Below are 72089 nucleotides of genomic sequence, written 5' to 3' on the forward strand. Positions count from 1 at the left end.
GAGCCCAACACAGGGGTGCCTGGGTGGCTCAGATGGTTGAAGCGCCCGAGTCTGGATTTCAGCTCAGGTCATGATCTCGGGGCTGTGAGATGGAGCCCCGCACAGGGCTCCATGCTGGGTGTGGAGTCTGCTTAAAATTCTCTTTCCCTGTGCATCCTCCCCTGGCCTGTCTCCTTCTCTTAAAAAAAACATAGGGGGGAATGAAAAGACAATACTTATTAAAATGTGCCACTCACCGAAGGAAAAGACAATGCTTAAAATTTACCCCCTTCCTCTCTGAACTTAATTCTAAAGTGATCTAGTAGCCTGGGATCAATGAAATAATTTTCTTTGCCTGTTACTCATTCTATATAGACCAATTATCATTAGAATCCACATCAAGATGAATCTAAAATTAGAAAAGCCCTTCCTTTAGGCTCTCGTAGGCTCATTACCTAAGCAATGAGCCACCCGCCACCCCGGCCCCACCCCAGCCAAGTACTGGTTTTCTACTTTCTGGTTGTAAGATATTACTGAAATGCTACCAACAAGTCTCTCATCAATAAACTACAACTTCAGAAAGATTCAAAGCAACTTCTAAAGATGCAACCCACCCCTTAGGAAGTAGTCTTGCACAAGAACCTGCTTCAATAGCTCTAGGATCTGATGAGTTTCTCTAACTAGCTTCCTTTTTATCCCTTTCAATCTTAGGGACAGGGGCGCCTGGGTGGCTCAGTCGTTTAGCGTCTGCCTTCGGCTCAGGTCATGATCCCAGGGTCCTGGGATTGAGCCCCGCATCGGGCTCCCCCAGCTTGTGCTCACTCTGTCAAATAAATACAATCTTAAGAAAAAAAAAAAAGTAAAAAAAAAAAAATCTTAGGTACAGTGCTTATGGAATCTGTGCACTTTCAGCTCTTCTCTTCCTCGCCCAGGAAGCTGGCATTTGCCATCTAATGAAAGACTCTCTGGTCTGTGTACACTCAGTGGATGCTTATTTAGGTGATGCGTTATTCTGATGACTTTCTCATCCACTCCTCAACCAGCACCACCGATTTCTTCCTTCCAGCCAACAATAAATAACAACAGCAGGAAGTTTTACTCCATAAAGCATTAATAAGATATTTTAATGAGAAAAAAATCTTAGTCTTATGTTTCTATTCAAAGACACTCAAAACTAGTTTTTCCCTGCCCATCCCTTCTAACTGCAACTTTATTTGTGACCATGTAATAAAGGCCAGTTTAAAGATTTTTTTTTAAAAAGTTTAAACCTTTTTAAAAAAGATTAAACAACCAGGCTAGCAAAAAAGGTACTCAATACATACTTTCCTTATATCAAACAAGCTAATATTTCAGTACAATGTAACTATACAGAATATATACAATACACATATGTTCACAAAGCAAACACTATAGGCTCAGAACAGATTTGAAAAAACATGATATTCACATTGATTACAATAACTCTAAAAATGATTGTAACGTTGAAACGGCACTTAGTTTACAAAAAAGTCACAAAAATATATATATATATATATATATATGAAGTCACCAAGAACTATGGTTCCTGTAAAATACTAATAGCCAGATACTAGTATATAAAATGTGAAGTTCTGACATTGTATACATTTTTAGGAAATAAAAGAAAACAAAATCCAAAACCATTTTCGTTATTATTGAAAGTCAAACATGCCAAGTAACTTTAGCTATGGCCACTGTCACCAAGTAAAGCCATATTTAAATGAGATGACAACTGGATACAAAGCTGGTGAACTGGGGACTGGCACAGTTAAGAGTTGTACTGGTTCTAGGAGAGGGTAGAAGACATAAAAACACTCATCCACATACTTTAATTCACATTTCTGCCCCCAGCATTATCCTCCCCCGAGGGTTTCACAAAATGCCAGTGCCCAAAAAGAATCATAATGCTGCAAGGTAAAAAAGTTTCCCCCAGACTTCCTTGATGTTGGCCTATAGGAAAATATTAAGCATGCATCGGCTAAACAAAGCAGTCAGTCACCCATCTGGAAAACTGTGGTGCACAGTTTCCTCCCAGGCTGGTTGTACTAGAAAGTACTCCAGTTTTTAAATGGAGCCAGATTTATATGTTAGCTCTGTAAAATATTGAGCTACTGTAGCAGCAAATATGAAACTACAGAAACAAAACCACAATTTTATTTAAAAATTCATTTCTGTGACATCAAAACCATTTTTTCCTTCGTATCTGTCTCCTGTAACCAGACATCAATTTCTTCTATCACTGAAGTATGGTCAATTTCAATTTCAATCTGACTTTCTCATTATGCTGCTATGGAAAAAGACAAGTCCTAGTCCTGGAAAATTTTAATTTACTCTTAAAAATGAGAATTCAGGAAATTCAAAGTAAAAAAAAAGTCTGTTCTAAAAGTATCTCACAAATATATATATTTAAATATTAAAATAGGCTACCTAGGATTTTTATAAAATGGCTTTTGAAAAGATAGCAGAGGCACAAAGAAGCCATATACTATCTTCCAACTGGACATAAGGTGCCACAAGAGGCAGGCAATCTCTATCTGATGCAAGAGGAGGCACCAGTAACAACAGAAAAATCAAATATATTATTGGGACTTGGATTAAAACCAAAATTTACTCTATCAGGGACTGTTTTGTTCTTTTTCATTATCTTGAAATATATGCATTAGAAGCCATCCCTCTGTATAAGGAAGAAAATGAATACAGTTTATGATCTTAATCCTTCCAAATACCTGGTGGCATTCATTTTAGGCACCTGAAAGATGAAAAGCAGTGCAACTTTCAGTAATTTAATGGACTACTCTCAGTATGAGAGACTTTACATAGCATCTATCAACTTGAAAATTAAATTGATAACTGAAATAAAACAAAGTTTAGAGAAAACATATTTATAACCTAATCATAGAAAGGGTTCTCTCTAGAAAACATGTTTCTAGGAACTGCACGAAAGGCTTCCCACCTTTAAATGAACACAGCTTCCACTAATGCCAATGGAAACATGTGTTAAGGGGAGATGACTGGCTCCTCTTAAAATAGGGAAGATTTATCCTTCCTTAGAAGGTGATGTACTTTGGTAACCTGAACATTCAATTACAGGATGATTTTTTAGCTTGTTTAACTGGATTATGAAATCTGGATATAGTTAGACCAGCATTCGGAAAAACAAGGATAATTTAATAAAAGTCATGACACGAGCCCCTCAAACCATCAAGCAGCGATTTTGTCAATAAATCCTCACAATTGAACCCAGGGCTTTAAGCTTACTTAGCAAAATCAGTCAATTTAAAAGAGAAAGGCAATAATCAAAGAATTAGATTTTATAAACCAGGCACTTCAAACTGAAATTAAAAGTTTTAAAGTTCAAAAAAAATTTTTTTTAAGTTTTTGTTTTCAGTCAATGGTCTCAACTTTTAAATTCTTTGTAAACTATTATGTACACAGGAACCTTGGTATTAGTTGTGACTGGCATGGGGCCTGCACAGAGGAAGCTTACTTAAAGTAGTATGAGCACTTTAAGTTAGTTTCGTATTTTGGATACTGCCAAACTGAGATTCCAGTAATATCGTCTGACATCTCTGCAGAGACTATTTGTAAAGACCTGGAACTGTTTTCTTCTATCATAAAAATATAATCACTACAATGTAGTGGAAATCTCTAACTGTATTAGTATGAGGTAAAAAAAAAAAAAAAGTACAACTAGGATGTCACTAGGAGTCTACATCCCATAATCTAAGCTTAACTCCCCCATTAATAAATCTCAATACATTTATAATCTACGAAAAAATATCCACAGAATGTCTGTTCCTTAGTTGAACCTGGAAATTGGTTCAATTCCACTTCATTGTTTAATCTGAACCATTATTGCTTTTGGCAAATTCAGCCTGCTGAGGACTTTCCAAATAAAAACAGCTTATATCACCACATTCAGTCAAGCAAAATGACACTAAAAAAGTGGGTATAAGCAAAATAAAAAATAAATTTAAATTTTGACCATTTTAGCTTAAAGCTAAAGGAGTATTCTTAGCTATAAATATTCCTCATGTGTTTACTATAATAGAACTCTTCCCAATTTTGTTCCACTGCTTTAGAAAAGAAAAATCCATAGTTTCTATATATTCTTCTCTCAGTTACTTTAAAAATCTGAATATATTATAAATAAAGTATCTTATGTCAATAACTTATAGTGAAAATCACATTTATTACCTTTTAGCAACTTTGGGTCACTTCCAAATGCAAACTTTACTAGTCAACCCCCCCAGTTAATATTAATATCCAGAAAACTATTCTCCCTCACTTGGATGTATATTTCAGTTATAACTTCACATTTTGCAGATGAGTGAATTTAATTCTCTTCATCGACTCATCAAATCTCAAACTCCTTTAAGATATTACAGTTTCAGGATTGTTCATTCATCGAGCAATAACCATGATTCTCTCCATGTGGTATTGTACAGAGTTGCCATTACCTTATAAAGTAATGCATTTTTCAGGGACTACAAAGCTAAGAGACTAAAATTCATCAGGGAATCTTCAAAATAAAAGCCGCTAAACAAAATAATTGGCCTCTATTTAGATTGAGTACAAAAATAGTGAGAGATCAAATAAAAGACTGAAAGTGTTAATACAGCTTCCAAAGTTTCCCAGGGAATCGTTTATACAATGGGGAGAGTCTGGCTCAGGAGTCAGAAGGTAACAGAGCTACTAATGATGCTGCATTAGATATGCTGACTAGTCCATTCCATTTGATAAAATATTTTAACAAAATGCAAATTTTTCTGTTTGTTTTTAAAACCAAAGGGCATGTGTCATAACTTGGAACCAAACTACTTAACCCAGAATGGTTGATGAAAGGTTAAAATATAAGACTGAATGAGGCTATTTAAACATTTAGTACACTTTGACTCACTGAAATTGAGAACTTTAAAAACTGGCAATGTAACTAAATGTGCAACTAATTATGTGAAATACAAATTAAGAAGATTACTTGAAATTCCAAATAAGAGAAATTCATTTAAGTGTATTTGTGGATGATAATCTCCATCTATATCCATTTATAAAAAACTTGAAATAAAAACAATATTAATCCTTTTGTTTCTGAATTATTACAATCACTGTCATGCTAGATGCTTCCCCTGTTAGAATACACCCCTAAAAATGGAAAGAATGACTGTAGGAGCTGTAACGTCCAGTATCACAGCGAGCATCTTTACTCATTTCTAAAGTGTATCACACCTTTTTGGTAGCATAAAAATGGAAAATAAATGCTTTTCTTGTATAAAATACTTGGTTTTAAAAAGGCAATTTATCCTGCATCCTAAAATTTAAGCCCTTTAAATATCACAAAGTTACCCTCTTGGGCCTTAACAAAGACAACTATGCTTAAGTATTCTAAACTGGAATTTTTTATTTAGTTTCACTGGCAATTTCTAACGGATGGGATAATATAACTGGCTTTCATCTCTTTGCAATGTTTTCCATATATTCTGGTAAAACTTATACATTCAGGTATCCCCCCTCTTTGATGAATTTTAAATAAACCTAAATAACACTATATACAATTATCCCTTGCAGCTTAGTTTCCTAAAACAGATCCATAAGCTAAAAATCCTTAAACCGTCTATCAGGAAAAATGTGGAGCCTCAGTGAAAGAGAAAAAAGGCCTTTGTTTATATATCATTTTATGTTAAATACTTGTTAGCTACCTGTATTGATAAGATTTGGGGAATAAACAAACCAAGTATACATTTTCATAATATATTCAAATTTTTCATTAAACCTGGAAATCTGTGCATTGTAATAATTTGTAATTACCAATGAAAATCTCTGAAGTTTCCATTTGGGAAAGAATAGCCAGTAGTGGTAATCCTACATTTCTGAGAACACAGACCACTTCAGAGCTGCCAAAATTGTGGGCTCTTTTAACATAGAGTTCTCAGGATAGGGGATGTGCTTAAACACTTTCAACCATACAAATCCCCAGTTTTCTTCTCTTTAACCCTATTTCTCTTTTTTTCTTCCTTCCTTCCTTTTTACTTCCTTAAACAACAACAACAACAACAAAAAACACCACAAAAATTCTTAGAACTGAAGGCAACAATGATTCCTGGTCATAATTTTACCTATTCTTTGTTTTACCAATATAAGATTTTAAAAATTAACTCCAAGGTTTATCCATTGGTAGGCATAACAATTTTCAAGAATATGTATGACATTAAAAATAAAAATTCCTGACCTTTCTAGCTGAGACACAGCAGTACTGTTACTAATTAAGTATCACAGTCTGTGGCAAAAAAGTAATTCAACCCTATTAGTAAAGAAGCATAAATGGTGGAAGCCCATCATAACTTGTGTATGTTGTTCTTCCTGAAGGTAATATACCTATGTTTGGGAGCAAAGGGGGAAAACAGGTTCAAGACAGAGATAAGGAGTTAGAAACAAGTTAAAAACAGCAGAATCTAGAAAAGAATGTTACCTGAAAAAAAAAAAAATCTTCAATGCATTTACTTTCCCTTCCTTTACAGTTGTGGGAGGAAAATCAATCACAGAATTAAGCCAATTAAAAAAAAATGAAACAAGTAAAATCACTATAATTTAAAAACTAATTTTATTATTAAGGTCTAGCACCCGGAAAAAATTCAGATCTCGTGTTTTGAATAAGAAACTATTTAGTTTCTTTTTCTAATTTAATCAGGTGTTTTCATAATAAACTTTGGGTATATACAAAGAAAAAAAGTTACTCAGAAGTTCATTGTTCATGGACTCATGAATATTTAGGATCAAGATCAGTGATGCTTTAATGGCACCAGATGAAAAGTATACTCCAGTCTAGAATATCACATAAATTTCAACTATAAACAGGAAGTTTCATTTTTTAGCAGCAAAAGAGGTGATATTAATTTAAGGTTTTTAGTTTTTTGTCTTAACGATTCTTTTTTCTCCTAGATTGATGAGTCATAGATCATTAAAGCCTCTTCTTATCTTTTACATTATTGCTTACATTGTGTAAAAACTACATTAACCCTTTTAATAAACTTGGCAATGTCTAAAAATATTTTGGAACAAAAAACAAATTATCACAGACATATGGAACTTTGTAAACAATCTTAGTTGGGTTAAGAACGTAGCCTTAAGAGAGAATTCTTTTATTTTGCCCAAATCAGCACAATAGAAACATCCCCAAGATTACATAAACCTATATATAAAATATAGAGTATCTCCAATATTTTTCCTTTATATGATATCATGCCAGTATATGTAAGAGGAAGTATTGTTCATGGGGCAAGAGGAAAAATGATTTAGGCAATGACCTAATTAGCCAGGCACTAACATTCAAAGACCAGGTAAACAACAATTTTAGTCAGAAAAGCAGTATTAAAAGAGTTCCTATAAAGCTGAGATTTATGTACTTCATTTTCCACTCCTGGTCATTTCATGCACAGCCTGACTATTCTCAATCATGTTTCTCTGATTTCACAGAAGAAAGATTATTTGGAGTGGTACTAAAAAAGTTCAGGGAATGCCTATCCCAACACCAAATTTTAACCGTGAAAAATAATAGAAATGGCAAAGCTTAAAAAAAAAAAAAAAGAGTACATTGGATTTCAGAAGTATTTACCCTAATAATTTTTAAGAAAGCTTACCGTAAATATTTCCAAAACCAACAGGCTTTACAAAATATTGTACAATGTCCTGTGAATAGGAGTAAACATCTATTCAGGCTACCTGTCAAATTCTGTTCAGTAATTTGTTTCTGGTGTACCCTTTCTTCTCAGGAAGGTCAACAATCGTCTGAATTCTTTTTTACCTAATGATCTCGTTAGCCTATTTTTAATAATAGAAGAAGAAACTGATATATGCCTTAAGTCAACTGGTTCTCCTTAAGTCTCATAGTTTCAATTATGTTTCAACATCATGTTATTGTGCACTTACAGAAGCAATCTCTCAGTCATGAAAAATAAAACATCAATTGTGGGGCTTACAAAGTAAAAAGGGAAATTCTTTCCCAAACCCTTTTTTGTTTAAAAAATTAAATTAAATTTAAATGTACAAGACCAAGCACAGGCACTTTCCAAAAACCAAAAATGAAGCCAAACCATGAAATTACTCAATGGTTATAGAAGACAGCTCTGATTTTGGGGGGTCATCTCTGGTTGCCTCAGTACAAGCACTGGTCTTTGGCTGCTCTGGCATTTCTTCCTCTTTTTCTGCCAGCCCACCAAGAGACCCCAAGGGGAAAGTGTTTTCACAATTCTGGGTCGAGGAGACCTGCGAAATTACAGGCATTTGAACAGAGGAGCTGCTTTCAAAACTGTGTTCTCCAAGATCATACTGAACAAGGGTCTCTTCTTGCTCCTGGTTTAAGTAGTCCGGTACTAGGAAATCACTAGATAAGAGGCAAAGGATGAAAGAGGGAGTTAATTTTCAAACCAGTAATAAATTAGCCACAATAAAAAGACCTGATTTGTAAAGCAAGATTGGGATTTTTCATTTCTCTAATTTGTGACTGATTATAATTCAGGATTTTCAATTTCTAAACTTTCCTAAATATGAACCAAAACCATTCATAAGAACCAAAGCACATCAACTCTCTCTACCACCAATAGATAAGATTATCACCTTGTCATTTTAGACACCCAAATAGCCTTTCTTGTTCTATATAGAAGAGTATCTGTATACAAACAAATGCAATTAGCATGCTCTCCACTTAAGCAAAGATCATTTATACTTATGCTTAACTTTTCTTGGATTATATACTAATTAAGAGGTATATAAACTTAGCTTTTTATTACTTCCTGGATATAAGTTAGTTAAGAAACTAAGTCCTTATGCATAAATGGCATTATATTTGAGAGGTATTTATTAGTATTGAAAATATTTAATATTCTATTAGAATAATTAAATATTTAATTTTTGAATATGGACAGTAAAATATACCAAGATTTTAACAACAGTGGATATTATCCCTGAGTGGTGAGATCAGAAAAATTTTAAATTTCTTATATTTTATACTTTCCTACATTTACTAATTTTCTATATGCATTTTTTTGTAAAAGAATAACCATTTAAATCTTGGATGCTTTAATTAAATACTGCTGAACTAAAAGTTCATTCTACTAGGAATGTCAGTAACTAATACATTTAAGAAGGTTATTTTATAATTCGATTGTCCAGTATTAATAAAATAATTAAAATCTGTTCATCTGCAAGCAATTTAAAATGTCCTATGTTGTATTTTCTAAAAAGTCTTCAGGTGTTAGATAGGAGGCACGGACGACAGAGGGCTCTGCACAGGGAAGACACAGGCAATAGGAGTGGTTAACTGAGACGCTATTTCACTTCTGAACAAACAAGGTTTGATATGACATGTAGAATTTAGGTTTAGTAATAGGACAACCAGACAGACATAATTAAGCAAAATGAATGTCAGGTTTGGAGAGAAAAACAAAATCTATGCAGCAACACTTTGGAATTTATTGAAAAATAAGATTTAAAAAATGAAGATGGTTTAAAATTTAAGAGTTTAGGAAGATTTCATTTTATAAAAAACAAAGGATTCCTACAGATCTGTAGTTCTGATAAAATATTAAAAAAGATGACAGAATTTTATACCTAGAGACCTTAGAAATCATCTTTAAAGCTTACATTTTATCTTTCTGTTTCAAACTTCTTCATTTATAAAGTGACACGTTCAAACATAACAGCAGTTAGTGTGGTAGAGCCAGAACTAGAACCTGATTTCCTTGGATACTCTATAAATCAGAAAGGAACTCTATTATAATAAATTATTAATATTAAAAGCATGGAGCTCTAAATTGAGAGAAAAAGGAAATTTGATCTAAATGATCATATCCATCCTAGTTGCTGTCGAAGATTCTTTCTTTATTGGTAAATATATGTTCCTTTATATAGAATTTTAAAAAATGAGAAGTGGTCAAAAATTTTATTGACATCCAAAGAGTCTGAAGTAATTCAGTACCACTAAGATCATCTGGCATGGTAAATTTTCCAATAAGGTCTATATTAATTTAACCTTATGTCATTGAAAAAACAAAAACACAAAAAACAAAACAAAAAAGACAAAGCAAGAAGTAAGTAGTCTACTTCTGTAGGGAAAAATTTCTAATACCAACTAGAAAAATATTTATAATTGTATATACTTAGAAGATTCAGCAAAATTTTATCAGATCAGGAGATCAGAGTATGGACAGTGGGAATTTAAAAGGAATGTGACTGATTAGCTGGCAACCTGATAAAAAACACAGCAGGCTGCCCTAAAAGCAGGAAAAGAGAGTTTAGTCAGCAGTTTTCCTGGTTCGTTTTTGTTGTGCACCTCACCTGCTCTGGAAGTAGTTTGCTAGCTCTGACGCTTCATGGTTCAGACTCCTCAGGTGCACGATTAAATTTCCAGAGTTGGTGAACATGGCGCCACATGTTTTGCACTCGTAAATCCGAGGCTTGCGGATAATGTGCCGGGAAACCCTCATGTGGTGTTTATATTCCCCGAAGGAAGTGAAAGTGGCACTACATATCTGGCACCGGAAACAGCGTTTACCTTCATGCTTTAGGCGATGCATCTTTAGCGAGTAAGCCCTGGTGAACTTTTTCCCACAGCGGTCACACTGAAATGGTTTAATTCCTACAAAATCAAGCAAAACAAAGTATTATCTAAAAACAAAATAAAATGAAAGGTCACAAACCCCACAAATTTCTGAATTATAATTTTGTAGCAATAGGTAATTTAAAAAGACAAAAATCACCAGCAAAAATGGATTCCAATTCAACATCTCAGAAAAGGTACAAAACATTTGAAAAGTCACTAGTGCTTAAAAAAAAAATAAAGAAAGGCATTAGAGGGAGAGGTAAACTCGTTAATATATACTGAAGTTGATTTTTTTTTTAAAGATTTTATTTATTTAATTGACAGAGAGAGAGAGACAGCGAGAGAGGGAACACAAGGAGGAGGGTCAGAGGGAGAAGCAGGCTTCCCGCCGAGCAGGGAGCCCAATGCGGGGCTTGATCCCAGGACCCTGAGATCATGACCTGAGCTGAAGGCAGTCGCTTAACCAACTGAGCCACCCAGGTGCCCCTGAAGTTGATTTTTGAATATTCTTCTAAATCATCTATTTTCTAGACTTCAAAACAATTTAATCACAGTATTTAAACAGAATTGAAATCTCCATAAAACATTATTTCAATTTCATTAAAGTAGTACAGTTTATACTGAAAAGATGGAAAAGGACCTACTCCTCGTTCCCTGAGAAATGAGAAGAAAAAAGGAAAATTCTAACATCTCTGAACATAATAATCATGGTAGAACTATTATTTGGTGAATTGAGTTTTGGGGCATTTAATGTAAAGTGACAGAAAAAATATGCAGAAACTAATATGTGAATTTTAAAGTGTATTGTCTCTTCCAATTAATTATCACAGATTTGGCAAAAAAAATTTAAAAACCTTCAAAATACAATCTGTTGATTTAATAAAGTCATAGGGAATTGATGTTAACTCAAGGACTATTAGGCTTATCTACGGCACAGGAAAGTAAGATAACAACAATAACTCAGCTGAAAACAGTAGCAAAGATTTCTTACTCTATCAGAGGTCAGTGTTTTACCCACAAGAGTTTTGTTGCCTTTATATGATCACTGAACTTAAATTTCAAATCTGTTTTATGCGTCATTTATTAAAAATCTCTTTTATACTAAAAAATACTACAAAGTTGACTAATCAGGGCACAGAGAAATTTAGGATTACAGAATTGAAATTAAATTATTGTTATTAAATTTTAAAAAACACTTATTTGGAAATAATTCCAACTGTAAAGAGAAGTTACAAGAAAGTACAAAGAACACTAATAAATACCCTTTTAATTTTACTTGCTCTACCATCCATATTTGTGCTTCTCTATTGCACATATACACACAAACCTAAAATATCAAATACTTTTTATGTATGTATTATACACACATACCCCTTCAAATTTTAATCTGAATACTTATGCCTGTGGCAAATGTGCTAAGCAAACAGCTTTCTGACACTGTACCATTTAAGCAACAAAGGCTTATCTGATTTCTCAGAAACCTATTTTTTAAACTCAAAAACAGCTGTTTTATATTTTTAACTGGGATTTCTAAATATGTTTCAAGTACTCATTTATACAACAGTAGGGAAGGTGACATTACCTGAGTGGATGAGCATGTGCTGTTTTAGGTTCTGAATACGGGTGAATCGTACCCCACAAGTTGGACACTGAAAAGGTCTATCTGGACCATTTGGACTTGGTCGTTCTGTACTGCTGGTAGAAGGAGCAATGTAGAGTTGGTAGGGATACTGAACATTTTCCAATCTAAAAAACAGACCAAAGAAGGCAACCAGATTCTGATTTTTAAGTTGAATAAACATTTCTGCACAACTTTAAATGAACAAAAGAAAAATGACTTTTTGAGAGTTTAACTGTTATATTAAAAGTTTCGTTTATGGCAATATGAAAAACAATGTTATTGTCCAGAATGTCCAGTATCTTAAGTAACATATCATAAATGATTTTACCTCAGGCATCCTTAATCTCTCTAATCCTTTCCTTCCTAATACTGCTTTAATTTAGGTCTTCACTAATACAAGTTGAATAACTCCCTCTCTTTAGCCCCCCATCCCTCCAAATCCATCTTTCTGTTTCAGTGATCTGATTAAATCAGCCCCCTCTTAAATCCTGCAATGGCTTGTTACCTTCAAAGTCTAAACCCCTTTGCAAGGCATAGGAGATTCTTATGATCTGGGTTCTGTGTACTTTTCCAGCCTCATTTCTTCTCATATTCCCCAAACATACCAAATACCAAACAGTTCCTAATATTTCTCTCTCAGTGATGTGCTTTTGTACATTTAACTGATGACGATGCTGTTTAGAGATGGGTAAGACTAGATGAGCGGGATTTAGGTGGGGAGTTAGAAGTCTTGGCCATGTTAAGTCTGAAATGCCCCTTATACATCTACACGGAAATATGAAGCAGGGAGGGACAGTCTGAAGATAATGACTTGGGAATTATGGGTATATAGATGAGGATTTGGCAATCGTTCTCTGTAGTAAGTCAAAAAATAAATATTTTTGGCTTTGCACATCACATGATCTCTGTTTCAACCACTCAACTTGGCCATTCACAGGCAATACATAAACAAATGAGCATGGCTTTATTGGAACACTTGATTTACAAATAAAGGGGGTGAACTGGAATTGGCCTGTGGTTCACAGTGCACCGATCCCTGATATAGATACTATTTACAAGTAATGGGCCTGGGCAGTTTTAAAATGTCAAAAAACCCTGTATAGGTGGTCTCATTCATGATATAATGACCTGTTACTCTGAAAAATAAAATGAGGTACAATAAACTTCTTATATAATTCCCAGTTAAAATGTTTGGATTTATAGTTGCAAACACACCCCTTTGTAAGAACATGACATACTACATCGGTACTAACCGATCGTCATCATCTGCATGAGCATTAGTGCTAGAAGTGCTTTGAAGTGTAGGTAACCCTTCAGTGACGCCTTCATCTACTGAGCCTGTGAACAGGACAAAAAGAGCACAGCTGTCAATACTGTGGTATAAATAAGCCAAGATATTAATTGCAATCTGTATCTCCAAGCCCCCAAAACACAGAACATAAAGAAATCTTTAAAGAGAAATCATATGTAAAACAACAGCCTTATATTACTACTTAAATTCTTTTAGGAGTATTTCTTTGATATAAATTTCAGAAACAAGCAGATAAATTCAAATGTAAAAAAAATTCGCATAAAATTATAACAATCATTTAAAGAAGCACTATTTTTATTTTTGAAAACTTTATTGTGAGAAATGACTGTACACAGAATTTTTATGTAGAATTCAAGAGACAGCTATAAAGTGAATATGTATCTGTGCAACCTCCATACAAGTCCCACTAAAATACTGTCAGCACCCTATTAAGTCCCGTTTACCCTACCTTGATCACAAATCCCTCCTTCCAAGAGGTAAACTTTTCTATCTTTTATGGTCATCATTTCCTTCCCTTTTTTCCTGTCCCTCTTCCTTTTAAAAGTAATTTTATTTCCAACACATGTACCTATAAACTATTGGTTGCTTCTTGCTGGAACACAGCCATGAACCATCTAGGGCTGCTTTTACACCAGTAGCAGAGCAGAGTCATTGTGGTTGCGAGAGAGACCACATGACAGCTATGCCTAAAATACTACCACGCCCTTTAAGGTAAATCGGCCACCCTCACCATCAACAGTACAGTTTAGTATTACTGCTTGCAAACTTTATATAAATTGAATTACACTGTATATATTCTATGTCTTCTTTCCTTCCATATTGTGGACTGATCCATGCTATTACAGGTGAAAGTTTACATGTTTGTAATATTCATAATCTATCCATTTCATTCTTAATGTACAGTTTCAGGCTATTATGAACAATGCTGCTGTGAATATTCTTGTACACATAACTTAATGCACGTATGCATTTTTTTTTAGGGTATCTATACTTAGGAGTGAAATTGTTGGGTCGGGGCACCTGGGTGGCTCAGTTGGTTAAGCATCTGCCTTCAGCTCAGGTCATGATCTCAGGGTCCTGGGATCGAGCCCATGTTGGGCTCCCTGCTCAGAGGGGAGCCTGCCTTTCCCTCTCCTCCCGCTTCTATCTCTGTCACTCTCAAATAAATAAATAATCTTAAAAAAAGAAATTGCTAGATCACAGGATATGTGTATCTTTATTAGAAAATGCTAAACTCTTTTCCAAAGTGATGGTGCTAAATTTACATCACTACTTGCAACGTATGAGAGTTCTGTCATTCTACGTCCTTAGCAATACTTGGTATCATTGAGTTTTTTTAAGTTTTGCCCATCTGGTGGGTGTGTAGCAATATTTCATTGTGGTTTGAGTTTTATTTCCCTTATTACCAATGAGGTTGAGCACCTTTTCAGATATTTATTGAACCACTTGTTTTGTGAAATGTTGTTATTGAGTTGTCTGCTTTTTATTATGAGTTTTTTCATATTTCAGTGATACATGTTACAAATATTTTTCTCTCTTCCATGGCTTGTCTTTTTACTCTTTAGATAACCAAAAAATTAAATTTTAATTTAACTGAATTTATAAGTATTTTCCTTCATGGCTGTGTCTTTTTGGTCTTGTTTTTAAAAATCCTGGGGTGCCTGGCTGGCTCAGTCAGCGGTATGATTCTTGATCTTAGGGTTGTGAGTTCGAGCCCCATGGTCAGTGTAGAGATTACTTAAAAATAAAATCTTGGGCACGTGGGTGGCTCAGTTGGTTAAGCGACTGCCTTCGGCTCAGGTCATGATCCTGGAGTCCCGGGATCGAGTCCCGCATCGGGCTCCCTGCTCAGCAGAGAGTCTGCTTCTCCCTCTGACCCTCTCCCTTCTCATGCTCTCTCATTCTCTCTCTCAAATAAATAACTCAAATCTTTAAAAATCTTAAAAAAATAAAAATAGGGGCGCCTGGGTGGCTCAGTCGTTAATGTCTGCCTTTGGCTCAGGTCATGAACCAGGGTCCTGGGATCAAGCCCCATATTGGGCTCCCTGCTCCGCGGGAAGCCTGCTTCTCCCTCTCCCACTCCCCCTGCTTGTGTTCCCTCTCTCACTGTGTCTCTCCCTGTCAAATAAATAAATAAATAAAATCTTTAAAAATAAAAATCCTTCCCTACCTCAAGTAATCTTAGGAGATTTTGTTTTGCCCTTGACATTTAGGCCTTTTCTTTAATCCACCTGGAGCTGATTTCATAATCAAATACATTTACTAAAAGTCTGTCTTTTCTTCTCTCTCTGCAGGCTTCTAAGTGTATGGGTCTGCTTCCAGGTTCTCTATCAGTCCCATCTGCTTGTCTGAACTTATATTAATGCCAATCTTCAGTTACCAGAGCTTTATGATCAGATAGAGCAGTAAGTCTTCTCACCTTGTTCACTTGCTTCCTGAACTCCTTGGCTATTCTTGGCCCTTTGTATCTCTTTATATATCTTAAAATGAGCTTGTTAAACATAAATGATAATAATCATTCTATTTCCCCTCTTCTTTTAGTTTGGAAATTATATAATCTTTCTCTATTTTTACTGGTTACTTTGGAAATTAAACACATAATTACCAAAGTCTGAAGTTAAACAAAACCTTTGAACATTAAGTATCTTAGAACGGTTTAACTCCATTTTCCACACACTCTTATTTTGCAACTTATGAAGTGTGATATTGTACTTTGTTTTGATAAAGTCCCACAAAACATCATTACTCTTTCACGCAATGTTCACCTACATTTGTCTATATATTTTGTCCTTTGCTCTTCACTCCTTCTTGTATATTAGGCTTTCCATCTGTGCTCACTTTGCTTCTGCCTGAAGTCCATCCTTAAGAATTTTCTTTAGTGAGGATTTGGTGATGATAAACTTATTTTTGTTTCTTTGATAATATCTTTATTTCACCTTCATTCTTGGAGAGATATTTTCACTGTGTATAGACATCTAGTCAGCAGTTATTTTCTTTTAGCAACTGAGGATATTATTCCACTGGTTTCAGAAGTCATTCTTCTGAAGGTAATGTTTTGTCTTATTATTTTCTGAATTTTCTCTATGTGTCTAGGTTTGTATTTTTATTATTCCTATTTGGGATTTGCTGGCCTCTAACCTGTGGATTGGTGTTTTTCATCAATTCTAGAAAGTTCTCAGCCATTCTCGTCTATTCTTAGGGCTTCATGAAACCTACGTTTGTATCGTCCATAACTCTTATCCCCTTCTTCACAGTAGTTTCTACCATTGTTCCTGTGATGGTTAATTTTGTGTATCAACTTGACTGGGCTAAGGATGCCAAGATACCTGGTAAAACATTATTGCTGGGTGTGTCTGTAAGAACATTTCTGGAAAATATTAGCATTTGAATCAGTAGACTGAGTAAAGAAGATTGTCCTCACCAATGCGGGTCAGTGTGGTGGTGGGGGGGGATGTTTCATCCAATCTGTTGAGGCCAGCCAGAATAGAACAAAAAAGTAGGACGGCAAATTTGCTCTCTTTCTGCTTGAACTGGGATATCCATCTTCTGTTCTTGGACACCAGCACTTCCAGTTCTTGAGCCTTTGGACTTAAGACTTATACCATCAGCCCTCCAGTTTTCGGACCTTCGGATTTGCACTGGAATGACGCCACTGGCTTTCAAGGGCCTCCAGCGGGTAGATAGTAGACTGTGAGACTTATCCTCCATAATAACATGAGTGAATCCATCCTAAGAAATCTCCTTCTATATACCTATATATATCCCATTGGTTCTGTTTCTCTGGAGAACCCTAATACAATACAGTCTTTCTCTGGGCAGCATTCAGGTGTTTCTTTTAAAGATTTTATTTGTCAGAAAGCGAGCGAGAATTCGAGCATGCACAAGCAGGGGGAGCGGCAGGCAGATGGAGAAGCAGGCTCCCTGCTGAGCAAGGAGCCTGACATGGGACTTGATCCCAGGACCCTGGGATCATGACCTGAGCTGAAGGCAGACGTTTAACCCACTGAGCCACCCAGGCGTCCCACAGGCAATTTATCTTCTGATTCACCAATTCTCTTTCCTGCAAAATCCAATCTGCTGCTAAAATGTTGACAGAGTTCTTTATTTTGGTTACTTTTTTCTTTTCTAGAAGTCCTATTCCCCTTCCCCCTCAAATCTGCTACAACTTTTTACAGTATAATGTTGTCTGTAATTATTGTTCAAGCTTGTTTACTTCATTAAGCTTGGTAAGCATATTTATTTTATTCTGTGAAAACTATGCCGATTTATTTCTGTGGCTGTTTTTGTTTTCCTGTTGGTTCTCTCTCTGCTGTGTTTTCTTGTGTGCCCCGGTTGTTTTTCAGTGGTTATTGCCCTTGAAAATGATTTGTAGAGTGAATGATTTGCTTAGGATGGATATGCCATCTTCCAGAGAAGCTTTTATGTTTGCTTCTGCTAGGTTCCTGGAGGGCACTACCTAAACCAAATTCACCGAAATTCCCTGGCCTACTTGTGCAAGGAATAATCAGGATCAAAATCTGCAAGAGGGCTGGTCAGTGGCCACAACTTCTCAGAGATGTGTTTTTTACCCCTTTTCCTTTCCATCTTCTACTCTGCCCACTGCCAAGGCAGCTATTTCTACAGTTCTCTGGAGTCTGGAGGAAGGGGAGCTGATTTAGTTGTAGTGGGGAAGTCCTCTGGGGGTCCCTACTTAGTGTAGAGCAAAGTCTCTAAGACTTCACAACTTTCACATACTCTGGGCCTTAACTTCTTGTTTGCCCAGTTCTTTGAGTTGATGAACCAAAGCCCATTTGTGTTCTGGCAATCTCAGGAAACAACTGGTTTTAGTGCTTGGATATCCATTTACGGGCTCCCCTTACCTCGTTTAATCTGGCAGTTCCCCATCTTTTTTTTTTTAAGATTTTATTTATTTATTTGACAGAGAGAGAGAGAGAGAGAACGCAAAAGCAGGGGGAGCAGCAGAGAGAGACAGGGAGAAGCAGGTTCTTCACTGAGCAGGAAGCCCGATGTGGGGCTCGATCCCAGGACCCCGGGATCATGACCTGAGCTGAAGGCAGATGCTTAACCGACTGAGCCACCCAGGTGCCCCTCCCCGACTATCTTTCAAACACTTTGAAGGTAACTTAAAAAAAACCCCACATTGTTGTTTTTAGTGGGAGGGAGAGCCGAACGACCTAGCCTGTTCTCACCAGAGACTGAACTTTGCCAATGTATTTATTGTATGCAAATAAGCTGTGCTTTACCAAATGAACACATCTGAATTGAGGTTGTGTAGTTCACTTTAACAGCAAGCATGCTTTTGGTTGCAATATTTTAATGAAAGCTAAAATAAACTAATTGTAACAGTTTGCAAAATACCAAATACATGTGGATATTTAATAAATATCATCTGTTATTGGACCTGTAGAATGAAATTTCCTTCTGATGAAAACTTAGAATCCAGTACTTCAGTTTTCCCCTTTGGAACACTTGAATTAGCTGACATTAAGAAATGAATACATTTTCCACTTAAGTAAAATTTTCCAAAAAAACAAACAAAAAAACCTAATCCCTTTTAAGGCATCCAAACTTACTTTATTAAGTCATTTGTGCTAGAAAATTTGTGACATTTTGCCTTGACTTCTTAAATAAAGAATACTAAATATAATTTTGTTTCTTGATTACTCATGGTAATCATCAAGGACACCGATTATTATACTATGTTCTAATACAGGGACAGAGACTTTTGAAAGGACACAGGACTATGTGCATTTACATTCATCCCCAATTGCATTTGTATTCTTCCTGCATACCTCACACCCCCCAACCTCATTCTTACTGGTGTGTGTTTAGCATTTTTGTGTGTGCCTTTCATTTTCTCTTTCCCTTACTGTCAGAAGACATTTATGCTCTTCCTCATACCTACTTATCCAACTTTTTTCCAATCCTTCTGATTTGTTTTTAATACAGATTGAGGGGCCAGATACTGCTGATTTTGTTTAAGAAAGAACGGTTCACTTGTCAACATTTCCTTCCCCATTCTCATTTTTTTCCTTAAAGAGAAGGGAACTAAACACTAACATTTCAATCTGTCCTAGGATAAAAACTGGAAAAATCCCAGTATTTGGACCTGGTCACCATGGACACACACAAAAATCTACTTTATAGCAGGATTCTGCAGCTATTCAGAGTGCAGGCAATATTAAAGCTTACAGGCAAAGACCTGCAAAAAAAGGACTGGAGGTGTGACTAGAGCAAGTCAGGAAGACTGATCTAACTGACATTTGCTCCTCAAGATCAGACCACACTACTTCTAGCGGGGGCGGGGTGGAGTCTTGGTGAGGTGGAAATAAAAACCACTCTGCTTTGGACTGATCCTAGCATCGTCAAGAGTTTGCTTAAAAAGCTGGTCAAAAAATAACTAAAATGGAGTATAAGATACCCTAGCAGATGGCCCCTCTTAAAACAACATTCTCCTCTTGCCCATGGTTATTAATGCACCAAAAGCTAAAAATAAAAACTACTCCAAGTTAAATTAAGAGTTAAAAAAGCACACTTTAAGAATTCTCTCTGTACTGTGGACATTATAACACATAAATAGTGTTACATCACTTATCCAACTACTGATAAAAATCTTGTAAATTTTTTACCAAGGTGATGGTTTTTGCCAATAACACAAGTAATCATATGAATTGGAATTTAAACCAATTTAATAGCAGGATACACAAACAGTATTACTTTTCTTGAGGTATAGTGATGCTTGTTAAATTATGAAAATGGCGTTTCCTTTCTACACTACAGGGATTCTGCCTGCAGTTATACCTTCTCCATATGATCAATGTTGTAATTCCACCATTATTCTACCTGCCCACCTCAACAAATTATCTATTCACTACTGGTACTGAGAAAACTGTCAAATTATCTCTTAATATAACTGACCCCTGTAACAATTGCTTTACTTTTGATGGCAGATTTTAAAGTTTAGAAAAAACTGAATTCCTTTAACATAGTAAACTGTGGATTATCTAGAACTATTTATTTTGTCTTTAGTGCTGCTAAAGATAATTGCTTTAGTACCTAAAGATAATTGAATACTTCAGGACAAATAATAAAGCCATATCATGAAGTCTTTCTCACTTAACAGTATTTTTTCTTAAAACTATACCAGATATTGATGACCACCTTTTTGAGTACCAAGACCCAACGAAACTTGGCAGACTTTTTTTCTCTTTTAAATTTGCTGTATTTATTGCTTCTATTTGCCCTAAACTGGGGATGTCAGATTTTACAACCCCCTGCTGGGCGAACTGGCAACAAAAGGAACTTAAAAGAACAGGTAAAGTCCTATCTGAATAACTTCGTGGATAATCAAATTATTATTTTAGAATTTTGTAATAATGGGCGCCCGGGTAGCTCAGTTGTTAAGCGTCTGCCTTCAGCTCAGGTCATGATCTCAGAGTCCTGGGATGGAGCCCCACTTTGGGGTCCCTGCTCAGTGGGGAGTCTGCCTCTCCCTCTCCTCCCTGCTCGTGCTCTCACTCAAATAAATAAAATCTTTAAAAAATTTTTTTTGTAATAATGAATGTGTTAAATATTAGATTCTCAGTCCCTAGGAAAGACAAACTACCTTTTAGAGATCTTCTTTAATAAGTTAGTAGTAAAATTAAGTACTCTTCTGAAGTATTCTTATAGAATACAGAAAAAAGGTACCGTACATATTTTTCCTTTCTCCTGCCCACATTTTTTGACTGCTTACTATACTCCAGGAATTTAACTTTATTGTAAAGTTTTGTTTTATTGTATAGATTTGGAGCTAAGATAGGTTAATTGACAGTGATTAGTATATTTACTTTGAAGGCAAGGAAAACAACTCCTTTGGATTATTTGATTATATGATATTCAGATCATAGTTATTCACATGTCAGCTTTATAACAGAATCTACATATTTGATAATATAGAGGAAATAAATCATACTTATGTAACTGATAGGTTTATTCTATTTAAGTTCCTATCTTCTCTATTTAATCATGTTAGTAAGATAGGCAAAATCTCAACTGATTAGATATACCTGAGAGTGGTAAAATCAGACTATTTCACATGCCTAGTTAGCAAGATAATGAGTTAGATTAATATTTGGTTTCTAAGTTCTCAGATAAAATGATTAAAATAGCAATATTCATTAAAGAGTTCATTATTCAGAAGGTGTTTTGAGGATTAAAGATTAGTAATTTAACAAAAACTTGGTCATATGAATAAATAGCTAACATTAAATATATTATTGAATGTGTGGTCACTGGAATTCTTCAAAAGTATCCTGACCCATGTCCATCGATAGATGAATATTGTTAAAGATGTGGTATGTACACATGTACACACACACACACACACACACACACACACACACAGGAATATTGCTCAGCCATAAAAAAGAATGAAATCTTGCCATCTGCAATATCATGGATGGATCTAGAAGGTATAATGCTATATGAAATAAGTCAGTCAGAGAAAGACAAATACCATATGATTTCACTCATATATGGAATTTAAGAAACAAAATAAAGGAAAAAAGACAAAATTAAAAAACAGACTCTATAAATATAGAGAACTGATGATTACCACAGGGGAGGTGTCTGAAATAGGCAAGAGGGATTAAGAGCACACTTATTATGATGAGCACTGAGTAATGTACAGAATTGTTGCATCATTATATTGTACACCTGTAACTAATATTAACACTGTATGTTAATTATACTGGAATTAAAATTTAAACAAACAAACAAAAATCTTGACCCAAAGACTTAAATATGATCTTTAGTTGGTGCTGTGAGTAGAACTATGTCTCCCAAAAAGCCATATTCAAGTCCTAACCCCTGATACGTAGGAATGTGACCCTATTTGGAAATACTGTCTTTGCAGATGTAATCAAGTTAGATGAGGTCATCCTGAGTAGGGCGGGCGCTGATCCAAGGACTAGTGTCCTTATAAGATAAGGGAGATTTGGAGCCAGAAACACAGGAAGGCCACATGAAGATGGAGGTAGAAATCAGAGGGATGCAACTACAAGTTGAGGAACAGCAAGGAGTACTCGTAACTGCCAAAAGCTAGGAAGAGGCAAGAAAGAATCCTTTTCTACAACCTTCTGAGGGAACATGGCCCTGCCAACACTTTGATTTCAGAGTTCTGACCTTCTGAACGATGAGAGAATAAACTACTGTTTTGTATCATCCAGTTTGTAGTACACTTTGTAGTGACAACACTGATAAACTCATACAGTGGGTCAAAATTCAAGAAATCAACAAAGTTAAAAGTTAATATGGCATTCCTGGTTCTCCAATCTTTTGGAGAACTCCTTATTATTCTTTCCTGGCACTTCTTCTCTCCCTGAATATAGATATTTCTCAAGGATCAGTCCTTTGGTTTTAGCTTATATATATATTTTCCTGTTGAGATTCAATCTGTCACTGCTAAAAGAAAAGCCCTAAACCGGTAATCTTTAGTCTTGATTTCACCAATCTTGCTTTTTCAACTGCTTTGCAGCATGACATTACTTGGTCATCACCCAAGCATAATTCACACAGACTTGACCTTATTGACTTACTCTTAAAACTAGGTTCCCATCTTCTTCCATTGATTTTCATATTTATAGTAACTGAATTTAACAGACTTCTATCTGTTATATAATTACCATTATTTTTTGTAACATTAAGAAAAAGCTACTGTAGAAAATTGTAAGACATAACTCTATTTAAATATGAAAAATTATGACAGAATCAGTGAATAAGATGTTATCACTATTTTTCTAGTCATCTAAAGTTCTCTAACCCCTCCCATTCCCTCCATTCACATATTCAATATCATTAGGTAGTAATGATTCTTCCTTTATGAAGTCTTTTATTTCTTTATAGTTTTACTCTAAGCATCTTCATTCATACAAAAACAACTCTCCTGTAACTAGTTCCTGTCTCTCTGCCCAAACTCCCCTGCATACTAATATCAAATTAATTTTCCTAAGTATTTGTGTCTTATTTTTATTCCCTTTAAGGTAGACTCCTTATTACCATGAGGATAACATTCAAGCTTATGTGGCCTAACTGTGGCAGACACTGCTAGTTGCACATAGTATCCATGCCCCTCCAATCCTGTTTGAGGCAGCTATATATCCAACTAATATACATATCTTCTCAGATTCCCTTACAGCTAGGAAAGACCAAATGACATAATCTGGCAGCTTTTTTAAGGATTTCTGGGAACATCTGTGCTTTCTTGATATAAGCACTGCCCCTTGCTAGAATATGAGGCTAAAGATGAAGCAAGCATCTTGTAACTAAGAAGCAATAAGCATATCAATGAAACTGACAAACTAAGGATGGTGGATTATAAATATACAAGGGACATAGGCCAGACTGATTACACTGTAAAGCCACCATACCAGTCCTGGACTTCATACTTCTGAACATTTTATGTGATAAAAATAAAACCCAGTTTGGTCTAAGCCACTTTGATGGGATCTGTTATATGTAGTTAAATGCAAGTGAAATCCTAAGTGAAACTAGTGTTTAAGATTCTTCATGATATGCTCTCAACTGCTCATTTTGTCTTATCTCTCATTATTTCCAATACTTGCAGGCTTCCATAGTTTATTCACATCATTTTAAACTGAATTTGCCGCTTCCCAAACACGCAATGGTTTTCCACTTCTCTGGGCTTTTATTCATTTTCAAAGGTAAGTCATTCCCTCTCCTGGGCAAACTCATACTTACTAAGATCCAGTTCAAATATATAGTGCTAACTTGCTCTTTCCTTTGTGACCCTTAACACTTTGTTCCTATCTCTAGCCTAGTACTAATCACTGATTTATACCTCTGCTTCCTCAATTAGACTATTAAACCCTCAGATGGAGGGACTATGTCTTTTTTATCATATATCCCCAATGTTTGGCACAGGGTTAAGTTTTCAGTAAATATTTTGACAAAGAATAAAACACTAACCGGATTTTTAAAAACTGGTATATTCTGTATTGAAAATAATTCACAATTCACATATAACATAATCTGTCTCTGACCCGTCAGAAATTGTTTAGCTATTTTCTTTCTCAATGCATAACTTGTAAAAAAAAAAATAGTACTAATAGTATCTAAAAAATCCCAGTTACTGTGTTTTATTCTTTTTCATGATTCCTACAGGATCCAGCACACAACTTTTATCTAAAAGGTACTTAAAAATGCTCAAATTGAAAAAAAAATACTCAAGGTGACTTTACAATATCATGAAAAAACACAGAAGACAGTGTACCTATGGAGGAAGACTGTGGGCTAATCAGAAGGTCTTCTTGGACTTGTTCACTTCCTGGCACTGTCTGCTGATCACTCAGTGAACTCTGAGATGCACTGACAGGCTGAGACACTTCCTCATGGACCTCCTCATCACTTAACCTTTCTACTTTGACCCGGACATCTTCTTCAGTACCCAGAGGCAAGGTAGTTTTTGTGCTCTCACAAGTCACATAATCAGTCATTCTTCTCCCTGTCTCAGATGGGCCAGGTAATTCTAAAGTCCGGTTATTTTCTGCCTGCTTAACCTTATCAGGCTGAATCCTTCGATCAATTCCAAAAGGAAAAGTCCAGGGAAAAGCTAAAGAAGAGTCAACTGGTTGATTTCTATTTTCTGAGTAGGAAGCTGAAGAATTCAATACTTGGGGAGAACTTGTTTGCGTGCTACACTTTACAGGACTTTCAGGAGACATAACAATGTAGCTTTTGCGCTTTCTCCGGGACTCTCGGCAGACAGGAATGGTTCTTTCTACCACACTGCACTCTGAAGACACAGGCGAAATACTTCCATCTCGAGAAGTAAAATTGCAGTTAGAGTTATTTTCTTGTCCAGCATCTAGACCCTTTTCTGGTTGGCTGTTGGGTGTATTCCATAAAATGCTTGATTTCATGAACTCTGAGCAGGTGCTAGCAACACTAAACATTTGCATATAGCTGGCTGCAGCTAGAACATCAATGATATTTTCTGTGTTAATTGACAGAGTGGCTGTGTAAGCATATTCTAAAAGGGGTATAAAGCCAGTCACTGTAACATGATGCAAATCCAACACATTCTTGTTCTCATCCTCTGCTTGGCCTACAAGTTTGGTGCGAAAGAAATCACTGCAAGCTGCTAGTACCACCTTATGTGCCCGGAAGATTTTGTCCTGGACACGAATTGTGATATCACAAAAATGTCCATCATTCCGCAGCATATTAAGCTTTCCAAGCATTTCCTGGCTGTGGGAAGAGGAGCTATGAGTAAATGTTTTCACACCCATCTTTTCCTTCCTCTTCTACAGATGCTCTTCAAGGATGCAAATGAATCAGAAATGTCCTAAAAAACACATAAAATAAGCATTAATTGACAGTGTAGTGATTGAAATAGAAGGTGATTTACATTATTTTCATGTGGCCACTGTGCTAAATAAAAAAAGCTTAAGGATGGTAGAGAGAAAGTTCAAGGTAGGGAATATATTAAAATACATTCTCCTTACCATCCCCCCAAACTCTCCAATCAGTGGAGTCTGTAAGCTAATGTTTTAATGAGCTGAATAGTTTTAAATAATAAGTTTGTATATAAGACAATTATACAGATTTACAATTATAGAGTTCTCTCTGTGCCAAACACTGTTCTAAATGCTTCACAATTGATATTTTAGTTGACTGTCCTATCTATCAATAAGGACATTATTAGTCCTGTTTAACAGAAAAGGGTTAACTATTTTGCTAAATTAGAAAGTTCTTAAGTGGCAGACCAAAGGTTCAAATCCAGACAGGCTGGCTCTACAGCTTCCCTCTTAACCTTAACGCTATATACTGCCTCTTTTAGGATATAAAGTGATTAAATATAGGGGGTTAAGACTTCAAGTTTTAGAATGTGATAGGCCTGGATTCTTTCCTCAACAATTCCTCCATGGTTGTTACCTGTAACAACCTGTTACCTGTAAATGAAACAATATATATAGTAATGCTTAGCACAGTACTTGGTGCTTTGTGAATGCTCAACAAATGAAAGCAGTTATTTTTATTGTTTATGTTCCTAATACAATGAAACACACTTTCTGGAAATAAATTTATAAAAAAATGGCTAGTAATCAATTGATTGGATTTTCCCTTAAAAAGAAGTTAGTTTGCCTTTATCCGATTTCACATTTACTAAAAATACAAAAAACTGACATTCTCAAATAGTTTTAATTTAGCACATCTAATAATGCTTCAGTTTTTATAGTATTTTTCCCTAACCTCTTTTTACACCCTCTATGTGAAGTCAGGGAGGCCTCTTGATAAAGACAAGAAAGCTAATGCTCAGAAAAGTTACGTGACTAACAAATGACAAACAAAGCTACAGTCTGGGTCTTTTGACTCTTAGCTCACAGTACTTTTCCAGTGTAAAAAAAAATACAACTATGTACATTAATTATTTTATCTGTTATAAATAACTTTTTTATTGTTAGTACTGAAATAAATATAAAACAAAGCCACTTTGGAAATTGGTTAAAAAAGATTTCAAATACTTCAAAAATACAGCCATCAATTTTAAAAGATGCTAAAGATGATGAGTCTTTAATGGACCTGGAAAAATGTTTGGTTCTGAGTATTAATAAAATGAATGAACAATTACTGATATACAGTGGACACTCAGTAGTACATATTACTATATATTTGGTGAAAAATGTGATGAAAGAGTATTTGTATCCACATCACAGACACAGAACAAGAGAACATGAGGTCTTAACCTGAGATTTGTGGATTCCCTAAGGGAGCCACGATCCTTCTGAAACTGTATACAGAATAATGTCTGCATGTATGTACAAGAGCTTTCATCATATTCAAGGGAATCACTGGTAGGAGTATGGGTATTTATTCTTTTTTTTTTGCACAGTTATCAAATTTTTTCTCTAAAACCCCAGCATACTGCTACAAAACTGGGGTTTCAGGTCTTCTTCGTTCAAACTCTGAAGTCATACACAGTAGGTCTACTTTTTCTTTTCCCTGAAAAAGGCCTTCAAAAACTGAAGATGGCAGTCACATGCCACTCTTTCCTATGGTTTCTCTTCTTTAAACTAAACATCCTAATGCCTTTAAGTGCTCCTTAAAATATGATTAACATCCTTGTTCTCAACCATCTCCACTTTTCAATGTTCCTTTAATAATGGTCCCCAGAACTGCATGCAAATATGGTAGGTATGGCAGTATTAAAACTGAGCATAACTTTACTATTTTTACCTCCCTTGTTTTGGGCACAAATATTAGTAAGACTGAATCAGGTATTCTAACAGTCAAATTATAACTGATTTTCTGAGTAGAGAATTCACCAAATGTGAGACACTTTATTATGTGAAGGGAAAAACTTAAGTACAAATAAAAGATTATCCTCGACCTCACTGAGCTTACAGTCCTTATGAAAAAGACATGTTCTTAACTGAGACTACAAAGGTATGCAGCCGTGCTATGTGAAAGCAATGAAAAGGTAATTAATTCTGAATGTACAAGGGAGAAGAGGCATCACAGAGGATAGGGCCTAATGAAAGTAGAATTCTGCCAGGTGATAAAGCAGAAAGGAGTTCCACGCTATCATGGGATCACACATGATCTCAGTGAGTGTTCACCATCCTGATGTGCTTCCCTGGGCAATGTATATACTGACAAATTATTAATAGGCACGGTACAATATTCTAAATGTGAGCATGCACCTGAAACTAATATAACATTGTATGCTAACTATACTGGAAATTAAACTAAAAAATTAAAAAAAAAATTAAAGGGCACCTATATGGCTCAGTCGGTTAAGTGTCTGCCTTTGGGTCAGGTCATGATCCTGCGGCCCTGGGATAGAGACCTGTGTCGGGCTCCCCACTCAGTGGGGAATCTGCTTCTCCCTCTCCCTCTGTCCTCCCCATCTCCCCCTGCCTTCCCCATCTCCCCCTCCCCCCACTCATGCTCACTGTCTCTAGTGCTTTCTCTCAAAATAAATAAAATCTTTTAAAAAAAAGGGTAAAAGAAAATGTGAGCATGCAGAGGGTGGTGTCAGTTTAAACATTAAACAATCCATTAGATAAAAATCCCTTTGAATGTACTATGCAGATAAATGTGTATGTAAAGGGGAAAAAAGAAAAAAAAAACCTTAAGATTTCTAGCTGAATAAGGTCACTGAATATTCTAATATGGGAAGACAAAATGATCAGCCTGGGATAACACAACAGAATGGATAAAAGGCATAAAGCCCTATGCCAAGACAGCCAGGTAAGGCCACTGAAATCATTATCTTGATTGTTATCAGAGATGAGTTCAAATATAAATCTACTTCATATACCCTTCCCAAAGACAAGTAATCACAATACACTAGGCAGCTAAAATTGGTCTAAGCAAAACCACTGTTTAATGTGTTTGCTGATTCTCTCACAGGAATGAGATGAAAAGGAGGAAATGTTCTGGCAAATAAATGGAGTATCAGAAGTACAAGATAACCATCATTTAAAGTCTTAGTATGAACTCATAAGGACCTAATGAAATCTTATTCAGTAAGTACGAGTAGCCACTGGGGAGTAGTACAGTCTTATCTACATTTTAAAAAGGTTATTCTGATGGCAATATAGAGGGTAGATTTGAGGGTGGCTATTACAACAGTATATGATAAAATACAATCAAACTAAGTGGCACTGAGGATAGAGAAAATACATTTAAGAAATATTTAGGAGGTAAAACCACCTTCTATCAGGGATGGGGTCAGGGAGTAGCTAGGAGAGAAGAATGTGACCCGAGGTTTCTAATGTGGGTGACTGAGTGGATGGTGTTTTCACCAAATAAGAGAATGAAAGAGGAAGGATTTTGGTAGGGGTTAATGATGAAGAGAAAGAATATTTTGGTTTTAGGCATACTAAATTAGAAAAACTAAAGAGGAATGTTTGTGTAAATTTATATATGTTGCCCATTTTTTAAAAAAAAGAATTTATTTCTTTGACAGAGAGTGAGCACAAGCAGGAGGGGCAGCAGGCAGAGGGAGAAGCAGGCTCCCCACCGAGAGGGGAGCCTGATATGGGGCCTGAGCCGAAGGCAGACACCTAACGACTGAGCCACCCAGGCACCCCTGAAGTTGCCCATTTGGATGTGGAGTTCAGGGAAGAGGTTAGGGGTGGATCTAAATACTGGATCTTACATAAGTCACTGATAAATCTCATTCTGTTGATTTTGTTAGAACTAAAGACAACTAAAGAATGTATAGGGAAGAATGTGAAGGCAAGTTGTGAGAAGCTCAGAGAGCAGGCAGAGCAAAAGGATTCAGTGAAAACACTTTTTGGCATCTAATTTATTATTATTATTTTTAAAATCTTTTGTTTTCCCATGCTTTCTTTCTCTTTCCTTTTTTTGAAGATTTTATTTGAAGATTTTTTTTTTTTTTTTTTTAATTTGACAGAGAGAGAGACAGCGAGAGAGGGAATACAAGCAGCGGGGAGTGGGAGAGGGAGAAGAAGGCTTCCCGCAGAGCAGGGAGTCCGATGCGGGGCTGGATCCCAGGATCTGGGATCATGACCTGAGCCGAAGGCAGACACTTAACGACTGAGCCACCCAGGCGCCCCTATTTATTTATTTGAGAGAGAGACAGAGATAGTGAGAGGGGAAGAGAGGGGGAAAGCAGGCTCCCCACTGAGCAGAGAGCCCAACGCGGGGCTCGATCCCAGGAGTCTGGGATCATGACCTGAGCCAAAGGCAGATGCCCAACCGACTGAACCACCCAGGTGCCCTTAATTTATCTTTTGATCCTGTCCAGTATCTAGCACGATAGACACAAAAAAGGTTGTGAAATATGTGAATGGATAAATATACATCATAAAATTTCTATCTGGTTTGGTGCATATATATATATATATATAAATATAAAATGCCTATATATATTATCAGGGTTTAAAGGTAAAGAAAAAGTTACAAATGAAGTCAGTTGTTTTGAGAAGAGATTAGGAGCTATTTGTTTTATGGTCTGCTTCTCCTCCCAGGCAAAATCTCTTGAGTCAGAGCTCTGGAGCAGAGGATGGAGATAAAGGTAAGCTCCTCTCCCAGCAACACCTCGGCTCTAGAAGCTGAGTGCTTGGTGGAGGGGACAGTAACTGGAGGTCCTCTAGGTTTTACGTCTCTGGCACGGAACCATCACTTCATGAGCTGGGGCAAGGATGACTGGGTTCCCAGTATTCTCAGTGAGCTGTACCAGAGGTACCATAAGTGGGGGATGGGTAAAAGAAGGGAGGCCCAACTTACCAACCTCACTCATTGTTACAGTCATTGTAAATGGCCTAAACACACCAATTAAAAGAAACTATCAGATTGGATTAAAGAGACAGAGAGAAAATTATCCAAATATATAATGTATACAAGAAATTCATTTCAAGCATATTTTAGGTGGGTTAAAAGAAGGCTGGATAAAACATACACCAATCAAACACTAATCAAAAGAAAGCTGTAATCAGTCAATTCATCAGGAGTAAAGCAATTCTAAGTGTGTAAACACCTTAAAAAAGAGTTTCAAAATACACAAAGCGAAAACAGGGAAATGAAAAGAGAAACAGACAGGTCCCTCAATTTTATTTGGAGATTTTAACACTCCTGCCTCAGCCATCAATGGAACTAGTAGACAGAAAACAGGCATAAGATATGGAAATGAACAACACCATCAACCAACTGGATAAAACTGACATTTATAGAACATTCTAGGGCGCCTGGGTGGCTCAGTCATTAAGTGTCTGCCTTCGGCTCAGGTCATGATCCCAGGGTCCTGGGATCGAGCCCCGCATCGGGCTCCCTGCTCCGTGGGAAGCCTGCTTCTCCCTCTCCCACTCCCCCTGCTTGTGTTCCCTCTCTTGCTGTGTCTCTCTCTGTCAAATAAATAAATAAAATCTTAAAAAAAAAAGGAGGAACATTCTACCTGATAACAACAGAGTACGTATTGTTTCCAAAGCATGTTCTCTGATCCTAATGGAATTAACAAGAAAAAAAAATCCCCAAACACTTGGAAATTAAACATACTTCTACTAACTAATCCATGGGTCAAAGAGCAAGACTCAAGGGAAGTTAGACAATATGCTGAACTGAACAAAAATCAAACATATAAGAATTAATGGGATGCAGCTAAAATAGTGTTTAGAGAGTGTGATACTCTGGTTTATATTAAAAAATATTTGTTCTTTTTCCCAGTTTCTGGTACAGAGCCCCTATAACCTTGGAATTTCCTAAGTGATGAGGGCAGCAAAGGTGTGTCTTGTTAGTGACCTAACTTTTAGACCATACCTAAGGATGGGGACTAGTTGCCAGGAGAACCAACCATGTGGTTTGGAGGGATGGAACTTTCAGTCTTACTCCTCTGACTTCTGGGAAAAAGGCCTGGAGGCTGACTCTATCAGGCTTATGGAATCAAGCCTACACATAACTCCAAAAGAGGTATGGGGGTTCTGGGTTGTTGAACATGTGGAAGATTTAGGCAAAGTGGTATATTTGGAGAGGGCATGGAAGCTCTGCATCCTTTCCCTGTATTTTGCCTTATGCATCTTTTCCATCTGGTTGTTCCTGAATTATATATCCTTTTATAATAAATTGGTAATCTCGTAAGTAAAATGTTTCTCTGAGATCTGTGAGCTGCTCTAGCAAATTAAACCCCAAAAGAGGTTTTTTTGGAACTTCCAATCTATAACTGGTTAGTCAGAAGCACAGGTGATATAGAAGGCTTGTGACTGCCATCTAAACTGCAGAGTGAGGAAGAGGGGAAATCTTATAGTATTGACCCCTTAACTGGTGAGATATGACACTATTTCTGGGTAGAGAGTGTCAGAATGGAGTTAAATTGTAGGATACCCAGTTCGTGTTAAGAGAAGTACTTGTTGGTGTGGGACCCCTCTACCATCCACCACATTGGAAATGGGTGCAGAACCCCTTAGAGGGAAATTCATACTGTTAAAAGCTTATATCAGAAAATGAGCAAGGTTTCAAAAATCAGTAATCTAGAGCTTCTACCTTGAAAATCTAGAAAAGAACAAAATAAAAACAAAGTGCAGGTAGAAGGAAGAAATTAATAGAGCAGAAATCAATACAGTTGGAGGCACCTGGGTAGCTGAGCTGGTTTCTGCTCGGGTTGTGGGATCCTGCTCAGCGTGGAGAACACCTGCCCCTTCCCCCCTCCCACCCCGCTCAGTGCATGTGCTGTCTCTCTCTCAAATAAATAAAATCTTAAAAAAAAGAAAATGAAAATACAGAGAAAAATCAATAAAACCAAATACTTGTTCTTTATAAAGATCAATAAAATTCATAAAGCTCTAGTAAGACTGACCAAAAAAAAAAAAAAAGATAAAATGAATTACTGATATCAGGAAGAAAAAAAGGGTATCAGTTGTCCAGACCAGGCCCAAAATGGAGTCGCTTATGCTAAGCCCAACGTTAGCAAACTAGAACTTAACTAAGTTTTTGTGCTTGGCTCTTCCAGAAAAGTAAAGCCTACGCTAACCAATCAGCATTTGCCTGCTCAGCACAACCTGCCTCCAAGACTTTCTTTTGCTCCATATGAGGAAAGGAATCCTGCTTTAACCAATCAACAAATGCCTAGTATAAATTCCTTATTCTTACACATTTTAGTATAATTCTTTGGAGTTCCACTCTATAAGAGATGCTGCCCATTTCATGAATTGCTGAATAAAGCCAACCAGATCTTTTCAAAATTTATGATTATTGGATTTTTTTCCTTTAACACACTACAAAAAAAAAAAGAATACTATGAATAACTGTACACATAAATTCAATAACAAAAACAAAATGGACCAATTCCTGAGATATAACTACGCACAAAATTCAACCAAGATGAAACAGATAACCCGAACAATCTTATAACTGTTACAGACATTGAACTGATAATTAAAATCATTCTAAAGAAATCTTCAGGCCCAGATGGTTTCATTAGAGAATTCTATGAAACATTTGAAGAAGTAATGTCAATCATATAATGTCTTCCAGAGAATCAAAGAGAGAACACCTCTCATTTTTTAAGTACAGCATTACTCTGATACCAAAGCCAAAGTCTGTAAAAACAAACCCCAGAACAATATCCTTTGTGAACACAGATGTAAACCCTTAACAAAATATTAGCAAATCAATTCTAGCACTACAAAAATAAAAAGAAAATAATACCACAATCAAGAGGGGTTTATTTTAGGATTACAATGCTGGTCAGCATTAAAAAAACCAGTCAATTTAATCCACCATATTCACAGTCTAAAGAAGAAATGCCACATGATAATTTCGATTGATGCTGAAAAAGTTTTGAAAAAAACTCAGCATCCCTTCATGATAAACTCTTAACTAAGAATAAAAGGGAACTTCTTTAACCTGGTAGAGAGGTTAAAAACCCTATAGGTAGGGCGCCTGGGTGGCTCAGTTGGTTAAGCGACTGCCTTCGGATCAGGTCATGATCCTGGAGTCCCGGGATCGAGTCCCGCAGATTCTCCCTCTGACCCTCTTCCCTCTTGTGCTCTCTATCTCTCATTCTCTCTCAAATAAATAAAATCTTAAAAAAAAAAACAACCCTATCGGTAATAACATATTTACCAGGTAAAGATTGGATACTTTCCCCCTAAGATCAGAAAAAAGGCCAAGAAAAAGAACCAAAAGGTATGTGTCTGTGTGTGTATGAAAGCAAAAAATAAAACTGTTCCTATTTGGATATGATTACCTACAACCAAGGAATTAGAAAAAATAAAAAAAGCCTCCTAGAATAAGTGACTGGATACAAGGTCAACATAAGAAAGTCAATTGTATTTTGATATGGTATCAATAGGTAACAGGAAATCTAATAGGCAAATCTAGAAACAGAAGTAGATTAGTGGTTGTTGAGGGCTGGGGGGCTGGGGGAAATTTGGGGTGACAGCGAAAGGGTTCAAGTTTTTTGGGAGTAATGAAAATATTCTAAAATTGATTGTGGCGGTGGATGCACAAATCAGTGAATATACTAAATAGTCACTGAATTGTACATTTTAAATGGGTGAATAGCATGTACAGTATGCTAATTTTAAAGCCATTACAAAATATAATTAAAATGAAAAACTCAGATGAGTTGAAGAATTGAACAGAAGAATGGAGAGGACAGGTGAAAGAATCAGTAAACTTGAGGAAAAAATTAAAATTACTCAATTTGGATAACAAAGAAAATAGACTAAAAGTATGAAGAGAAACTCAGGGGCCTAGGAACTATAGAAAAGACTAACATTCATATCCTCAGAGTCCTGAGAGGAGAGGAGAGAGAGGGTAGAGCTGAAAAACTATTCCTCTCCCTCAACAAGAGGTCGAAAACTTTCCAAATTTGGCAAAAAACCTAAACCTAGAGATTTGAGAAGCTCAACAAACCCCAAAGAAGATAAATCCAAAGATCCATGCCTAGATACATCACAATCAAACTGTTGGAAACTAAAGACAAAAGGAAAATCTTAAAAGCAGCAAGAGAGAAATGCTTCTTTACTTATAAGGGGAAAACAATTCAAGTAACAGATGATTTCTCATAAAAACTCATGAGCCCAGATGGAAGTGGCACAACACTTTGTAAGTGTTCAAAGAAACCGCCACTCAAGAATTCTATATCCAGTGAAAAGATCCTTCAGGAATAAAGGGGAAATCAAGATACTCGCAGATGGAATGAAAACTAGAGAATCTGTTGCCAACAGATCTACTACAAAAGAATGGGTACAGATTGTTCTTGAAATGGAAGGAAGAATGATAGAAAAAAATATAGGCAAGAATCTTTCCTCTCTTCTGACTTTTCTACATTATGTTCGACACAACTGAATCAAAAATTATAACACTGTTTGAGTGGTTCTCCAAGTATGTAGAGAAAATATTTAAGACAACTATTAAACAGGGGAGGGTAACGGGACTTTAAAAGGAGGTAAGCTTTCTATACTTCATTCCAACTGGTAAAATGTTGACATCAGTACACTATAAGACGTTTATTCATGTAGGATGTAATTCCTAGGGCAAATTCAAAATAATCTATACAAAGAGAGATACTCAAAACACTGGATAAATCAAAGGGAAATTCTCAAAAAAGGTAAAAGTAATATACAGGAAGGGAGAAAAAAGAAAACAGGGAAACAAAAAGAGATGGAACAAACAAAAACAAAAAATAAGATGGCAGTGTTAAGTCTGAACTTACCAGTAATTTCACTGAATGTAAAAAGTCCAAATAAAACCAATTAAAAGACACAGATTTGGCAGAGTTGATATTAAAAAAATAAGTCAACTACATGCTATCCATAAGAAACTCACTTCAAATATAATGATATAGGCAGGCTGAAAGTAAAAGGATGAGAAAATATAAAACTATACTTTTATGAAGTAGTCATTAGCCACATGTGGTCATCTTAATTCAAATTAAATAAAAATCGAATAAAATTAAATACAAGCTCATTTGCCTGCCACATTTCAAGTAGTATCTGTATATCAAAAAGCAGTTTCACTGTATTGGTAATGTACCCATATTACTCTCTTTAGAAAGTTTTCTAGAACTCTACTATAAAATAAAATGCCTAGATCATCTAAGCTATTTAATTAACAGCAGTAAATTAAGGTTTCTTTTTATTATGAAAAATACACATAAAATTTACTATTTTAACCGTTTTTAAGTGTACAGCTCAGTGGCATTAAGTACACTTATGCTGTTGTGCAACTATCATCACTACCCACCTCTAGAACTTTTTCATCATCCCATACTATAAGTCTGTATTCATTAAACAATAACTCCTCATTCTCTATCCAGCTCCTGGTAACCACCCTTCTACTTTCTGTCTCCATGAATCTGACTACTCTAGGTACCTCATATAAATGGAATCATCCAATATCTGTCCTTATGAGACTGGCTTATTTCGCTTAGCACAATGTCTTTAAGGTTCATCCATGTTGTAGCATGTATCAATTTACTTCCTTTTTAAAGGTTGTATAATATTCCATAGTATGTATATACATTTTGTTTATTCACCTGTTGATGGACATTTGGTTTGTTTCCATGGGTTTTAAATCTCTATTTAACTAAAGAAACCAATGTTTATCTCCAAATTCAAACAATCTCCAGGTAGAGAGGAATCTTGGAGGTCATCTAGTTCTAGAGTCTTCTAATACTTAAATCATTTGATGGACGCTGTCACAACCATGAAGTTCTGGTATTTCACTGTATCATTTTGAGTAAGGGTGGCTACTGTTTTAAACTGTTCATGTTTCTTTTTCCAAGTTGGCAATTATCATCAATATTTATGTAACTGTGACACACATGACAAATGTTCATATGTGTGATATACCTCCAGGGGCAAGGCCAGATTTTTAAAAAATATTGTGTACAAAGTATATATATATTAACAAAATTTGCCCTTCTATTTTTTTAAAAAAGATTTTATTTATTCATTTGAGACACAGAGATACAGAGAAAGAGAGAGCACAAGCAGGGGGAGAGGCAGAGGGAGAGGGAGAAGCAGGCTCCCCGCTGAGCACAGAGCAGAGCCTGATGTGGGACTCAATCCCAGGACCCTGGGATCACAATCCGAGCTGAAGGCAGATGCTTAACCATCTGAGTCACCCAGGTGCCCCTGCCCTTCTAACCATTTTTAAGTGTACAGTTCAGTGGCATTAAGTAAATCCACACATAAATGGAATCCTCACATATGTGCTGAAGTGCAACCACATTATTTCCAAAACTTTTTCTGTGGCAAGGCCAGATTTTGATGACACTCAAAAGAACTGCAGGGAACAAAGGCAAACAGCATCAAAGACTTAATTTTGGGAGGATATTCCCAAACAGATTTTATAAAGTGTGAAAGAAATAAGTTCATCTATTTAAATATATTTTTAAAAATTTCATTTTTATATAAAGAAAATGAGTATGTTCAATCTCACTTATAAAAACTAAGCTCTGACACTAAGAAATCTTGATTTTTTTTTGACTCTCTCCATAGACATTTAAAAGGCAAGCACATAGGTAGATAAAATTTATAGAATTACACTGTATGTTATATTACTGCAAATTTTTTCATTGTATCATTCTTGCTTATAGGCAATAGGGATGTACAGCTCATACTTTGCTCACTCATCCTTCTCATTAAAAATTTAGATAAAATAAAGTTAAAGTAACTGTAATAATCACAAACTGATAATTCATAATTGTCACAACTATTAATGCTACTATACCTTAGTAAAAGTTCTTTACATAGGATGGGGCAATTAAGCCATGGAAGGCCCCCCCCCCCATTCCTTAAGCTCTAGCTTTAACTCACAACTGATAGAAAGAGTTAACAAGCACAAAACCTCTGGTAAGATCTGCTCCTTTGAGGACCCTGACTATAGCTGGTCAAGAACAGGACTTCATATAGCAACTCTGGACATTACCAGTCTTTGTAGATAGACTATGGAGAAATACTGTGTTTTGATATAGTGACTACTATTATTGTCTACAGAGGAACCATATGCCAGACAGAGGTTTGACTCTGGGACTGATACTACACTATAGATACATTCTCTTATACTATAACATAACATATGTTATATATAATATATAATATCTATAATAACAGATATTATTATTCGTGGCCTGAACATTATCTTAGAAGTTAAAGAGATAAAAGATGGAGGAATAGATTGAGATGAGGCCATTTTTTCCCCTCAGCCGAGAAAAAACCCTCAGAAATATAATGAAAGAATTTGAATTTTGCATATGAAAGGGATATTAGATTATCTGTAGCTTAAGTTTTTTAGTTCAAAACATTTATCAAGGGCCAGATACTGTCCTTTTAAAAAAAGTCCAGAAAGATGAACCAAGTCAATAACCTAAGGGAAGATGGGAGTAGAGCCCACATTACTTGATTCTTGGGAGTCCACTGCTTTGTACAAAAATCACATTTAAAAACAGGACCGGGAGCCAGTACTACTAAATTACGACAAGTACTCTTTCCACTGATTTGATTAATAGTTTAAGAATAAAAGTGTAAGAACAATTGTTCTTAGAATAAAATTTTTATCTTACTACTTCTAGAACTCATATTCGATCTGTCCAAATTAGTAATCAACTACCCTGAAAGTGACAAGCTGCTTTTATACAACTAAAAAAACCAGACTGGGGTGGGAAAAAGTTAAGACTTGTTGCAGTAAATACCTTTCTAAATTGTCAACTGATACAAAGGCAGACAAATTCTATAACAAAATGATGTCTGAAAAAAAGAAATTGCTACTGAGCCAGAATTTTGAAAGCTGAATCTTAGTTGTACTATTTGCTGTAAAACCACCTAAAGAGAAAAAAGTAACTGTGAAAATACCCAACATTAGCCTATTCTGATGATCTGAATGTCTCAGGAAAATATGTCTATAGTTACAACTTTCAATCTATAAATACAAAAATCTACAATAAAGCCTTTTAAAAACACTAATTTGAATTTTTTAATAAACTTACTAGCTCAAATCTTCCTAATGAACCATATATATACACACACACATATACATATACATATGTATATGTAAACATATATATCTCATATCCTAACTAAATTTTTTTAAAATATATTTTTTAAAGATTTTATTTATTTATTTGAGGGGAGGGAGCACAGAGGGAGAGGGAGAGGGAGAAGAAGACTCCCTGCTGAGCAGAGAGCCTGATGTGGGACTTGATCCCAGGACCCTGGGATCATGACCTGAGCTGAAGGTAGATGCTTAACCAACTGAGCCACCGAAGTGTCCCACTAACTCAATTTCTATTGAGGTTTTTAATTCTAGATATGTCATAAATACTCTTAATACCCCTGTCTCTTTGAACTACAGAAGATTGCTATAAGGATATATGTTGAGGGGCACCTGGGTGGCTCAGTCGTTAGGTGGCTGCCTTCGGCTCAGGTCATGATCCCAGGATCCTGGGATCAAGTCCCACATCAGGCTCTCTGCTCAGTGGGAAGCCTGCTTCTCCCTCCCCCACTCCCCCTATTTGTGTTCCCTCTCTGTCTCTCTGTCAAAATAAATAAATAAAATCTTAAAAAAAAAGATGTATGTTGAGTCTTTTGACATAGTACTATGCGTTAATTAATTAAAAGAATTATAGGTTTTCACATTGCCCAAACCCAGTAACAAATTTCTCCACCTCATATATAATTAAACAAATTTCTCCACCTCATATATAATTAAGCTTTATTTCACTATATTTAATTGTTACCAATTAATATGTTAATGTTGCCTGGAGACAGCATGTATACTAGGAAGCTTTGTAGTTCAGACAGATCTAGATCTTAATCACGGTTAAATGAGATTAAAAATATGGAATGCATCCAATGCCTAGCACACAGTATTATTACAGTATGTACAGAACTAAGTAATAGATGAGCTATCCTTATTGATAGATCTCGGACTCTATCAACTCTGGTTGAACTAATCTTCATCTCTAACTCCATCATCCTTCCCGAACTTCAATTCTGGGCCTCTAAGGACCAGCTAGAGTGCTAGACAATTCCCTCTGAACTTAGTATCTCAACTGATACCCCACTGCAAAATTTCTAATTTTGTTAATGATGGATACTTTCAATTGCCTAGTCACCCAGCACTTAAAATCTAGTACTCATTTTTGACTCATCTCACCTCCTGTCAAAACCTGGAAATCTCTCAGCTACTGTCCCTTCACAGGCAAATTTAGAAAAATTACAGAAACTTTCTACTTATGAACATTTATTGATAAATCAAAGTCATACTCCAGAGCAGGAGTGCTAACTGTGCCCACTTCCTAAGATGATGAAAAATGGTCTTGCATGGCCATTTAAGTCTTTGCTCTCTCATCTCCTTTAGTTTGCTCTCTCTGTGCTTAATTTTGAGGTGGTTATGGATACTATTAAATCCAGCACGGTCAATAAGCACAAAAAGCAGAAAAATGCTGAAAGTATACTAATAAATAGAGGTATGTGGGGCACCTGGCTGTCTCAGTTGGTAGAGCATGTGACTCTTGATCTTGGGGTTGTAAGTCTGAGCCCCACAATGGGTGTAGATGTTACTTAAAAAATAATAAAATCTTTTAAAAAATTATAAACAGAGGTATTGATTATGGTGGAAATAAAATGCCAAGCTAAACATATTAATAAAGAATGAGAAAGCATGCTGCCCCCATGAATGGGATAAATCACTGAACAGTATGAATGATTCTGAAATAGCCACAAAAAATCCTGTAACATATGAAGATGCTATATCCATGTGATTAATTGATAATACTCAGCAAGTGACAAGAAAATGTGACTGGACAAATGGAAAAACTTTTGAGTATATGGCTAAAGTAACATCAACACTAGAGGGCAAGGTTTCAAACTCTTCAGTCTCAGGACTCCCTTGAATCCCAAATAGCTTTTGTTCATGTTTATCATATTATAAATCAGAAGTTAGATATGTAAAAAATAATTACTGATTCATTTAAAAATAATAAGCCCATTAAATGTTGACACAACATATTTTTCTAAAAACTACATTTCTCAGACCAAAAAAAGAAAAAGAAGAGTGGCATTGATTTTGTAAATATCTTAAAATCTGGTTTATAAGATAAACTGAATTCTTATTTCTGCATCTGCATTCAGTCTGTTGTGATCTCACATATCAAGCAACTTCTGGAAACTCCACTGCATACTGTGAGAATAAGAACGAAAATACAAATATTTTAATACTGTTATAAAATTGTTTTGACCTTGTAGACCCTCTGAAAGATTCTGGGGACTGCCAGGAGAGTCCCCACACCACATTAACCACTATTTTAATGTTTAATGTTAAATCAAGAGATGGTTAGAAATGTGTAGACCAGAACTTAAAGGCTAAGCAAGGTGAGTCCGCTGATTAAACTTCTGACCCAGACCAGAAAAAGATGCTTCCTTATCTTCAAATCTGCACATGAAAAGTAGTAAAATCCACGGTCACTTAAGATAATCATAAAGGAGTGTCATATGTCATGTGTGTGTGGAGGGGAGGACTGGGAGGACCTGCTTCAACAAATCTGCAATGTAGACATAATAGTTCTATTTAGGTAAAAGACAGTCAAGAAAAAGTTTTACCTGGCTAACAGGAATGGAACCTGCTGGGAGCCCCAGGGATTAGAGTTATTCCTAGCTGATTTAAACAAGCAAAGAAACCACAAAAAACAAGCACATAAGCCTAGAATTATGGGGGCCATCTTGGAACCATAAGGAGACATCTACGGATGGCAAAGCAAAAAGTTGAGAACTTGGGTTCTTGATGATGTCACTCAATTGCTGAATAACCAACTCTGAAGCTACCTTACTCCAGGATTTGTTTTGTTTTTGTGTGAAATAATAAATGTCTTTAATGTTTAAGTCACGTGATTCAAGGTTTTCTGAAACACAAAATGAATAGCCACATACAGATGTCCCACAGGTACTTCAACAGGTCCAACTGAATTCATCATCATTCCTCACCTTTGTACTCTTCCTCTTGAAGTTCTGTGGCCAATGATACCACCAATCCAAAAAGCAAAAAACCTGGGAGTCATCTACGACTTCTGCAACAAACTTAAAAAGCACACTCCCCCCAAATGTGTCCCTGGAGTTTGCAAATGTTACCTTTATGACAAAGACTGCAGGTATGATTAAGTATCTTGAAATAGGGAGATTGCCTGGAATATCCAGGTAGGCCCTAAATACAAACATTAGCATCCTACAAGAGAGAAGTAAAAGGAAATCTGACACCCATATCAGAGAAGGTGATGTGAAGATGGAGCAGCAATCAGAGTGATGTGGCCACAAACCATACAATACCTGCAGCCACCGGAAGCTGGAAGAGACAAGGAATGGATTCTCCCCTAGAGCTTTATGGAAGCCACTCACAAGGAGTGGGTACCTGCCAATACCTTGATTTCAAGGCAATGATACTGACTTTGAACTTCTGGCCTCCAAAATCCTGAGAGAATACGTTTTTGTTTTAAGCCATCCAGCTCATGGTATTTATTACACAAAAGCCACAGGAAACACATACAACTTCTATCTTTCTCTTTTCTTCCTAACACAGCCTTGGTCTCTAAGACCTATCTCATATCCACCTATTCCTTTCTCCATTAACCATTGCTTTGGACTACTTAAATATCCTGACTGGTCTCCTTGCCTTTAGTCTCACCAACTCTGAATAAATCCTTCACCATTATTCAAATATTCTCTAAAATATAATCATCTGAGTCCAACACTTACTACCTCATGCCTTATCACAGGAAACAACTCCTAAACAGTACACTTTGTTCAACACTTTTATAAACATTTGATATTGATTTCAAAATATAAAATCCTTGAGGTAAGGCGGATTATCCTTCTCCCATTATGCTGATGAGGAAACTGAAGCAGAGAGAATAAATGACTTATCCAAAATCATGGCTAGTAAATAACAATTTATATCCTGATGCTAATCTTTCTGTCTCGTATTCTCTCCACTCTATTACATTTTTAGATGCTTTAGGCTGTCTTTCCCTCTCTACTCTCCAACATCAACTCTTTGCTCCAAACTGATTTTTATTTTTCTCCAAATATATCATACACATTTCCACTTTCCCTACCTCTGATCCCTTCTTAGAATCCCCTCCTTATCACTCTCAACAGGTCAAATACTATACTTGTTCTTCCTTCTACCCTAGATGTCAGCAATACCTCTCATTTGTATGGTACTTTTTAGATTATAATGTGTTTTCAAATATATTTTCTTTGGATCTTAAAAACCTTGTGAAATAGATGAGAAAAACCCTTTGGAGATGAAGAAAAATAATATCAGAGACAATAAGTAGCCTAACAGGGGCTCCAAATCAGCAACTCTGACTTTAAATCCTGTCCTCACTCTATATTAATAAATGCTGCCTTCCCTTCACCTAACTTCTACAGTATTTTCTGTCTTGCCCCTAATTTGGCATTTGATATAATACCAATTTAGGATTACCAGGGCTTATTCCCTGTCTCTCCGGGGACAATTCCAATATATTTATGAAATCAGTCATACCTGTGTTCTTTAAAACTCATTTTTTTTTTAAGATTTTATCTATTTTTTGACAGAGAGAGACATAGTGAGAGAGGGAACACAAGCAAGGGGAGTGGGAGAGGGAGAAGCAGGCTTCCCGCAGAGCAGGGAGCCTGATGCGGGACTCGATCCCAGGCCCCTGAGATCATGACCTGAGCTGAAGGCAGACGCTCAACGACTGAGCCACCCAGGCGCCCCATAAAACTCATTTTATAAGTACTTGAGATATAATTGATGTACAATAAATGCATATAAAGTGTACAATCAAGTCAGTTTTAACATATACATCATCACCACAATCAAGATATGGAAAATTTCTATGACCCCTGAAGTTTCTTTGTGTCTTTTTGCAATTTCTCCCTCCTACCCCTCTCTAGCAACTAATGATTTGCTTTTCATTTTAGATTAGCTGCATTTTCTAGAATTTTATATAATAAAATTATACAGTACAGACTTTCTTACTTATCTGGGTTCTTTCACTGGATATAATTATTCTGAGATTCATCCACATTGTTGGGCTCAAGAATTTTTATTCCTTTTTATAGATATACCAGAATCTGTTTATCATTTAACTGTTGACAGACTTTCGAGTTATTTCCGGTTTGAGGCTATTACAAATAAAGCTGCTATGAACATTTATGTAAAAATCTTTTTTTAAAAAATATTTTATTTATTCATGAGAGACAGGGAGAGAGACAGGGAGAGGGAGGGAGAGAGAGAGAGAGAGAGAGAGAGAGAGAAGCAGAGGGAGAAGCAGGCTCCCAAGGAGCAGGGAGCCCGATGCGGGACTCGATCCCAGGACTCTGGGATCATGACCTGAGCCGAAGGCAGACGCTTAACCATCTGAGCCACCCAGGCGCCCTATGTAAAATCTTCATTTGGATACACAGGGAGGTTCTTAGTAATTTCTGTTTCTACACCATTTACCTATTATATCTTATTAGTAACGCTGGTTATTACAGTGCAGTGATTCTCATTGGGCATTCATTTATGGCCACAAAAGGACCACTGCTCTACCTCAGTAGTTTATTTATAATAGGCAACCAATTGTTTACAGATCTGTGGTCTTATAGATCCACATGCTACTTAAGAGGCTGAGGCTGTGTGCATTGTGTATATTCTGCCTAACACAGAGAAGGCATTTAAAAAATGCTGAATAAATGTTTGTGGTTTATAGTGCTTATTTCTGGAATAAGCATATTCTTTTATATTGAATTACATTATTAATAAAATGTAATTGCAAATGATGAATAATAAAACTTGGAAAAAATATATGAAGAGTTTAACATATACAATATAGATATTTTATAGAAAACCTGTTAATATAACTGGTTTAAGAACAAAGAGCCATAACTAAAAATAAAAATTTCATGTTAAAACTACACAGAAAATGTGTATGAGTGAACTAGTGAAAATTGCAACTCAATTACTTCTCTCTCTCTAGAAAGTTAAAATAAGATATTTTTCACTATTTTTTTAGAATCAATTTTTCTTTACAAATATTATAGTACCACAATTTAAAATTGTTCTAAAGCAAAAAAACAAATACCTGTATTTTTCTATGAAAGGAAGTACACTTTTTAGAATAGATTCATGTTGAGTACTCCTATTTGAGAATATGCTTTCACTTTCTCTAAACATTAATAAAAGTATATGTGATCTTTAATATGACAATGCTTTATTTCCCACAGTTCTTCCTTTAGTGTTTATTAAGTTTTCAGGCAGAATTTCAAACGGATTGCTGTATCTGAGCTATAAAAAAAAATCATTTAACTTTTATAACTAGCCATCTTTTAATCAAACAAAGATTTTTTAATCATTTTACTACATAAAGAAGTCCCTTCTAGTTCAGAGGTTAAGGAACAGACTGAGATTTACCTGGATTTAATAAATCAGTTAAACCAGTAACTGAACTATTAGAATTTCCTCTCATTGCTGGTGGCCACAGAGTCATGCTGATTGTTATTTTCTACATTAAGGGAAGATTAGTTAATATATATTGAGTAATTCACCAGGTGTCTTTACCTTACTCTGGGCTCATAATTCTAAGAAAGGGGTTTTTAAAATCCAGTTATAAGTGAGGAAATCAAAGGTTAAATTAACTTACCCTTTGTCCTATATATAATAAAATTGGGATTTGAGAGGTCTATTTGACTATAAAATTCAAATTCCTAGTCTCTTCTCCCTATCCCATCATGTTATCATTCATAAGGATTCAATCACAGTACATAAGGAATATCAGCTGTTAATATCAATTCATTATTACTAGAAAGCAAGCCTGAAGAAAGGATAGATCTGATTCACTCTTTTAGATCCTTACATGAGCAAGTTAAATTCAAGTCAGTTTTAGCCAATTAGCATTTAAAGAGTTTTTTTTCCTTCCCTAAGGAGTTTTTAAGCACTCACATCAAGTACTCAAGAGTTCCAATGTGTTTCCCTTGGAATATGTACACAACTACAGTGGCTTTACTCAACAGGTCTCTGCACTGCTGTCTACTTTAAACGTGTCTTATTATGGATTGAACCACGTCTCCCCCCCACCCCAATATGTTGAAGTATTAACACCCAGTACCTGAAACTGTTACCTTATTTGGAAACAGGCTCTTTACAAAGATAATCAAGTTAAAATGAGGTAATTAGGGGGACGCCTGAGTGGCTCAGTCGGTTAAGCATCTGCCTTCAGCTCAGGTCTTGATCCTGGGTCTGGGGAGCGAGCCCCGCGGTGGACTCAGCTTCTCCTCCTTCTGCCCCTGTCCCCAGCTTATTCTTTCTCTCTCTCTCTCTCTCTCTCGCTCGCTCTCAAATAAAAAAAATCATTTAAAAAACTGAGTAATTACGATATCCTTACATAAAGGGGATACTTGAAGACACACACACAGGGAGAACACCAAGTGAAGATTGGAGACCCACTGCCACAAGCCATGGCACTAACAGAAGCAAAGAGAATGACAGAGAATAGATCCTTCCCTCATAGGTTCCTTCCCTCAGAAGGAATCAACCCTGCCAACAATTTGATTTTGGACGTGATTTAACTACACTAAATTTTAAAGGACTCAACATTTCAACTAAAAGACAGAATAGGAATAAAAAAGTAGCCCAACTGTATGCTTTTTTAAAGAAATAAGAGGACACAGGTATGTTAGAAGATATACCATGCAAACAATAAAGATAGGCAGGCTGGAGTTCCCTATTTTTAATATCAGATAGACTTCAAGACAAAAATATTACTGGAGATACAGAGGTGTATAACAGTAAGAAACGTGTATGCACCTAATAACAATGCTTTAAAATACAAGCAGTAAACACTGACAGAATTATGGAGAAAGACAACACACAATAATATTTGGAACTTTTAATATCCCTCTCAAGAGCTGATAGAACTAGTCCCCAGCCCAAAGTCACTAACGACATAAAAGATCTGAACAATACTATCGACCACCTTGACCTGATATTTATAGCGTAGAATACACATTCTTTTTAAGTACAACACAGTATGCTCATTAAGACAGCTATGCTGGGCCATTAAGACAAATCTTAACAAATTTTAAAGGAATGAACGCACACAGAAAATGTTCTCTCTCTCTCACACACACAATTAGAAATCAATGAGTTATCAAGAAAATCCCAAATATTCAGAAATATTAAATAATCCACATGTTGACTGAAGGAATCAACAAAGGAAACTGGAAAGTGTTTTTAACTGAGTAATAATTAAAATATATTATTAACATTTGTGGGATATTGCTAAAGCAGTGCTTAGGGTAAAATTTATAGTTTTCAATATACCTATTAGAAAAGAATGTCTAAAAATCAATGGCCTATAACACACTTACCACCTCCTACCCATCAGGATGGCTCTTATTAAATAAAACAAAAAACAATAAAACACACAAAAAATAGCAAGTGTTGGTGAGGATGTGGAAGAAAAAAATCCTTGTGCACTGTTGGTGGTAATATTAAGTGTAGGCATTGTGGAACACAGTATGGGGGTTCCTCAAAAACGTAAAAAAAAAAATAGAATATCATATGATCCAGCAATTCTACCTCTGGGTATATACCCCAAAGAACTGAAAGCAGGCACATGAACATATATTTGTACACAAATATCCACAGGACCATTATTCACAATAGCCAAAAGGTAGAGATACTCCAAGTGTCCATCAACAGAAGATAAACAAAATGTGGTATACACATATAATGGAATATTATTTAGCTTTAAAAATGAAGGAAATTCTTGGGGCACCTGGGTGGCTCAGTTGTTAAGCATCTGCCTTTAGCTCAGGTCATGATCCCAGGGTCCTGGGATGGAGCCCTGCATTGGGCGCCCTGCTCAGTGGGAAGCCTGCTCTCCCTCTCCCACTCCCCCTGCTTGTGTTCCCTCTCTCACTGTCTGTCAAAAAATAAATAAAATCTTAAAAAAAATGAAGGAGATTCTGATATGCACTACAATATGGATAAATCCTGAGGACAACTATGCTAAATGAAATAAACCAGTCACAAAAGGACATTTTCTAATATGAATACGAGGTTTCTGGAGTCAAATTCATAGAAAACAAAGTAGAAGGGTGGCTACCAGGGGCTTGGGAAGAGAGCAGAATGGGGAGTTACTGTTTAATGGGTACAGTTACAGTTTTGCAAGATGAAAAGAGTTCTAGAGATGAATGGCAGTGATGACTGCATAAGAGTGTGAATGTATTTTATGCCACTGAACTGTAAACTTAAAAATAGTTAAGGTAGTAAAAAAAAAAAAAATCAATGGCCTAGGCTTCTCCTTGAAGAAGCTAGAAAGAGTGCAAGGCATACTCAAAACAAATAGAAGGAAATAAAGCACAGACATAAAGTGAATAGGAAACAGACCACAGAACAAATTAAAGCCCAAACGGTCCTTTAAAGAGAATCTTCAGCTAGAATGCAAAATTGATAAACTTTCAAGGAAAACAAGAGGAGGAAAAAGAGGGTGGGAGGCAGCAAAAATAAAATCTGGAAAAAAGATATTCAGAAGGATCAGGATGGTAGAATGTTCCAGAAACCAAGAGTGAAGAGTATTTCAAGGAGTGGTTGTCAGTGTCAAATGCTGCTGATAGGTCAAGTAAGATATAAACCAGTCTATTCGATTTAGCCACAAGGAATTACTGATGACCTTATAATAGCACATAGTAGAGTCAGACTGCAACAGACAAAGATAAAGAGTGTAGAGAAATGAGAAGTGAAAACTGTAAGTAGAGGCAATTCAATCTGAAGAAGTCTGTTTCTAAAGATAGAGCAAGGGAGTTAGCTGGAGGGAAATAAGGGCTCAAGGGAGGATACTGGTATTTTTATAGAATGGGAGAAACTAGAGAATGTTTTTCCCCCAGATATATTGTTTTTATTATAGTAAAATATAGTGAGAATGTTTTGACAGTGGTTGGAAAAGACTAAAAGAAGGAAAAGTTAAAGACAGAGGAAACCGATAATAGACAGCACAAGGTCCCTGGATAGGGAGAAACTGGATTCAGTGCATGCGTAAAAAAATTAGCCTTAAAACAGAAGGAGACCCAGTGATTGGAAAAAAGAGAAAAAGAAGGGTGCAGTTACAGTTAAGTTTATAGGTGGGTGGTGACAAGTAGTGAGAGTTCTTGTCTGATAGCTTTGGCTTTTATGTCATTTCTCTTTGAAACTACAGGTAGAGGTAGACTGCTGAGGAGAGAGGAGATAAAGTACAATTTTGAGGAAAATGAAACATGAGAAAAGTGTGGAGAAAAAAACCCCAGAAGGATGGCTAGGAGGTATTGAAGACCCAAATAAAATTGGAAGACCACAAATTTGTAGTGGCAATAATTACGGCTTTTGAGTTTTATCTCAATAAACTGCCAAAAAATAATCAATGGCTTTGAACTAGTTTTTTTTTTAAAAGCATAATAATCATTACTTAGTACTTATATATAGTACTCAATATATGCCATTGTTCTAGGTACTTTTTACATATTAAATAATTTAATTTTCACACAATCTTGGGATAGGTATCACCTAGTATCTTCATTTTACCAGTAAGGAAAACAAAGCACAAAGAAGTTAAGGGAACTGGCCCAAGACCACACAACCAGCAAGTATTAAGAGTCGAGGTCTGAACCCAGTCTGTGCTCTTAACACTATGCTGTACTGGCTCTCAAAGTAAAGCTAAGTAAACCTAGTTGAAGGAAGTAGAAAGAAATGAGGGAAAAACAATAAAAAACAAAGAGGCAGTGATTCCTGTAAATAGAAATAATTCTCATACAGGTATGGTTTGTATAGTTTTATAAGGCATGTAAAAGGCATCAAAAATAAAAGCAACTGTGCTCACAGAGTAAAAGAAAGCCACAAAAAAGGAAATGAGCACTGTTGGAAGATCCAAAGCAGAAAGGAGAGAAGCAAAGAGACAAAAAAAGGGGGGAAATAGAGGTAGTCAAAACGTAAAAAGGAGAAAAAGATAAAAGTAGAAGAAATATACAACACCCACACCCCTCAGTAAATAACACAAGTAAAAGAGAAAAACGAAATGGAAGCAAGTATGTGAGTCCTGAAAACTCTAACATTTTATTTTATTTTTGTTCAGACCAAAGATTTCTCAATTTTATCAAAGAGCAGAAATACAATATTTAATAGATACTAGTACTAAATATGCTTGCTAAGAGTAGGTGAGGATCAGACACTTAGGTTAAGATCTGAAATAAGAGGAAATCATTTAAAAAGGAATTATCTAAAGTTGTTTCAGAAGTCAGAGGGGTAGAAGTTCCACAAAATCCTGATCCCAGAGATTCATAGTTATATGGTTATATGCTACCCCAAGATATCCGTAGTTATGCTGAATGCATCAAAAACAATCGAAACCAAATGAATAGCAAATTCCCTCAACATACAGAAATACATACATTTCAAAAGTTATAGGATAGCAATACAGAATACCGAAATTACAGACTGATTAGTTATAAAACATTTTTAAGTTTTTAGAGCTATACCAAAAAACTACTAAAATAGAACACTCAATGTGGAAACAAGGATGATACTATTCTCCAAGAGTGAGACATTAATAAGTTTCATCTATCAATTTTCACTATTCTAAGACAGTTATCAACATGAAATACCATGATGATACAAGTCAAGTGATTTACTCCAGAATCAGTTATGTAAAAATGTGCCAGCTAAGGTCACCCTTGGCACTAATAATGTTAGTGAATTAATGTAATAATATGCCCTTCAAGCAGGAGTATAATATAAAGCTAATGTACACAAGCATTATTTTAGATCCTGTGACTAAGAATTTAGGCTCATTGCCTAAAATGGGGCAACACATTTCCAATATAAAGAACAAAGAAAACTAATGTGGCTTTCAGTTTAACCAGGGGATAAACTTCCCCCAATCATTCCTAGGTACACGGAGAACTGTTCTGGTTGTCAATGTGAGGCATTTAAAGTAAAAACACCCCTTTATAAAGCTTATATGAAAAGTATGCTCGGTAGTAGTCTACAAAATATCAGAACCACAGGGGGGGAAAAAGTATATATATACATTTGATATATGTAATACTTATAAAGATATTAAAAATTATAGCTGGAAGGAGCCTAATTAATTAGGGACCCCCTAACTAATGAAGTAAACCCCTTTACAACAGTCTTTGACTCTTGACCATTTTCAGTGACAATTTTTATCCTTTACAGGGCTAGGAAGACTTACTAAAAATTTAAGAGAATCATTGTAGGCATGGAGGATATAGCACGTTACTGGTTTTTACACAGTTATCAATAATGTTTTATAATAACAATATATTGTTAATCACTCCCTCTGACATTTTATTATGAAAAATCTCAGATGGAGCAAAATTTAAAGAATTTTACAGGTGAATACATGCATAACCATACCTAGACTCTATTGTTAACGTTATTATACTTGTTTTATCACATATCTATTCATCCACCAACCCATCTTGATTTTTGATGCTTATTTATTTACTTATGTAAAGATTTATCCATTTATTGAGAGACCATGTAGGGGGTGGGGGGGAGGGGAGGGGGGGCAGAGAGAGTGAGAGAGAGAGAGAGAGAGAGAGAATCCCAAGTAGACTCTCTGCCAAGCACGGAGCCCGAAGTGGGGCTCAATTCCATGACCCCGAGATCATGACCTGAGGTGAAATCAAGAGCCTGGCACTCGACCAAATGAGCCACCCAGGCGCCTTGATGCTACACTGTTTAAATGCCTATTAAAACGGTATCTAAATGCAGTTTCGGAAGCAAAGTCTAATATACTAAGGATGTGTAAGAGACAGGACAAGCACTTGGGGCTGTTGGCATACAATCTTCAGTGTTGCTACAGGACAAACATCAGTCATGTACTTCCTTTAATTCATGGTCAATGAAATATATTTTTTATTACCCATTATATTTAGCTATGAGGTGTACCAAAGTAGTAAAATGCTAATTCTGAAGACAGACTTGAGTTTGACAGGTTTATTATCAGTTTCCTTACTTGCAAAATAAGATATTAGCAGCAATATGAAAGAGTTAATGTGAAATTTAAATGAGATGCTGTAGGCAATGTTTAGTATAATGCTGGCTTTTTGAAAGGGCTCAACAAATGTTAGCAATTATTGTTAGTGTATTTTCCCATTCTTCTACCACAATTGGTTCTACCTGTTATGTGGTTATACATACCTATGCGATTGTTTGTGGCATTTTCCCCCTTACTTTATGTGTTCAAATACTACTAGGAAATCTATTTTACTGAGATTAAAGAAAGAATAAGTGAATGGGTACAAAGCACAGGCATTCTCCATTTTTCCACTCCATTCCCTGAAGGAAATATATGTTCATTCCATTACCAAAAACAGTGATAGTATACGCAGAGGAAAACACATTGGGCGCATCTTTTGCTTTTTATAGCACTGGGTGACAGGTGACTAAGATAAACTGACTAATTGTGCTCTGCCCACTTTAGACAACCGCTGCTCCCTCCTAAACCCTCAAACACATAATTATAATTTCTATCAAATTTTGCCCAATCCAAACAAAACGTGCTGTTGTCACTGATCACATGTCCAAATGTTTTTTATATCTACAGACAACATATGTATGTCAGTTTTTTTTTTTTTTAAGGATTTTATTTATTGTTTGACAGAGACACAGCGAGAGAGGGAACACAAGCAGGGGGAGTGGGAGAGGGAGAAGCAGGCTTCCCGCAGAGCAGGGAGCCGGATGCGGGCTCGATCCCAGAACCCTGGGATCATGACCTGAGCTGAAGGCAGACGCTTAACGACTGAATCACCCAGGCGCCCCATGTATGCCAGTTTTGTTTGTGGCATACGAGTAGACGGATTCATAAAACTTCCACCATCTATATACCTCTTTAAAGACTTGATTTTTCAAGTAAAGCCTGCAGAAGCAAGCTTGAAATCTACTTTTCTGCTCACCTTGAAGGATTAGTCTTAATGCTTTCTCTTGGCCAGAGGAATCAGAATCTAATTGCAAAATTTAAAATCACTCCTATATCACTTCAAGGAAGTAACAACATACTGCTAAGCCTTCTGCAATTAAGACATATGAGAATATATTAGATACTAAAGGGTATACTTCATCTTAAAAATTAATTTGGGTGAGGCTTCTTTAACCATACTTTTAAAAATAATTTTGTCTTTTGTTAAACCATATATTTGACATATTCAAAAATAAAGATAACGCCAAAATAATAAAATCAATGAACTGTATCAAATTGGTAGCTTAACTAAGCAGAAAAGTAATTCAAGTGACTTCTGAACATCATAAGTACTCTGATTATACACCTTTATATAATATATTCTAAGGACAAAAAAAATGCAAAGAACTCCTAAACTTTACTGGGAAGTTTATTGATAGTAGAATACTGTTATGGTGATTCTGAAACGACTTTATGTATATAGAATAGGATTAATGTATATCAATTTTATTAGGCACCAAGATTTTCATTTAAGAGACAAATGTAAAATCAAAGAAGTTAAGGAAAAGTCTGCTATGTTAAATTTGAATTGGATATATCACTATGAACTTATGATTCAACAAACAAGCGAAAAACCATTTTTTAGTTCTCTCCTCTGAAAGGGCCTCGAAGCAATGACACTCCAGCAGCAATGAATATGTCAACATCCTGATCTTGGTTTCTACATACCATTTCTCATCAAAAAGAACCAAGACTCCTTAGATAAACAGCCCATTCCAGATCTAGAGCAAAGAAAGTAACAAGGTAAGCCTAGGGTATCTTGTGCCAGAAAGCACTCCAAGAATGCTCCAATGGCAAGCAGGAGTGTTTAAAAAAAAAAAAAAAAAAAAAAAGACACAGGAGCCAGGTTGAAAGGGTTCCTATTGGGACAATTTGATCAAAAACAAAAATGACTGTAACAGTTATAAAAAAATGAATAAATACATTAAAACTCATGAGTCCATAGTGTATCTCGCAAAAAAAGAAAAAAATGCCACCCCTGGGGGTAACTATTTCTCCAACCCTTTCTTTGAATATTGATAATCAAAGGGAAGAAATTAAGCATTTACTCTGCATTTTCAGGAGGAACTTTAGTTTACCCCTAGTTAATGAAGGAAATCTTTTTTACATTTTAATCTCCAGTAAAACTGATTTAATCAAGACTCACCAAGGAGTGTTAAAATCTCTAAGCAAAAGGTAGCCAGAAACAGGATATTTGCTTGGTGTCAAAGTATTACCACAAAGAGCAAACCACACCCTTATAATAGATTTGGTAGTCACCACTTCAGTGGTCATTTGGCATCACTAACAGTGTAGCAATCTGACATTACATACCAGTTTATGAAGCAGTATGAAGTACACAGTATCACCTATCAAATATTCTTGCCAAAGAAAGTTTCACCTCAAGCTAATCAAGTTTTTCTTTAGACCTAACTTCCAGTAACAGAAAATTCAAGGGGGTAGGGGAATAAATTAAATGCCACTATGAGGAAATAGACAAGTATAGAATGTGGGAGCATTCTTTAAGACAACTGGTTTGGTCAATTAAGTGTCAGAAAAAAAGGAGACGGGTATTATTCTTTTTAAAAGGACTAAAGGCATAATCATCAAATGCAATACATTAATCTTGGCTGAATACAGAAGGGGAAAAATTTCTCAAGGAGATTTTAGAACAAACAGGAAATTTCCATATGGATTGTTAATTTAGAAAGGTGTTGACAAGGATGTTGGGGATAAGTAGGAGAATGTCCTTTATTTTTAGGAAATGCATGCAGAAATAGTTGAGGGTCCTGATGTTTGTAACTTTCAAATGGTTACACACACAGACAGTGAAAGGGAGAAGTGAGGAGGGAACAATAAATGTTACTGAATCTACACAGTGGAATATTCACTATTTCTCAATTTCGTAAGACAAATTTTTCATAATAAAGTTAAAAGTGTTCCTGTACTGAGAGGCAAAGTAGAAATATACCTACGCTGGAATTATATCTGGGTACAATTTTCACTTCTAGCTGTGTTATTTGTCTCATCTCTATAAAATTCAAGTAACAGTATCTAAGTCATTAGGTTGTTCTGAGGACTAAATAAGATCACATATGTAAAATGCCTGTGTTGCACAAAATAAGTAAATCTAGTTTCCATAATGAATGAACGTTATCATCCTAAAATACAAGACTACAGGAAAACATTATTTTCACATTGCGTGATAAGGAAACTACATTAGTTACAATTAAATATTATTAATCCACTGGCAGTCAATGTGAAGTAATGAGGGAAATGAAGATTTATATAATACCTTTTTTAATAGAATAATTCTAACTGAAAGCTGAGGCAAAAGGAAATCACAAAAATTTTACCTAGCCAAACTATTTGCCACCTATCAAATTATTTAGTGTGCTTATGGTATTAGTCTGTATCTGAAAAAAACCTGTAAGAAAATAAGTGGAAGAGAATTTTTTCCTGACCTCAACAGATTTAATCTACTTACATGTTGAAAAAACTTAAGTTTTTGTCTTCATTTCTCTAAGTTCCAATAAAGTACACAATTACTAGTCTTTATTCTAAATTCTGGTTAAGATTCATAGAACTCACAAGGATGCGATTTCCTTTCATCAGTTCTAATGTACTTGTCATTTCACTGGCAGGTAACCCCTTTTTCTGGCTAGGCCAGCTGAAAATGACTAGATGCAGAGTGATCCCCAGGTAGGGAAGAAAAAGAGGTGGTGTTGTTATTTTTTAAGAGTGCCATCCTTTTCTTCCAGTACCAGAGAAAAAGCAGGGGGGGGGGGGGGGGGGGAACAGGTCTCGGGCTCGACCAGGTGAGAGGAGGTAACACGTCTACCTTCTTTGGGTTAGGGTGTTTGGCAAATGGGCATGCAAATGATGGGGAGCACCCTGGACGATCGGGGTGATTTCTCCTAACTGGGGGGCCCCAAGGCTAGTCTCCTCCCTGAAGGATTAAATGCCATTGAAGGGACCCTATGGGGTGTCTCCCTGAGCGGATGGGGTGACAAGACCAGGCTTTCCTTTCCGTCCAGCGCCCAGATGGGGGACGCGTGGTGTCAGCCCCTCGGCGGGCGCAACCCGAGGGCACTGACGGCGAGGAGTGGCTGGTCACTGACCCCACTGGGGCCAGGCGGCCCGCTCGCCCTCCCCTCCCCATTACCTGAGGGCGGCGGTGCCGGGGCCCGGAGGCCTGGTGCTCCTCCTCCTCCTCCCCGCCAGGCTGAGGCGGCGAGGTGGCGGCGGCGGCGGCGGCGACAGCCCGGGGGGAGGGGGCGGAGCGCGCGGCTCGCTGCCTCTCTCCTCCCCCGGGAGGCTGAGGGGACCCTATCTCGGGCCGCCGCGCCTAGGCCCGTGGACAGCCTGTGGCTGGGGCATGGCGGCACAACCAGCAGCGTGCCTGCGAGATGGGAGAGTGCGAAGCGGCCGGAGGGAAGCACCCGCGGCGCTCGGAGGGGCCTGAGGGGAGGAGCGAGGGGGCCCGGGGAGCCGCGCGCGGGCGGCCGTTGGGGGCGGTTGGCCGAGGGCAGGCGGCGGTTTGGGGAGCGCGGCGACGGCTCGCGTTTTCTCGATGGGGCGGGGTGGGGAAGGGGAAGGGGACTGAGGGGAGGGGAGGGGGAGGTTGGGAGGGAGCCGCCGCCGCGCGCGTGCGGGCCGGCGCCGCGGCCGTTGCCGCTCCGCTCACTCCAGCCTGTTTGGGGGCACTTTGTTTGTGTCCCACAATGCTCTGCGCGGGCGGCCGGGCTGGGGAAGGGGAGGGAAGGTGGGCGGGGCACAACGAGCTCGGGGGCGGGGCGCCAGGGGGGGGGGGGGGGGGGGAAAACGCGGTTAATGCGCAAGCGCAGAAGAGGCCGCTCCGGGTCCTTGGGACTTGAACTGTTGGTTCAAGTGGGTGTTTGGGTCTTCTTACACACCCGTGGGTTTTGACACCGTCTGTGCGTGTTTGTGTATGTGCACACGTGCGGATTTACATTCGTATGCGGCAGAAGTACTGCCCAATTTGGCCTTCCTCTAGCCGTCTTCTCAGCCGGCTCTCCACTTACAGTGACAGAAGCGTTTCTGGGCATGGTTCACGCTTATTGCATTTTTTTCTCTTTGAACTGAAAACGAAAGAAACAACTCGTTTCTCGAGTGGTTTTTGTTAGCCGGGCCGAAACCGGAACACCCAGCCCCTTTCTCTCGGTAAGGGAGGTTAGCCAGTAGTCCACCCATTTTTCACACTGGGAAACTGAGGCCTGCGAAGACAGGTGGCCAAACACGTGAGGGATGCGGTCGCTTTCTTTGTAGACAACTGGCCCGCGGCCTGTATCCCCGATTTTGGAACCGCCTTTAGAACTGGCATTCTTTCAATGCCCTAAGATTGTTCTAGCCTTGCCCTGAGCGATCTGGCAGGAAGTGTGGTTCTGAAATGACTGGAGAAATCAACACCCAAATCTATCTAATTTCCCCAACACGGGGGCACCTAGATCTGTTCCAAAAAAATATGCCTATTCTTTCCACAACCTCGAATCTCATTTTATTACACCATCACTTTCCTGGGCCTTACCGCTGCGGGGCGGGGGGGGGGGGGGGGTATTGTGCGGGGCACCGCGAAGTGACCGGTACTGCCTGGGGGATTTTAGAGTTCTTGGTCAACTGCAGAATCTCGTAATATGTTAAAACATCCAGAACCCTAATCCTTTTTTCCCCCAGGCCTGGCGGGACTGAGACCCGGCAGTGGGAGGGGCGTTCACCGCAGGCGGAGGGCGCCCCAGGTGCGTGGAGGCGGACTGGGGTGCGGGCCTGAAGGCCCAGAGCATCTCCCGCTGTCTGCTTTGAGTACTTTGTTTTCCCACGCCTCCAGCTTTTAAACTGAAAGACTTCCCTCCAAAGGGCTTTTTGTGCAAGGTGAGTTGACGTCCTGCTTCAAGTGGAGTGGATTTTTTCTCTGAAACACTTGGCAATATCTAACATTAACCCCTTCCCTAATCCCTTTGATGAGCAGCCAAGCATCCTGGCACCCTAATTCTAACAATTGAACTGGGCTTTAGAAATAAAGGCAATAAAAACAACGTCTAATTTTATAGTCCTTTGCAGTTCCAACAAATTCTCAAGTATGTAAAATGTTTAATCCTCATGGCAACTATACTGTATAGGTTGTACTGTTACTCCCATCATGATTTTTATTATTCCCATTTCAGAGATGGGGAGAGTCAGAAAGATGTGAATTAGGCCCAGAAAGTGTGTGCCGAGATTTGCAGAAGGGGAAGAAGAAGAAGGCGGAAAGCACCCTAACCTGAGGAGAGGGATGGTGGCGGCAGGGCGAGAGGCTGCGGAAAGAGCAGGGTCTTGAACCCCTGGTTTGGTGTATGTTAGACTGTGAGCACGACATAAAAACTGGAGAAGAATCAGGGTGGGAATCAAGTTGTCAAACAAATCCCATCTACCTCTCTTAGGGCATGTGGTAAGACAGTTAATAAAAGACATTAGGTAAATCTTTACTGTTTCTTAAGGGACCCAGGTAGCAACTCTTTTGGAGGTTAGACACACACAAAAGACTTTCCTTGCTCTTCGTTATTCTCGCCTCTCCTTTTCCCTCCCTTTTGTGCTTTTCAATTTTACATTTAAAAACTCCATCGTCCTCTCACCCCACCTTCACCCCAGGCCTGGAGGATCAGTTAACCAACAAATGCCTGGCTGTTGGGCCCTAAGGGCACAGTGCTGGAGACTTGGAGAGGGTGTGAGAAAAAAATACAGAGATTAATTTTGTAGGAGCCCTCTCTGTGTTTTGGCTTTGGGCAGGGTCAGTTTCTGTGGCTACTGCAACCTCCCACCTTTTTCTTCTGGGGCGAGAAGAGACTTGCCTTTGGGTTGGTGGAGTAAGTAGGCCTTTCTTTGGCACTAGGTTAAATAATACTGCTGTGGGATTTTATGAAACCAGAATCCTCCACACAGGTGAAACAAACAAATGGAGACCTCCCAAGGAACTTTAATTATTAACCTGGTGTAGATGGTTCTGAGGAATTCAGGTTCCAGCAAATAGCTCATTTCAGCCATGAGGTGTTTTGGGGACCAGATTCTGGCACAAATGGCAGTTTCTTGTAGTAGGCCCTTAGAACCGAATGGAAATTTAGTTGTTCAGTCCATGACTTCTTTTAGAGCAAAAGTGCTTTCTACTCAACAGAAAGATCTCTAGTCTGACTTGAATAATCTCAGGGGAGGAGAGCTCATTACTGCACAAATCATCCTTGCTCTCTTATTAGATCATCCCAACTATATTAAAAATAACTAATCTTGCCCCCATTCCAAAATTTGCACCTCTTCTCCTATTCCCATTTCACTGCCCACTCAGTTGAGCAACTCATCTCAGCTACGTCACTCTATTACATCTCAATTCTAATCTGTCAACAAGTCTTGAATTTGTCCAGTCCTGTTGCCACCATCTTAATCTAAGATATCAATAGTTCATGCCTGGAGAATTATAACATCACTGTTCTGGTTTCCCAAATACACTCTTTTCTTTCCTGCATTCTCTACATAGTAGCCAAAGTGCTAATGCATAGTGATTATATTGTACAGCAACTGGATTCCTGTTGTTCTTAGGATAAAGTCCCAAACCTTTAGCATGGCTTTTACAACACTATACAATCCGAGTTCTTTCAAGATCTTCAGCTTCATCTGTCATTGTACTCTGTCAAGGAACATGCCAGTCACAGAATTTTTTTTCACATCTCCTAAAATGCCACACTCTTTCCGCCAATGCACACATTCTTCCCTCTGTGTAGAGATACTTTATTCCTTAGCTAATACCCATCAATATTCAGATCTCATTTATATATGAACTTTACTGAGATGTGATTCACATGCCATACAATTCACCCATTTAAAGTGTATAATTCAACACTAATCCCAGAGCCTAGTACAGTGCCTAGCACATAATAGGTATTTGATACACATTTAATGGACAAATGAATCAATAATGAAATAAATGAATGTGAAGGCCAGTTTTATCAACCAGTAGAACAGCAGCTTCCCAAGACCTGTGATGTCAGGGGAAAAGCTTTCCCTTCAATAAGCATCCCCATTCCTCCATAAAAATACCAGAATACCCAAGTTCAGAGTTCATCCTTTTGATTTTTCAAGATTCTTCAGGTCTTTAAGATGCAACTATTGAAATACAACTCATCTTCAGAAGGGGAATTGGTGTTTTAATTTTTTTTTAATTCAAGGAAGTAGGTAGTGATTTAATCTCAATGATTTAATTTTAATCCTTACGTCTGCACTCAGTCCCACCTCCCCACCAGATACAATACAATTTTTTCCCTTTCACATGATTCACAGCCAAACTTCTCAAAATTATTATCTACACTCAACTGTTCTTCATTTTTGAACCTTCTTCATTACTTCTCAACCCCTCTAATTTGATTTTCCCTTTCATCCACTAATATCTCCTTAAAGTCACCAGTTATTTTGCTGTTGCTAATCCAAAGGGTATTTTTCACCATCATTTTACTGGATGGGGCAGCATTTGGTCTTGTTGAACACTCTTTCCAACTTGAAGCACTCTCTTCCTTGTCTTCACTGATATTCTCAGTGTGTGTCCAAGGTTGAGAACTATCTTCCTAGGCCAGTGGTTCTCAAAATGTGGTACTCAGGCCTACATACAGCATCAGCATCACCTGTCAAATTGTTAGAAATGCAAATTCTTAAATCAAACCTAGACCTATGAATAAGAAGCTCTGGGGTTAGGGCCCAGCAATCTGTGTTTGGTATTTTGGATCTATGTTCAAGTCTGGGAATCAATGCCCAGGCAATCTCATCCACTTGCATAAACTCTGAACTACTGATTCTTAAATGTATACCACTAGCCCAGATCTTTCTACCCAGTTCCCAATCTGCCTATCTAACTGCTTACTATTTCTACTTTGCTTGGTTTAATCAGAGACATCTCAGAGTCAATATGTTCAAAATAGATTAATGGCCTTTTGGTCAATATAGTTCTTGCTCATTGTTTTCTAAGGCACTGAAGGTACCACTTCAGATCTAGACTCAAAAATCAGAAACCCAGCATCATCCCTGACACCTCCATCATACTTACCCTTACCAAATATCCAATTTATTATTAATTTATATCAATTTTGCTTTCCAAATTAAAAAAAATTTTTTTTTTACCATGGAGAATTTCACACATATAAAACATAGAAAGAAAAGTTAAAAAATATAAAAAATATATAAGTATGTACCTATCACCCAAGCCACCACATCCAGCCATAACCAATACTGCCTCATCCATATCCCCAGTCATTTTTCCCTCCCCATATTATTTTGAAGCAAATTGCTGTTATCATATGATTTTCTATGTAAACATTTTAGTCTATATCTCTAAAAGAGATAGTCTTAAAAAAATGCCACAATGCTATTGTCATAATTAAAAAATAGCAATGATTTTGTAATATAAGATATTTACATTTCCAATAGACTCATAAATGCTACTGTATATATAGATTTACAATTTGCTTCAGAGTAGAACTATACTGATTTTGGTTGGTATATCTTTTTTTTTTTAATTTTTAATTTTTTATTTTATTTTATTTTATTTTTTTTAAAGATTTTATTTATTTATTTGAGAGACAGAGAGAATGAGAGAGAAAGCACATGAGATGGGGGTAGGGTCAGAGGGAGAAGCAGACTCCCTGCTGAGCAGGGAGCCCGATGCGGGACTCGATCCAGGGACTCCAGGATCATGACCTGAGCCGAAGGCAGTCGCTTAACCAACTGAGCCACCCAGGCGCCCTCTTTTTTTTTTTTTTAAAGATTTTATTTATTTATTTGACAGAGAGAGAGAGAGACAGTGAGAGAGGGAATACAAACAGGGGGAATGGGAGAGGGAGAAGCAGGCTTCCCACTGAGCAGGGAGCCTGATGAGGGTCTTGATCCCAGGACCCTGGGATCATGACCTGAACTGAAGGCAGATGCTTAACCGACTGAGCCACCCAGGTGCCCCTGGTATATCTTTTAAATCCTCTATATTTTTGTCTCTGTTCCCCAGTAATATTTTATTTTTATTTAAGGAACTAGGTTGTTTGTCCTGTAGTTTTGGCCACAATCTGAATTTTGTCAGTTGCATCCCCATGGTGTATTTTAACATGTTCCTTTGTCCTCTGTATTTTTTATAAATTGGTAGTAAGCCCTAGATGTTTTCTCAGATTCAAGTTTAATTTTTTTTGGCAAGATATCTTCATGGGGGTGGTATGGTTTTCCATTAGGAGACATACAATGTGTGCTTATTTCTCTTTTTCTAATGTAATCTCTTTTTTGGTAACTGCTATTGAGTTATGCCTGGAGCAATTCAATTCATTGGGAATTTTAAATGGTGATATAATTCCATCATTCTTTATGTATTAGTTGCAATATTTCTGCAGAGGGAAGCCACCCCTCTTCAATTATTTGATTACTTAGTGATTTAGTTTATATAAGAAAGCAGGATAAATACTTGCTTTTTTCCCTTTTACTAAATATCTCTTAACCCTGTCTACTTCTCTCATTTTCAACTATAACATCCTGATCAAAAATCCTTTTAACCTCACCTCTAAGATCTTGAATCTTTGTTATCCTACTCTTCTTACAAGATCCTGAATAATCTGGTCCTTGACTATTTCTCCAGTCTCATTTTATGCCTCTTTCCTTCTCCTTTTCTTACTATTCCAAACCGTACTGACCTGTTTTAATTTTTTAAATCTTCAAGGTCTTTCCCATTTCAGGGCCTTTGCACATGACCCCTCTACCTGGAAAACTTTCTTCAACTTCCTCTTTCCATACTAACTCCCACATTGCTTTCTTAAAGGAAGTTTAGACTGATATACCCATTCTAAGCTCTCATATCACCTTCTACTTATCCGTCATAGCACATCTCATAGTTTGTATTTATGTGACTATTTCTTTTATATTTGCCTCCCCCACTGAACTGTAAGTTCCATGAAGGCAAGGACCATGTCTCTTTGGGTACCGTATTTTTTTTCTAAGCTTAACTTAATGCTTGGAATACAGTAGGTGCACAAACAGTAAAGGTTGAATTTAATAACATTGGATTGAAGTCAGACTTGTGAAAAATAAAATACTTTGTCTCTATTTGTAAAGACTAAATATACCTAACATTTACTGAATGCAATGTGCTGTTCTAAGTTCTCCTACTATTCACCACAACCATATGAAGTGGACTTTATAATTATCTCTACTTGACAGATAAGGAAGCAGAAGAGAGGTTAAGCCATTTGCCCAAGCTCACATAGATTGTAAATGTCAGAGTCAGGATTCAAATCTAAACAATCTTGCTCTAGAACCCTAGATTCAGGTTAAAATCCTAATATATTACAATCTGTAGGAAAGCACTACACAAATGTCTACATTAGAGAGGAATTGACCTCAATTTTTTTGAATCCTAATTTCAAAAAACCAGTGAAGGGGCTTATTGGTTTAGCTCAGATCAGGTACTTATCCCTAAACCAATCAACCTAGATCAAGGCGATGGGCACTATAAGAGCATGTAGCTTTCATGCCAGATATGTGGATGCTGAGGAGCAGTTTCCAGGAGAATGGGGCATGCCAGGCAGATAATCTCATAGTAGAGTACACACATATTTCTTCCTATATATCCAGTTTCATAAATTCCCTTGTCCAACATAATGCAGTTGCATCACACAGAACAACCGATAGCTTGCCTCCTCAATGAGAAACATCCAGAGACATGACTGGCTCTACATTTACCTCTGATTCCCAGAATCAACAAAATCAAGTCTGGATATAGTTGTACACAATTTTGCAATCTATGGGCTAAATGACAAACTTAATGACCCTCAAGAGAGTAGAGTCACAACCTTTGCAAAGGTTCTAAAGTCTGCTCCTGCCATGTGAGAAATTATCTTGGGGCACCGGTAGTGAGAAGTAGGGGGAAAGAGATAAGGTAGATTAATATGCTTTGATACAGTTCAAGTGGAATGGAAGAACCATACTTCCTGAATATGGGTCATACAATGTTCATATTCCTCTTTTCCCCTCCTGTGTCAGCTTTCCTCACCTTTGGTGAGGTAATAAGGATCAGAATTGAATTTGAGCAAGGGGTCCAACAGACTGAAGTTGCGTGGAGCCAACATACACAATTGTCTATTAGAAAGATTGCAGGGTCAAGTATACCTACCTAATCAATAGCTGTGTTTCATCAGCTAGCCTGATGATTAGCTATGGATTTGATTTACATTTCTGGAGCAGAGTACAAGTGGGGCAAGAATGGTATCATCTATGGATGGCTGATTTAAGACCTCATAAATGTTGAATACTAAATGTACCTTGTGTATATTTAGTGAATTGTGAATACTTGGTACATCTTGGTTCTTCCTTCACTTTCTAGTTCAGAACATGTGTGCTCTACTTACTTTTATATCTCTTTAACATACCCCATGTGCCATTTGTTTCTGTATTCAGTTTCATCTAGCCTCCTTATTTTTTGTTTTTCTTATTTTCTATAGCAAAATTGAAAAAAAATTTAAGTTTTTACTTATTTTTTATTATAAGTAACCTCTACACCCAACCTGGGGCTTGAACTCATGACTCTGAGATCAAGAGTCACATACTCTTCTGACTGAGCCAGTCAGGTGCCCCCAAAATTCTTAATAATACAACAAATGCATATTACAAATTTAAAGTCATGTATAGTTAAAATGACCTTTGAAGATCTCTTAAATCTCCACAAAGCAAAATGTGTTGTATTTTTGAGCCATATTGGAGGCTGACATGCTATCTCTCAATAAAGTCCAACACAGTGGATTTTTTCCTCTCATGTTGGAACAGATTGCTCATTCTTCTACTGAGCACCAGAGGAAGTCCTTGGATTCTATTTAGGGACTCTAGCCTTGTACTCAGACTGCTAGGTGGCCACACCGTGAGAGGCCCGAAATTGAGACCTGCGGAGGACACATTCATGTCTTCCATCTCCTGCTTTGAGCAGTCACTTGCTGAGTGAAATGATCTGATGCTGCTTTCTCTCAAGCTCACTTGAATTCACATGAATTACACACGTGTATGTTGTTCTAGAGTATAACAAATATAAAGTGATGAAAGACAAACAGGATTTCCATAACTTAAAAACCTTTTGAAAGAAGAAAAGAGAAAGCAATGTATAGTGGTCATTGGTACAGATCTTGTATCTTGCTGGATGAGATAAGGTAGATCATAGGACCAGCAAATTTCACAGGCATTCATTTGTTAACTCACCTCCTTAATAATGGAACAAGTTCAGTATGTGTGCCCCAGGTTCCATCTACTGGGAGAATTTTCCATGCTTATATCCCACAGGGCCATCCCTGAGAAAGAACCTGGGGTGATTCCTCTGAAGAGGACTTGACCGTTTTAGTGGTATACTCTCTGTTGGTGAATATATTTGGACTGTCGTTTGTCTTAAGGGTTAAGCAATAATCAACAGCTTACCATGCAAGGATTGAGGGGTTTTTGGTTAATACTTCTTTTCTTTTTTTTAAGATTTTATTTATTTATTTGAAAGAGAGCTTGAGTAAGCCAGCACGAGCAGGGGTGAGGGGTAGGGGGAGAGGGAGAAGCAGGCTCCCAGCTGAGCAGGGAGTCTGATGCGGGGCTCCATCCCAGGACCCCAAGATCATGACCTGAGCTGAAGGGAGATGCTTAACCAACTGAGCCACCCAGGAGCCCCTGGTCAGTACTTCTTTAAGACCTTAGTTAGCTGCCTGTTGCTTTCATTTTGGGGGACAGTGGGTTTGTTAATAACACAATCTAGAAGTCATTTATGGTGAGGAGCATAGGATAATGATTTACCAAACCTGTAACAGATGGTCATCTTTGGATCAATGAAATATTGCCCAGTGGTGGGTAATACAAAAATAGAATTCCCACAGTAGCCATCTGGATGGTGGAAAAAGGTGTTCCCAATTCCCTTAAGTGTTTTCCTAATGCAGGCTTGTAATCATATTACATTTTGTTTGTCCATTTGTTGTTTTATTCTCCTAGATGACTATTTCCTAACATCTTTTCTGTCAAACCCCCAATACCTTTTTTCCTACTCCCACTCACAATTGATGACCACCATAACAGTAATTACACAAATTTAGTGGCTTAAAACAACAAAATATTGTCTTTTAGTTCTATGGGCCTTGACACAGGTCTTGCTGGGCTAAGATCAAGGTCTAGGGGCTGTCCCTTTCTGGAAGCTCAAGGGGAGAATCACCTCCTTGCCTTTTCCACCTTCCAGAGGCCAACTGCATTCCCTGGCTCTCGGTCTCCTTCTTCTATCAGCAAACTCAGGAACTCTCTGACCATTTTCCTATCGTCACAGGTTCCCAGACCCAATCTTCTGTTTCCCTCTTCCACTTTTTTCAGTAACAGTTTTTCTGAAGATCTAATTCACCCATTTAAAGCGTACAATTCAACAGTTTTAGTATATTCATGGAATTGTGCATTTTTCACCACAACCAATTATAAAATACGTTCATCACCCCCAAAAGAAACCCTGTACCTTTTAGGGGTCACCTTTTGTTTTTCCCCACCCCCAAAGCTTGGCCACCAATAATTGTTCTGTCTCTATGGATTTGCCTATTCTGGACATTTGGTATAAATGGAATAATACAATATGTACTCTTCTGTGCCTGGCACTTAGCATGTTTTCACAGTTCATTCATGTTGTAACATGTGTCAGTATTTATTTCATTTCCCTCTTCCACTTTCGAGGACTCTTCTAGAGATAAAATCCACTTGCTAGAAAGAAGAATTTCTCTCAGCAGTGGAAGGAAAGAACGGGAATGAGAAAAATTGATGAATACCCATAAAAAAATAGAGCACACTAACTTTTTATTTTATTTTATTTTTCTTTGTTAGTTACTCTTTTCTGGTTGTTGACAAAATTCCCAAAGGATTGATTTCAAATATCAAAAGAGATTTAGGATTTGATTTGCTTTAGGCAAGATATATATTAAAAGTCCTCTTACTTCAAAATGAAAACCAGTTTGGAAAGCTTCCAGGTTCATCAATAATTGGTTTATTCTCACAAGCCTTATTATATCAAGGTTGAGAGGGCAACTGCTCATATGGTTTCCTTTTGATGTGTAGAGGGGCTGCTCCATTCCTTAAATTACCCTGTGTTGGAAAGAGTATACTTCCTTCTACAATAGGATTCTACATTTAGACATCAATTCCTTTAATTTAAGGCAAATTCTCCCTTCTGTTTAGTGGGATCACCAGTCTATATCTGTACATCAAGCATTTTTCCTGAACTCTGTAACTAAATAGCTATCTGTTCCTGCCCCTCAATCACTTCAAATGCAACATTTCCAAACAAAAAAATGATCTGTCTTACCCTAGACTTATTTCTTCCTCTGAGTTTCTCATTTCAATGAATTGTACTACCATTCACCAAATTTCCCATCACCCATACCTAACCAGTAACTAGTCTCCTGACTTGTTATCATGAACATTTGTTAACTCTGTCTACTAGTCTCCATTGCCATTACTGGCACCTTAGTTCAGGCCCTTCGCCAGTTCTCACTTATATGACTGGGGAGTTGATCCCCTCTTCTGTTCATTCTCCACAGTGTAGCCAGGGAGGGCCATTTAAAGACCTAACTGATCACATGATTTCTTTCTAAAATGATATACAATGTTTACTCATTGCCCTTAGGATAAAGTATAAACTCTCATATGATGTAAGATACCCATTTTCTGAAACTTGTTCAGCTCTCCTATTCTTCTTCCTCTCTTTACCCAACCATCACCAATTTCATATGTTATCATATTTTCCCAATCTGCTCATATTCTCTTTACTGACTTGTGTCTTTTTACGTACTGCTTCTCTTGCCTGAGAAACTCTTTTCCCCTTTCCCCTGGCTAACTCATATATGTTGAGACTTAGCTTGTCACTAATATCCTTTGGAAAGGATGTTTCGAGATACTTCCTGCTTGAGCTAAATGCTCCTACCTATGTGCTTCATAAATTCCATATACTTACCAATATCATGGTACTTATCACATGGCTTTGTCTATTAATTTTACTTCCATGCTTTTCCAGGCAGATTATAAGTCCTTTATTTTTTTTTAATTTTTTATTGTTATGTTAATCACCATATATTACATCATTAGTTTTTGATGCAGTGTTCCATGATTCATTGTTTGTTCATAACACCCAGTGCTCCATGCAGAACGTGCCCTCCTCAATACCCATCACCAGGCTAACCCATCCCCCTACCCTCCTCCTCTCTAGAACCCTCAGTTTGTTTTTCAGAGTCCATCATCTCTCATGGTTCGTCTCCCCCTCTGACTTACTCCCCTTCATTCTTCCTCTCCTGTTATCTTCTTCTTTTTCTTTTTTCTTAAAATATGTTGCGTTATTTGTTTCAGAAGTACAGATCTGTGATTCAACAATCTTGCACAATTCACAGCGCTCACCATAGCACATACCCTTCCCAATGTCTATCACCCAGCCACCCCATCCCTCCCACCCCCAACCACTCCAGCAACCCTCAGTTTGTTTCCTGAGATTAAGAATTCCTCATATCAGTGAGGTCATATGATACATGTCTTTCTCTGATTGACTTATTTCACTAAGCATAACACCCTCCAGTTCCATCCACGTCGTTGCAAATGGCAAGATCTCATTCCTTTTGATGGCAGCATAGTATTCCATTGTGTGTATATACCACATCTTCTTTATCCATTCATCTGTTGATGGACATCTTGGCTCTTTCCACAGTTTGGCTATTGTGGACATTGCTGCTATAAACATCGGGGTCCACGTACCCCTTCGGGTCCCTACATTTGTATCTTTGTGGTAAATACCCAGTCGTGCAATTGCTGGATCGAATGGTAGCTCTAATTTCAACTGTTTGAGGAACCTCCATACTGTTTTCCAGAGTGGTTGCACCAGCTTGCATTCCCACCAACAGTGTAGGAGGGTTCCCCTTTCTCCGCATCCCCGCCAACATCTGTCGTTTCCTGACTTGTTAATTTTAGCCATTCTGACTGGTGTGAGGTGGTATCTCATTGAGGTTTTGATTTGGATTTCCCTGATGCCGAGCAATGTTGAGCACTTTTTCATGTGTCTGTTGCCCATTTGGATGTCTTCTTTGGAAAAATGTCTGTTCATGTCTTCTGCCTACTTCTTGATTGGATTATTTGTTCTTTGGGTGTTGAGTTTGAGAGGTTCTTTATAGATTTTGGATACTAGTCCTTTATCTGATATGCCATTTGCAAATATTTTCTCCCATTCTGTCGGTTGTCTTTTGGTTTTGTGGACTGTTTCTTTTGCTGTGCAAAAGCTTTTTATCTTGACGAAATTCCAATAGTTCATTTTTGCCCTGACTTCCCTTGCCTTTGGCGATGTTTCTAGGAAGAAGTTGCTGTGGCTGAGGTCGAAGAGTTTGCTACCTGTGTTCTCCTTTAGGATTTGGATGGACTCCTGTCTCACGTTTAGGTCTTTCAACCATTTGGAGTCTATTTTTGTGTGTGGTGTAAGGAAATGGTCCAGTTTCATTCTTCTGCATGTGGCTGTCCAATTTTCCCAACACCATTTGTTGAAGAGACTGTCTTTTTTCCATTGGACATTCTTTCCTGCTTTGTCAAAGATAAGTTGACCATAGAGTTGAGGGTCCATTTCTGGGCTCTCGATTCTGTTCCATTGATCTATGTGTCTCTTTTTGTGCCAGTACCATACTGTCTTGATGATGATAGCTTTGTAATAGAGCTGGAAGTCTGGAATTGTGATGCCGCCAGCTTTGCTTTTCTTTTTCAATATTCCTCTGGCTATTTGGGGTCTCTTCTGGTTCCATACAACTTTTAGGATTATTTGTTCCATTTCTTTGAAAAAAGTGGATGGTATTTTGATGGGGATTGCATTGAATGTGTAGATTGCTCTAGGTAGCATTGACATCTTCACAATGTTGGTTCTCCCAATCCATGAGCATGGAACGTTTTTCCATTTCTTTGTGTCGTCTTCAATTTCTTTCCTGAGTATTTTATAGTTTTCTGAGTACAGATCCTTTGCCTCTTTGGTTAAATTTATTCCTAGGTATCTAATGGTTTTGGGTGCAATTGTAAATGGGATCGACTCCTTGATTTTTCTCTCTTCTGTCTTGTTGTTGGTGTATAGGAATGCCTATAAGTCCTTTATTGACAGAGACTATTTTATGTATATCTTTGAAAGCTGAGGACCTACCATACCAGAGAGCTGACAATTGGTTAGTATTCAATAAATTTTGGTTGAATAAAGGGAAGAAAATTAAATGACACTTAATGGGTGGTTTGGGAGGGCTATGAAAACATGTTTCATCTTCAATATAGTTAAAAATTTTTTTTATTGTGGTAAAATGCCTATGACAGAGAAATTACCATTTTAACCATTTTTAAGTATACAATTCAGTGACATTAAATTGTTTTGCAGCCCTTACCACTAACCCTTTCCAGAACTCTTTCATTAGCCCAGAGAGAAACTCTGTATATATCAAATAATAACTCCCCGTTCTACTCTGCCCACAGTCCTTGGAAATCTTTATTCTACTTTCTGTTTCTATGATTAGCCTATTCTTGGGTAACTCATAAAAGTGTAATCATGTAATATATGTCCTTTTGTGTCTGGCTTATTTCACTTAGCATAATGTTTTCAAGGCTCATTCATGTTGTAGCATGTACCAGAACTTCCTTCATTTTTAAGGCTAAAAAAACATTCCATTTTGTGTATATGCTACATTTTGTTTATCCATCATCTGTTGATGGACACTTGGAGTGTCTCCATGTTTTAAGTCTTGTGAATAATGCTGCTATGAATATTGGTGTACAAGTATCTATTTGACTCCCTGGTTTAAATTCTTTTGCGTATATACCTGGAAGTGGAATTTCTGAATCATATGGTAGTGTAGTTTACTTTTACCTTTGTGAGGGACCACCATAACTGTTTTACAAAATGGCTGCAGTTTGCATTCCCACCAGCAATGAACAAGGGTTCCAATTTCTCACAACCTCACCAACACATATTTTTTTCTTTTTTCTTTTCTTCTTTCCTTTTTTTTTTTTAAAGATGTTATTTATTTGACAGAGAGAAAGTGAGAGAGCACAAGCAGGGGGAGGGGCAGAGGCAGAGGGAGAAGCAGGCTCCCTGCTGAGCAGGGTGAGCCCTAACGCGCTTGATCACAGGACTCTGAGATCATGACCTGAGCCGAAGGCAGACGCTTAACTACTGAGCCACCCAGGCGCCCCTCTTTTTTCTATTCTATTCTATTCTATTCTATTCTATTCTATTCTATTCTATTCTATTCTATTCTATTCTTTTTTTTCTTTTCTTTCCCTCCCTCTCTCCCTTCCTTCCTTCCTTCCTAATAGTCCTCCTTTTGAGTATGAAGTAGTATCTCCTTGTGGTTTCGATTTGCATTTCCCAAATGACTAGTGACATTAAGCACTTTACATGTGCTTGTTGGCCAGTTATATATCTTCTTTGGATAAAAGTCTTTTCAAGTCTTTTGCCTCTTTTTAGATAGGTTTGTTTGTTTTTGTTGTTGAGTTGTAGGAGTTCTTTATATATTCTGGATATAAGATATATTATGATCAGCAAATATTTTCTCTCTTTTGGGGAGTTACCCTTTCATTCTCTTAATAGTGTCTTTTGATTCACAAAAGTTTTTAATTGTAATGAAATCCAATTTATCTAATTTTTATTGTTGTTTCCTGTATTTAGTGTTTTAGTCAAGAAATCATTGCCAAATCCAATTTCAAAACTATATTGCTTTCTAAGTTTTTTTGTTTCAGCTCTTATGTTTAGGTCTTTGATCCAATCTGAGTTAGTTTTCACATATGATGTAAGATAAGGGTCCAACCTCATTCTTTTGCATATGGATATCCAGCTTTCTCCGCACCATTTGTTTTTTTTTCAAGATTTTATTTATTTATTTGACAGAGAGAGACAGCGAGAGAGGGAACACAAACAGGGGGAGTGGGAGAGGAAGAAGCAGGCTTCCCACTGAGCAGGGAGCCAGATGCAGGGCTCGATCCCAGGACCCTGCGATCATGACCTGAGCCAAAGGCAGACGCT

The 72089-nt window shown here is 37.2% G+C and overlaps 1 protein-coding gene across 2 annotated transcripts; it reads right to left on the minus strand.

Annotated features, from left to right (window-relative positions):
- Nucleotides 1–954: 954 nt before the first annotated feature.
- On the minus strand, nt 955–56726 carry ZBTB44 (zinc finger and BTB domain containing 44). 2 transcript variants are annotated; one of them, XM_025893523.2, is made up of 6 exons: nt 56184–56726; nt 24797–25870; nt 13466–13550; nt 12174–12337; nt 10327–10627; nt 955–8374 (listed from the first exon to the last, which is right to left on the minus strand). In XM_025893523.2, the coding sequence occupies exons 2-6, from the start codon at nt 25812–25814 to the stop codon at nt 8092–8094; spliced, it is 1851 nt and encodes a 616-aa protein (XP_025749308.1). In that variant the 5' UTR covers nt 25815–25870; nt 56184–56726; the 3' UTR covers nt 955–8091. The 2 variants fall into 2 exon arrangements, with proteins under 2 accessions (XP_025749308.1, XP_025749309.1); XM_025893524.2 differs by having other exon boundaries at nt 8232–8374; nt 10544–10627.
- Nucleotides 56727–72089: the final 15363 nt, after the last annotated feature.

This window comes from Callorhinus ursinus, unplaced genomic scaffold (assembly GCF_003265705.2).
Source record: "Callorhinus ursinus isolate GAN/ISIS: 27379988/994484 unplaced genomic scaffold, GSC_fseal_2.0 scaffold19, whole genome shotgun sequence".
Taxonomy (NCBI): Eukaryota; Metazoa; Chordata; class Mammalia; order Carnivora; family Otariidae; genus Callorhinus; species Callorhinus ursinus.

Bases quoted from the DNA above. Each gene is read 5' to 3' on its own strand.
- ZBTB44 (XM_025893523.2), bottom strand. From the start codon at position 25,814: ATGGGTGTGAAAACATTTACTCATAGCTCCTCTTCCCACAGCCAGGAA. The intron at 12,338-13,465 runs GTTAGTACCGAT...TCTGTTTTTTAG, and splicing joins CATGCAGATGATGACGATCG to ATTGGAAAATGTTCAGTATC. The intron at 10,628-12,173 runs GTAATGTCACCT...TTGATTTTGTAG, and splicing joins GCACATGCTCATCCACTCAG to GAATTAAACCATTTCAGTGT.